General features: G+C 45.9%; 1 protein-coding gene and 3 long non-coding RNA genes across 9 annotated transcripts; all 4 read left to right on the forward strand.

Moving 5' to 3' along the window:
- Positions 1 to 1,012: 1,012 nt before the first annotated feature.
- On the forward strand, positions 1,013 to 42,762 carry LOC119400219 (uncharacterized). Of its 5 annotated transcripts, none has more exons than XM_037667226.2 (7): positions 20,821 to 21,020; positions 26,840 to 26,925; positions 29,241 to 29,613; positions 30,544 to 30,617; positions 33,309 to 33,423; positions 34,938 to 34,990; positions 38,088 to 42,762. In XM_037667226.2, exons 2-7 carry the CDS (start codon positions 26,868 to 26,870, stop codon positions 38,288 to 38,290), a joined length of 876 nt encoding a protein of 291 aa, XP_037523154.1. In that variant the 5' UTR covers positions 20,821 to 21,020; positions 26,840 to 26,867; the 3' UTR covers positions 38,291 to 42,762. The 5 variants fall into 5 exon arrangements, with proteins under 5 accessions (XP_037523152.1, XP_037523154.1, XP_037523151.1 ...); XM_037667223.2 differs by having other exon boundaries at positions 20,825 to 21,020; positions 38,016 to 42,762; XM_037667224.2 differs by lacking the exons at positions 20,821 to 21,020; positions 26,840 to 26,925 and adding an exon at positions 1,013 to 1,407 and having other exon boundaries at positions 38,016 to 42,762.
- Positions 42,763 to 48,967: 6,205 nt separating this feature from the next.
- LOC119400220 (uncharacterized) lies at positions 48,968 to 68,213 on the forward strand. 2 transcript variants are annotated; one of them, XR_007416983.1, is made up of 4 exons: positions 48,968 to 49,967; positions 50,103 to 50,167; positions 50,232 to 50,330; positions 65,844 to 68,213. It is a non-coding gene; the product is annotated as an uncharacterized LOC119400220 (long non-coding RNA). The 2 variants fall into 2 exon arrangements; XR_007416982.1 differs by lacking the exon at positions 65,844 to 68,213 and adding an exon at positions 58,855 to 58,985.
- LOC119399132 (uncharacterized) lies at positions 55,900 to 56,940 on the forward strand. The gene is made up of 3 exons (XR_007416985.1): positions 55,900 to 55,987; positions 56,056 to 56,137; positions 56,849 to 56,940. It is a non-coding gene; the product is annotated as an uncharacterized LOC119399132 (long non-coding RNA).
- On the forward strand, positions 60,071 to 62,566 carry LOC125759375 (uncharacterized). The gene is made up of 3 exons (XR_007416984.1): positions 60,071 to 60,173; positions 61,525 to 61,706; positions 62,463 to 62,566. It is a non-coding gene; the product is annotated as an uncharacterized LOC125759375 (long non-coding RNA).
- Positions 68,214 to 72,089: the final 3,876 nt, after the last annotated feature.

The raw sequence follows: 72,089 nt of genomic DNA on the forward strand, positions 1-72,089 counted from the left end.
ACATATCGCTTAAATAGATCTTAAAGCTCTATATCCTCAAGTTTTGTGTTGAGGGAAGAGTGTTTTGAAGGAGAGAGCAGCGTTTTTGGTATTTGTGGAATGTAGTCACGTAGGACCTTCAGTTTCCTGTTCCGGAAATGAAACGAAAAAAATTCTAAAGTCCCGGAATGTTGCTTCCTCTTCTAATTTGCGTCACTACGCAACTCAGTATTCAGAAACTGCTCTTTCGCATCTCATTGTTTAACCGGAATCCGCCAACGCTCTCCCTTGGCACGTAGTGTGAGAGAAAACAATATAAAAGGATGTCTAAAAAATAAGCACGAACAAAAAGATTCTGATGTCCGGGTATTACGAGCGGAAGTTCGCAACGGCATCCGCTGACGTCTACCGTGTCACTGGGGCAGGATAATTCTGTCGCCATTTTGTTTCGTCTTTGTGCATTTCTTTTGATCTCGCCTGTCGTCGTAGCGAACTATCAGCCAAGGCTGCTTTTACGCTAAGGTCAGCTGCTCACGCTATTTCACGCACCACGGAAACACGCACACGCAAAGGATCGCGTGGGACCTTCAGTCGCTCGCATGCGGTGTGAAACAGGCGCGTCCGTATAACAGCCGCCATGACGCAGTCGCAGTTGCGGGGTGACGTCTGTTATCGCCTCTGACAGGACAGGTGCATGCATCACGTGACTTTCTCGCAGCCAATAGCGAGGAGGGGCGCGCAAAATCTCCCCCGGAGAGAGTAGAGAGATTCCGTCAGTGTCGAGTTTTTTGTGGCCAGTTTGTACAGCCGGCTGGCGAGCACAGCACGCCGTGAAACATCCTGTTTGAGCTTTTTGTGCAGGGGAAAAAGCTTTTCTTTTTGTCGTCTGCAGGCAACACGCTGTGTAGCAGACGCCGTTTTGCACACGCTTCTCTCGGTGATTTGCAGACTGCTGCGCTAGCCATTCTGTTCTTCTCTAGATGAGCTCGTTTCTCAAGTCGCCTGGCTTTACTGAGGCAAGTTTCTCTGTTCTGGACTTGTAAACACGCTTGTCTTAGACATTTGGTGACTTTCTGCGGACTAGATCGTCCCTGTTTCGCTCGTCGAAACGGGCCGTTTTACGATTCTAAGTTCCGGAAGAAGCTCTTCGCCCTGCCCGTCATCGACCGTATTTTCTTCAGAAAACCTTGCGCGAGCTATTGGGGAATACGGAGGGGCAATTTTGAAGGCGCCAAGGACTTAATTTCGTCGTTGTCATGTGCTTGGCCCGCGGGTGCGGTGTTTGTTCGTAGCCGCGTCGCGATGGCAGTCTGCGCTTCGTCCCGCCCAATGCTGACCGTCTCCTGATTGAGGGAACTGACCTCTGAACCGTGTGCTTTCACGGACTGGACCTTGTGATGATCGTCGCACGTCCAAGCAAGACAAGTCGTAAGTATCACAGAATTTTCATTTCTTTCATATTCATAAAGATGGTTTGCTCTGACGTCACTGAGAGCAGTATGTCGTAGTACCAACGCGATGGGGACGCGAAGTTCGTGATTTCAGGTTAATGTCATCAACACATTGCCTGCAGGCTCTTTCGCTATTCATTCACACAGGCCAATAACTTTGCGCTTGTGCAACTTTTCACTTTGCGACGTGCGCTTGTGTCGTCGTTTTTTCTTCCTTTGTCCCTGTCCGTTAGTGGGACCCACTTTTTTCATGAAGATCAATAACTTTCCGGCGGCGTAGTTATCACTTTGAAGCAGATCAAGCGCCACGTGATAATGCTGCCAATTGACGTCATCAAAACCGCCATGCTGGAGTACCATTACGTTAACCATCTGCGTTCCTGACGTCACGGGCAAGCTATCAATACAACCGTATGCAACTACTTGTCCGTACATGAGAAGGGATGTCTTCTAATCGTTGACATAAGTTAGAAACAAAAAAAAACCTTGTAAGGGTGACCAGAAAAGTGGGCCATGTCATTTGTGCATGTTGTAGTTATGGTCACAATTACATCACCCATTTTTGTTCTTCGTCACGCTAGGTGTGATGAAAAGCTGCTGATGCTTTCTGTAACTGATGCCTCTCTCAACACGGTGACACTCAGCATGTGTTGTATCACAACCCTGCGCATACCTGTTTGTAGGGAAAGGGACGCACAATCCAAGCCACGAACGCCTTTCTTGGCGTCTTACGCCTGCCAGGACTAGTACACTTTCTTTGACTTCTTGTCAGGTACCTGAGCTTGCTTCGGGTAGCTGACTTCTTCAGGTAGTTGATTCATGACTCGATTCATGTAGCTGACTTCTTCATGTTGTTGATCAGGGTCTAGCTTCTATGTTCAGGGTAGTTCCTTGCTCAGAGCTTTTTCTTTGTTTACTTTCTTTCCCGCCTGACCCATGTCCGTTCTAGCGTCTCGTCCGAGCTAGCGAAAAGAGAGATTTCAAAACCAGAAAGTAGGGAACAGCTGATGTTCTCATTGCCAGTTATCCCACATTTCGACTTCTCTCTATCGAAAAGCGATCGATAAACTTGATGCAGGTCTACGTCAGCCAAGTTCCAACGTACCTCTATGACAGTGATATAAGAGAAACGTCTCACATGAAAAGTTTCTCTCTAAGCAGATGATAATAAAACTCCATATCGACTGAAGCATTTCGCTGAGCCGCCACCTGTGTTTGTCTTCACAGGAACGCTGTATACGACTTGGCGAAACCAAAATTTGTCTGACTTATGTTCGCAAAAACTCCTGGCGCCTGTGTGCCACAGAAATTGGGCAGGCTTCACTACGCACCACTGGTCCACCTAAAATAAAGAATATAACACGCGGGAGGCAAAGATCAATTAGGATTTCGAAACAGATATAACCAATGATTGACAAAAATTTTAATGAATCGTCCGGAGTATCCCAGTGATAAATACCGAGGCCGCACGTTTCATCTTCATTGGTCAACCAACTGTACGGAGTGCTTCGGCAGCAATATATCTTTATTTTTTTTCCTTCAATAAGTGGAAGTTGACGAAGCGCTCTTGTATAAACGAACTCTGCTCAGATAATTAATCTCAGTATGAAGAGTCTCACACTACACATCGCAGCATCACATCTGAAGGTAATTAGACGACACAATGTAAGGAAACAGACCGATCCCAATTGTCATTAATTTTGACGTCAATCGTGCTGAATTAAATTGCAATCTGGTAACAAAGCACGTTACTTTATCTCATTTGCACCTGTATATACAGTGTAATAGATTATGAGTTCAGTTACGAAGGGTGTTCTTGGTTAGGTTGTTGAGTGGAGGCGCACAAGTGTTTGCCACTGCTCATTAGCAGAAAGCAAACATAGTTTTTGGTTGTGCGTTCGCATCTGCTGCCCGTGTTTACGCCGAACGATGCAGACCGGATGCTTTGTTGCATACACTTTTGTTTCCTTTTGAAAGTTACTGATGCGTTTATGTCAAAATACTCTTTTAACCGGAGCCTTACCGCTGACGGCGTGAAACAGGTTTCGTTCACGGCTTCACGCTGTTTACAGCCTGAGCTTTTTATTGGTACGAGCAGCGAGTGACACTGTGTTCTCTGTTCCAAGCACTTCCGGTTTTTCGAATATTCAAAAAAGGTATTCTAAACAATGAAACTGGTACAAAATCAATAGTTATGGTTCAAGTAAAGAGTTATATCGGCTACATACGATATCGAAGCACAAGTTTACTTACGATAAGGCCTATTAACTGTCCGGATAATTGATTAAAATGAACTGAGTGAATTCATTGAAAGTGCTAGCATACGTACGGCTTTCTTGTGACCAGCTAGGATCGTAGCGGCACCTGGCGGAGCAGATCTCAACCACACGCTTCCTTCAACGTAGCCTCTGAGATTCGCTTCAGCAGCGCGACGAAACGCGAAGTTAGCCCTTAGGGGTAGACGAACGCCGAGGTGCGAGTGTAGCTACCAGACACCTAAGTCAAGGGTGAGGGTCACCTTCAATTTGTTTTCGTTATTACGTTGCACTTTTGATGCCCATGGGACAAATACTTCGGCAACAGAAAAAGTTTGACGTGAATCAAATGCAGTAGAGCTCCTATTCGAGTCACTTTCTATGATTGACTGACTGATTTATTCCTTGATTGAACCATGTGTTTAATCACGTAATCATCAAAAAATATAATTATGTCATCAGAAGGACAAAGCCTTTTCCAAGACTTTGGCAATCCTTTCATTGATTGATTGATTGATTGATTGATTGATTTATTTATTGATTGATTGATCGATTGCAGTTTACATTCAGGATTGGACGAAACAATCGTTCTAAACATCATCAAACACAGAAAGTGCTGTGCCAGTTAGGCCACTTTCACCAAGAGCAAAATTACGCAACAAGGACCGGCTGCGCAACCACTTTGCCAAGTGAGGAGGAATAATAATAATAATAATAATAATAATAATAATAATAATAATAATAATAATTGTGGGGGTTTTACGTCCGAAAAACACGATATATGATTATTAGAGACGCCATAGTGGAGAGCTCCGGAAATTTCGATCGTCTGATGTTCTTTAACGTGCACTGGCATCACACACAGCAAACGGGCATCTAGATTTTCGCCTCCATCGAAATGCGGCCAGGATTCGATCCCGGGACCTTCGGGTCAGCAGTCAAGCCACATAGCCGCTAGAACACCGCAGCGGGTAAGATAAGGTGGAAATGTGGTATTCATGATTACTTCAACACACAAGCGCGCCCGTTGTTTGTCGATTGCGCAGTTTCACCTCGTCTTCTACGCCGTATAGATCAGCCTTGTGTTTTTAAGAGAATCCACATTCAGTTGACTGTGAGTCTGCGCTCATAAACCAACATGTACTATTTGTCTACTCCAACAATATGTCCACAAAGCCCCAAAAATAGGATGCTTCATAATACAATTTATCTCCAAGTTATTTCTGCCATAACAACTGGAATGTTTCGTAAAAAAATGTTTGGTTGAAACGGCAGTTGTGGGGAAAGACGTCATGAGTTTAGTCTGATAAATGATCGATCGACGGCTATATGTCGTTAATTTTGCAATCATAGGTTCAGTATGAGAAGCGAACTTGGGCTTCCGCCAATCTATCTTCTTGCAAATAGCCAAAGACTGGAACGACCTGTCTCCCCACGCCGTGCTGAACTCCCCGCTCTGCCATTAAAAAAAAAATGTGTCGAAAGAACAGTCCCTAAGTGTGCACATCTGATGTAATACCTTTTAATCAGAGGCCTTTGAGGTAACAAAAAGACTTTTACTATACGATAGCAACAAAACAGAGATTCCAGGCGCATTTTTGATGTCGGCGTCGCCGTGCGGTTCCGTATAAAGTCCAAGGTGCGATAACATCACCCCACACGTCATGCGGGCAGCCAACGATCGCGGCTCAAGTGTGAATGAAACGCGCCGGCTGTCTTCGTCGCGCGAAAGGCCCATGGAGCGTCTCGGAGGAAGGACTGCATGACTCAGGCAGGAACTGCGTTCTTTGAACATCTTGACAGGGATCAGCAGACGGCTGATGCCTTTCTGCGTGCTCTGTTCTCACTGATGTTCGCGTTGAAGTGATGAATAGCACGAAGGTCACCTCGATGGCTACACCGTGCCGGTTTCCTTAGGCCAGCGTTTTGTTGAGTTACGACAGGTCGGACGCTAAATGAGTGAGCTGCTGGGCTCTCTTAGCGTAACATTCCAATGTGTTGCCATCGCGTTCATCGCTTCGCCCTTGCGACGAAACAGTGATTCGTTTGAAACGTAAGTAAAGGTCGAAGTTTGATTCCTAACAGCAGGGCTGTTTAAGCCGAGCATTGGTCCGTGACTCGTGTACGGAAATGATGATGATCATCATCATGAACCAGCACGCGATCTCCTCGTCCTCTTCCTTATCTTCTGCTTTGCTCCCAAAACACGCGCGCCGATTTCTCCTGCGTGGGATGCATAACCCTGATGGGCGAGAGAACAAGCACAGAGAGAGAGAGAAAAAAAGGAGAGAAAGAAAGAGAGAGAGTGATATTCTTGGCGAAAAAAATTCCTTGGCGAGGCGAGATTCGAACACGTGTCCTCACGATCCTAAGGCGACCTTCGTAACCAATCGGCTACCCAGGCCAGCTAGCAGAGTATAGCATAACCTTGTATAGTATAGTGTAGCAAGGGAATGGGAAAGGAAAGTGAAGGTGAGGAGGATGGAAATGAGGAGGGAAGAACGAGTACAGAGAGAGATAGAGAATGACAGAGAAAGAGAGAAAGAGATAGAAAGAAAGGGAACAAAGAGAGAAAAATATACAAGTCGACAGAACGACTATAGAGAGAGAGAAAGAAAGCAATATGGAGGAGAACTATGCTATGATCGACCCAGCTTTGCGCGACTTAGTGCAAGCGAAGTGCAAGCTAAGTGCAAGCTAAGTACAAGCTGCGCTAAATTTTTGTATAGCTGCCTCTTTAACGTGAGCCTTAATCCACTTAGAGGAACGTTTTTACGCCACAATTCTATCGCAACGCAATCGCTGAATCCGCTACTTCGTTCACGGCATCGGAATGCTGTATCCACTTAAATAATCTGGTGAGAAAGCGAGTGTACTCCCCTCGTTGATGTACAATACACTGTAGTTGAAGACTGCATTATAGTGTAAACTGTAAAAATAACAAAATGAACTTAAAGCGCACGCTTTCAAAGTGGTTGCAATGAGGGAACAAATCATCATCATCAAGTCTAATTATATGCCCGCTGTAAGACCTTTCAAAGCTCTGTGCAATCACTTCTATCCTGCTTTAACCGAGCTAAGTTTAGACTTCTCAACTTAATTAAACTGTGCAGCAATGTTGGATAAACTATGCGACTGTTCACATGTGTGTACTTGCTGCTTGGTGCCGGCAAAAAAAGAAAACGCTCAATCACTCTCTGCTGCGGTCTATGTAACTGCGCGCAAAAATTGTACCGGCTCTTCTGTTGACCGAGAAAGTTCATCGCTTAAGGGCGAGTAAATTTTATACGAGATCCTTTTGTTTTTTCTTTGCAGTGAAGCTGTGTTAGTCTAGCCTGTGCCGTTGTCGTCATCGTAGTAGTAGTAGTAGTAGTAGTAGTAGTAGTAGTAGTAGTAGTAGTAGTAGTAGTAGTAGTAGTAGGCGTCAGGCAAGTCACGTGACCATAGGGGAATGAATGAAGAAATGTAAGCAACCTTGTTTCGCGGTGAACAACGAGAGATGGGCATCTCACCTCTCCCGACCACACAACTACCATCGTAACCGCCTCCCAACTTTAATCACGCTTACACGACATTTAGGCTCACGCTTATACAGCATGCATTTAGCCGTGACACTGTTCAGTTTTAAGGGTTCCTGGTTTCAGCGTTACATTTAAACGTTACGTCACTTTTTTATACCAGAATACCAACAAAGAATCACGCAGCAAGTCAAATTCTGGTTCTAGTCGGTTCCAACCAGATTTCTCATTTCATGTCGTCTGATCATCGCAGCTCTCGACAGCGCTCATCATGCATACGAGTTCCCCGAAACTATACACCGCGCCGAGCTAACACACGCACGCACGCACACGTGCACATGCAGACTCACGCAAACATGTTAAACGGAGCCACGCGCGTATGAGTGACTATAGAGTGCGTCACTGACGTGCGACACCATGGGGCTGTATGCGCATCTGCCGACGTCTGCGTCGCATGCTGGTCTCGTTTTTTTTTTTTAATTTTTTTTCGCGACCGTCCGCAATGTGCGCGTTTTAGTACCTTGAGTTCCGCGGCTGGTGCGTCGTCGCGCACCTGCGTTTAACGAGCCAGCCAACCACGGCGCCTGTTGCACTTGATTTCGCTCTGTTTTTCCTCCTAAGCGCACACGCGAGCTCCCGCTGAAGGCTTAGCGACCAGGTAACGGGGAAAAGCTCGTTATGTAAGTCGAACTTCGAAGTGTAACATCGAGCTTAACTGAACGCAGCTGTCATGCAGACTCCTTGCCTCTTGCTCTACCAGTTTTTTTTTTTTTTTAGTCTGGAATAATGTTTCAATTGATTGATGCCTATTTCTAGGAAGCGTAATTTTGCGCAGCCATCTTGGAAAGAACATAATAATAATAGCATCTGGGGTTTTACGTGCCAAAACCACGATATGATTATGAGGCACGCCGTAGTGGAGGGCTCCGGAAATTTCGACGATCTGGTATTCTTTAACGTGCACTGGCATCGCACAGTACGCGGGCCTCTAGCAATTCGCTTCCATCGAAATAAGACTGCCGTGACCGGGATCGAACTCGCGACCTTTGGGCCTGCTGCCGAGAACCGGGACCGCTACACCACCGTGGCGGATGGTGGAAAGAAGAGGTGGTGTCTGACCATATTGATTGAGGAGCTGTTTACACAAGTGTACAACCAGGATCGCGGATTGAAATTCGAAGCACTGACCAAATTAACGATGTTTAGGAGCGGGTCGCATGCGAATTGAGACACTTCCCATTTATTTTGCTGCGAGCGCTAAGTAATACAATTGTGGAACTTACGTAGGAGTCAGTTTCAAGGTGTAAAGACGTCAGGCTGTTCACCTCACTACGGCCTGCCTTTGGTCCCCGAATTTCTGAGGGTCAAGGTGAGAAGTTAACAGTACTTGGAATGCAACATCAGGGCTCCTCGGCCGCTATTATAGTCAAAGACCTGCGTTGCCGAAGCCCTCCACTTTAACCAATGACGGGACAGGTCAGACTCTGCAAACGTATGGGGCAGACTTCGCGCCCCATCCATTCCCTTAGCTGACTACAGGAAAAGCAGCCGCGCCCCATTCGCAGGCCTGATGTGGAATCAGCTTGCACAAGACAGGGTAGATTGCAGATGATTGGGATTCGTCTTGCAGTAGACATAAAGTAGGATGATCATGATCACGATGATGACGGTTGCATGGGCACCTAATCCGTGGCCTAAATCATTTGGGGGCCGCGGGGGTCCTGACCCCCCATGTGATCAGGGTGGGGAGAAACACACCTTGCAAGCAGCTCTCCTGGAGATTTAGATTTCGAGCACCATTTTTGAATTGTTTGACTATTGAATGTAGCACACTCTCGGTATAACCGACCCTGAAATCTGCAAATGTTTATTATGCTTCGCTTTAAAATGCAAAGTAAGTAACGAATCCCCGATCAACTACCGCTGTTCATCTATGCCGATGGTTTATTGAAAGCCATTGACGATGACGAAGCATGAATCCGATCGCTGGACTGTGATTATGCTAATTTTTTAAAGAAAATAACCGGGAAACACGAACATTCTTTACGAGCAAGTTATCCCGCTCTACTGTTGACCCGCAGGTCGCGGGAGCGAATTCCGACCGTGGCGGCCGCATTTTAGATGGAGGCGAAAATTCTTGAGACCCGTATGCTTAGATTTAGGTGCACGTTGAAGAACCCCAGGTGGTAGAAATTCCCGGAGCCTTCCACTACGGCGTCTCTAATAGTCATAGTGCGGTTTTTGGGATGTTAAATCCAGAGAATTACATATATATTACAAGTAAGTTTTTGTGGCACACTACCAGGTATACAAGACGGGGAACCGATCTCCAGCTGAAGCTAAAGAAAATTTGTAAGCTGTACCTTACAGCTTAATAGAAAGAAGGTATTAGCGCTTTAACTTGATAGTTTAACCCGAGTGATCTAGTAACTAGATATCACACCATCTCCCGCTAAAGGGGACCATGAGGCGATGCGAAGCAGTGTTTCGGCGTGTAGAGCCCGCGTTTCAGAGGTGGAGTGGTGAAAGGGAAAGGGGAGAGGGGAAGTGGAGAGGGGGAGGGGAAAGGGGAGAGGGGGCGAGATGGGAGGGGAGAGGTGGAGTGGAGAGGGGAATGTGAAAGGGATATGAGAGGGGAAAGGGAAGGGGAGAGGTGATGTGGAGAGGGAAAGGGGAGAGAGGGAGTGGAGAGGGGAAGTGGAGAAGGTTTGCGCATGCGCAGTAAGGGTGGTCACGCCGCACACCACCACCACCGGAATGAACTTCGCTATACGATGCTTCACATCTAAAACATGATAAAACGCCCCTACAAGCCACATATAAACTAACTTCCCCAACATACCTTTATACTATTGGCTGCTCAATGCTGTTAGGTCAAGTTTCTCGACCTAGTGGCCTATGCTCGCTTTTTATTTTATTTTGAAAGCATGATTTTAATTCTATATAATTAAATTTAAACGTACATTTGTAATTTGTAAAAAAAATGGCCGCCTTGGCAAGATGTGTCCCCCCCCCCTTTTTATTATTCTGCATTTACGCCACTGCACCTAATGCTTCGAACACACGATCATTCCCTCGAGGAAAATTCGCCACAGTTTTTTTTTGTCGTGTATAGGTAAATGAGTTGCAGCAACTTCGAAGTACAGACCGTGTGAGGTGCATGTGTGCGTTGTTGCCTTTTATAGTATGAGGGTGACGCCAAGGGGATTTCAGCAGCTGCTCCTCGACAACAACAAAACTTGTTTCACCTGGTTTCGCTTCTTTTCCCACTTTTCCTCTAATACGTATGTGTTTGCTCAGCAGGCTTTACCCTAGCAAGAACAAAACAACACAATTAAATATCTGTCGCATAAGCAGAACCTCGCACCGTGCGTGGGGAGCGTATAATTTGAGGAAGGGTGTATACGCGGGTTTAGAAAGCCAGTTTATGATCCAAACGCAAAAATTCAAAATTATGTTTCGGGGAAATCATCGTCTGTTTTGTTAACTGAGTAAACACTGTGACGTTGACAGCCTTTTCCGTAACAACTGCGTCAAAACGTTTTCGGTTTAACGTCAGCAAGTGATCACGGCGCTGTGCTTTATACATTGAGCCATAATGTGCTTCGGCTCTCATGCGAACCCGGGCCTATATTCCCAAAAAAGCTTCTCACACTAAAAATGTTGGTTAGAGAGCACGTTTGCCAGTCCTTATTGAACATATCATTGGCCGAGGCTCTCATAATCTCATCCATTGCAGTTAGGATTTATAGATAAACGGCTCTGTTAACTCGGCAATTGGCCATTGGGCCGTGTTCGCAATACTTTCCCTTCGTGAGCAATCTGCCATTGAACAGCTGAAGTTCACTGACGACACGTCTAGCTTCAGGATTGGTTGAAATTGGCCAATACGAACAATTCCGTATCGTATTCACGAACAGATTATTGCGTTAGAAATCTTCATAAGAGTATCACTCCAGTCAGGGATTGATGTTTGGCAAAAGCGTACGTCCGATTATAAACATCTCTTGCTAAAGACAGTCATTTCGAATTTCCTTCGATGGGAGCTTGGAAAAAAACGAACGCACGTGGAGGCCATCGAATCGAATGACTAAGCCTACATCCGGCGGTATTACGTAAGAGCGTAATATGACAGAAGGTGATGGATCGGTCTTAATCGCGACGTTTAGATAGCGTGCCGAATATAGTGCGTATATACATACCTGGGGCCCGAATTCACAAAAGTTCTCTTTCGTAAGTTCGTTCTCCCGTTGCTGAGCCAGCTTCGCTAATGATATGTCGCGCATCGTGATTGGTTGAAATATTATCTCAGGAAAATTTTTAGCATAAGACACTTTTGTGAATACGGGCCCTGAAGCCCGCATTCACATAGTTTTTCGCAAGTACTTTTTTTCACCACAGACCTTCTGTAATAAAATGTCCAACGATACAACCCGTGCTGAGAAAAACAACTTTTGTTACGCTCAAGTTGCCGCATATAGGGAAATGTGACATATTGTCAAAGACAATCAGCGATGGCAAACACAGTTTACCAAATGCAGAAGGTCAACAGCGCGCTAACTGTTCATTCGTGTGGTCAAAATCAATTGTCAACTCTCACCAATACGGTGTTCTTGATAATCAACTGCGTAGACTTCGGCGACGTCAGAGCCCAGATGTCAGAAAGAGTTGATAAATTTGGCCCATTATATTGAAGATGAATTGAGCGGGGTGTGATAACGAAATACACTGGTGAAGCGGATAAAATGATAAAAGCAACGCTTTCGATCACGCTGCAACATAACGAGAAAGAAATAGCGTGGCAATATATGCCCGTGACGTCACCAGCCGCCATAGTGTAACGCAGCAGGTGTTCGCTCCTTGTCAGTGCACCCATCAATCTTCGGCAACCCTGTGTCGATACCATATATGGCTAGTGCGACTTGAATGTATACTACGTCGCTGCTACCCGTCGCAATGCGATCGATGAGCGCGTGTTACTGTGACACATCTTCAATCTACAACTGCTCCCCGGTCCATTAGTTATGTCGCCCTCAGCGTCATAAGTTCGTCATAAGTTGTTCAAGGCATTCCTCATTATTCTAGATCATGCGGAAGGAGCGACATAGCACACCTATTGAATGAGCGGCGAGATTCTGCTGCACCGAATTAGGCCGTTTGTGAAGGCGGAAGCATAATATAGAGTTAAACCGTCGAAATTTTCGCCTGCCCACCCTTCGCCCCCCTAAGAGCAAACATAGTCAAAACACAACGCAGAAGTGCCTCGTGTCCCTGCCCCCTCGAAAGGACTCACTTGCAGTGGGTGCCCCCAGTAAAAAAAAAAAAAAATTTTTAATCCTGGCGCCGCCCCTGCCATCGGCATTGCTCAAGAAAGTTGTTCTTCGCCAGTGTGTCTCTGTATCAAATGGCCCATCGCTTACGTATTTATGATTTTAAGGCATAATTCCCCAGGGAAAAATTCGCCCCCCACCGGAAGGAAATCGTGAAATGTGGTGTAAGCGGACATACGCCTACTTAGGGGATAAGAGCTGTGATGTATCAGGTTGCCATCCCTCTTGTTCTGATGATGATACTGTCATCTCCACTCGAAAGCCTATAAGGAAAAATACAATGTACACTCGATGAAGGCTCTTCTGTCCAAGTCATAGGAGACACGGTCGCTTAATCGTGTCTTCTTCGTCTTCTTCTTTTTGAGAAACTTTCACCCTATCGTATAGCCGTTGTCGATCTGTTGTGGCAGATACACCGTGCGTGCGCGCGCGCGCGCGCGTGTGTGTGTGTGTGTGTGTGTGTGTGTGTGTGTGTGTGTGTGTGTGTGTGTGTGTGTGTGTGTGTGTGTGTGTGTGTGTGTGTGTGTGTGTGTGTGTGTGTGTGTGTGTGTGTGTGTGTGTGCGTGCGTGCGTGCGTGCGTGCGAGTGTGCGAGTGTGTGTGTGTGTGTGCATGCGTGACTTGGCGAGAGACACCTGCATTCTCGCGTGAGTCAGAGACGAACCAATTCCACCGGTCGCCCCGTAACAAGTGGTTCTCAGATTCACATCCCACGGGTATACGGCGCTCACCACGCGTCGTACGGAGAACACGCTGTGATGACGCAGTTTGGTTGTGACACAGCTCGCATATATAACTCCGGGGAAAACAGGAAAACGATTTCGCCGCTTCGCGGGCAAAACGCATGTGCGCAGGAAGCATCACCGACGAGCACCGGTTGATCTCCGGCCGCTCTGTCGAAAACTGCCTCGTCGTCCCAAGGGTCTATGAGAGTGAGTTTGCTTGCTTATCTTGATCATATAACCTAGTTAAAAAGCCGTACTTCAGGTGATCAACCAAGCTAAGATACCTAGCATACCATAGAATCTTTATCTGCATCTTATCTCGTATCAACTCATTTTCACCATACTTATTTTACGTATGACCCGCCATGGTGGTCTAGTGGTTGTGGTCCGTGTCCCCCCTCCCCCGAAATTTTTTTCTACCGTGGTATACAGAGCACAAAATGACACTCGACCACACTTACCTGCCCAGACCCCACGTCGGATCAAGGGCGTGCCCCCCCCCCCCCCCCGAAATAAATTTCTGCCTACGCCACTGGTTGCGGTGCTCGACTGCTGGCCCGAAGGTCGTGGGATCGAATCTTTTTGGCCGCATTTCGATAGCGGCGAGATGCTTGAGGCCCGTGTACTTAAATTTAGGGGCCCGTTAACCGGGTGAGCGAAATTTCTGATACCCTCCACAACGGCGTCTCTCATAATCATATCGTGGATTGGGGATGTAAAACCCCAACAATTATTTATTCATTTGCGTATGTGTTTGTGCCCAACGAAAACAAATATTTAATGTGAGATTTCGGTACAGGACTGGCCTTTATCAGCAGTAAGCTTACGATTTCAAAGACGATAGTCTTTCTTGGGGAACTTAAACGCAGAAATTTTGGTCTGTCTGTCTTTCTGTTTGTCTGTCTGTCACCCGATTCAGCCACCCGGGCAAAGTTTAACCACTAGAGCCCAGCCATCTTGAACTGGTACTGCCGCTCATACTTATGAACGTTGTCGATCAAAAAGCAAATATTACGCATATCTGAGACGCAACATCAATACGTAAGTGTTAGGTGGTGTGTTCCTTTACTAGAAAATACATAGCTAAATAATTCTAAAGACCCTTATGTTTCTTAGGCTGTGCCGATAATGCTAGTGTTTCTAAGGCTGCGCCGAAAATGCGACGCTATGAGCCAGATGCGGCGGTTCAACATAGAGGAGGAGGACTCGTGTAGTATGGCCCGTAAGGCCGGCACAAGACTATCGTCTTTCGACGACATTTGCAGCGAAGCACGCGGATACGCGGCCAATTTTTTATTTAATAACCACCGGATTCGGAGTCTTCACTCGGCTTTATACGGCTTTAGGAGTCCCGTCGAACAGCCTTGAAGTTCACACAATGCTGGGGAACATAGCTGCGCTGCTGCGAGTACGTCATTTACTGTTCTTAATTACATATTATACTGTTCTTAATTTCTAAATCCTAATTGAAATTAACCGCTTTTGTCCACTTTTTTTCCTACACGCAACGCAAAAAATTATTTCAGAAGTCAGATGCGTCTGATTACCGTGAAGAGCAAGAAATTATGGCTTTTTAGGATGTATGGACGGGTGAGCACATGACTTTAGAAACGCGAGCGCAGGTGAGGTCAAGATTTCCCAGCATTTTTTGTGAACACCAGTACAACGTAACAAGGGGCATCAGCGGCCATCTTGGAATTCACTGTAAACAGTGCGGCTGCAATCCAGAATTTAGCAAATGCGAAGTGTTAGCCACCAACCGGAATCAACTAACGCGTGAAATAATTGAGGCTCACAAAATTGCCATGTTAAAGGATAGATGTGTTAGCACTCCCTCTGTTTTATTAACTGACAAGGAAATTGTGTATCTCTCTGCTGGCGATTCATGGTAGCCATTGGTGTCATGCGCTCAAAGCTTTTTATATCGGAGTTGTTTTATCATTTTTCGTTTTCCTTCTTTCTTCTGTTGTCTGTTCTTGATTTCTTTGACGTTGGCTGATACGTGGATATGTATTTATTTACGTTGTTCGCCGCAATAAACTTCAGTTGCCAGTCAGCGCTACGTGTGGTTTTATGTGTGCCTATTTTTGTCCTGGTCCTCGCGCTGTTTCCTCCCACGATATTTAAAGCAGTCGCAGTTTCTCGTTACATACATGCACTGACTAGAGATGATGGCATTGATTCAAACTATGGTCTAAGAGATTCTCTTGTTTCATCACCCTTCTTTCAAACGTGTATGTTAACTGCGAAGGGCACCTGCCACTTGAGCACTACATTCTTGATAACAAAGCAGTGACTACATAGAAGCACTCATCCGATCTGAACTCGTACATATATTTATTGATGACAGTGACCTGGTATACGATGTTCCAGAGTTCTTTGTGTTCTTACTAATCGTCTCACTACAAGGGACCTCGACACCGTCATTGACCCAACGTCAGCAACCTTGCTCCAAACTGCCGCGTCTACTTCTCGCCTGTGTTTGCACAGCATGGGAGGTGACTCACGGTTTACTGTCGCTTCCCTCAGCAGGTTCGGAGATAACGGACAACACCCGTCTTCTTACTTCTTTGACTCCCACGGCTACAGCAAGTGCCGAATGCTAACTGCAAGCCAATATCTCGCTCAGTGATAACACCAGCAGCTGGTGGATGAAGCGCGCGATTCACAAGGAAGCACAGACTTTGTTTTCGGAATCAGGATGTGATGACGTCACATGGGGGATTCGGCGATGCGCACGGCAAGGTTACACAAACCCAGGAGCACAATGTTATCTTGCACTGCTACACGAGAAAGCGCGCGCAGCGCGCGCGCATACCCCGTGGGAACTACAGCACACTGTGTTTGCTATCGGCGCGTTGTTGGATCTTGCGGGTTCGTGCAGTACACGAGATCACACGAGACGTCGAAAACATGACCCCAACATCCTGGTTGTATACCACCTGGAGGATTTATGTGGAGCTTAACTCAACCTAGTCAGAGATTAAAAAGGGCTCGACCTTCAGTATATATATTAGTATAGGTTCATTTCGGACCAGCTGCTGTACTCCTGTCTGAAGTACGACTTCATTTAAAAGACAGGACAGGAGCTGTCCTGTCTTTCGCGCTCGTCCCGGCTTTTTAGTGGCGCAAGCAACGAGTGACACTCTTGTTTCTCTTCCAACCACTCCCGGTCGAGCACTTCCGGTTTTCCGAATATTCATAAAAAGTCTTGTAAAAAGTAAAACAGGTACGAAATCGACGGTTCCAGGTGAAGTTAAGAGTTGTATTGTAAGCTTATGATATCGGAGCATAAGTTTACTGAATATAAAACCCAATTAACTGTCAGGATCATTAATGAAATTTAATTAAATGAGTTCATTCAAAGAGCAAATGGTTTTTCTTGTGAGCAACTGGGGTCGTTGCGGCATCTGGCGGAGGAGATCTCAACCACGCACCTCTTTCTACGTGGCCTCTGAGATCTTCTTCGGCAGTACGATGCAACGCGAAGTTGACTCAAATAATACACCAGAGCACACGAACACGGAGGTGCGAGTACCACTACCAGACACCCATATGTCAGGGATTACGGTCGCCTCCAGGATTTTGGGCTTGGTGTTGCTTGGAACAATTGTTCCACCCAATTGCGAATGTAAACCAGCGTTGAAAGTTGGGCGAGTTAGTGCGGGGTCACCTTCCAACAAACTGCGCAGTAGGACAGGACACAAAGAAAGCGCTCGTCTGTATCTTCTTTGTTTCTTTGTGCCCTGTCCTGCAGCGCAGTTCTTCTGAATGTTAACTACAATTGTTTATTCAATCATTCATTCAGTCAGTTCATCAATCAATCAATTGATTGAATGGGGGATCAATACAATCGACTGAGAAGGAGACGATGATGGCTTTCACGTTCGAGCAGTCTTATAGGCAAATGCATAAGAGACCATGCAACTTTTATTCCCTCTCTCGTTTCCCCTTAAATATAATTAATTTACAATTATCGTAAGTTCACTGCGTAAGTAACTGAACGATTTCCTAGCACTCCACTGGGTTCCGTCGCTCGCTTTCGAATTGAAAAACGCAGAATGCTGTTGTAGGAGAGAGGGAACCTTGAGCAAGGAACAAAGAAGTAGGACATATCTCTTTGTTTGGGGAACGAAAAATTCCACGCGCGCATGCGAGGTGACGAATGTTTTCAAAACCCGACGGCGCCAATGCGGTCGTTCCTCCCTGAGAATGCACTGCATGGTGAGGTCATAGCGCTCATCTGTTTGTACGTGCTGCATTATTTTTGTTTTCCGTCTGTCTCCTTTCAGACGAGACACCGTTTACTGTTCACGTGTAAAGAACACAATGTGTGTATATGCGTTCTGGGAGACACTCTAGCTGGCGACGTCATCTACAGAAGTATGCGTCAAAGTCGCAACTTGAAAAGTGCCGAGAAATCGACGAACAGGGAATCCCGCTGGAGCTAAGGTCTCGACAGCGGGGAGTATCTCCGTCAGGGCGACGAGACGCCTTGTGGTAACGATGACTAGCGCGTTCCCTGTTCCACGATGTTTCATCACCTATAGGCCTCCGTTTTTCTTTGAGAGAGAGAAAGAAAAAGAAGTCACACGGTGCCTTATGCATTTGCCTAATCCGACTGGAAGGCGAAAGCCATCTATTTTTCTTAGTCGATTCTTTAGCTCCACCCCCCCCCCCCTATATACACAAACACACACAGAAGGCTTTCCGCGCCCTACGTAGTGTTGTATTGCCTCTGCGATCGGAGGCAATGGAAGTTTTCTGCACCTCACGTGGTTTTGCTGTACCTTCAGGATGGGCCCTCCTTTGCCCAAGCGACGATGTCAGGGACGTCCTCGTGTGACGTCCTCGTGTGGCGCCATATATACGTCATGATGACGTCCCAAATTTAGGCAACCTGTGACGTCGTGATGCTGTCATAGGGTGACGCCGTCGCATCATGATGATTTTTCGCATCACTCGTGCTGACGCCGACGGTCTCTTTAATTCTTGATGAAGCATCTAAGGCAGGGGTCTCAAACACGCGGCCCACGGGCTGCATGCTGCCCTCGGAACCAGCCCGGCCCACACGTGATTGTCTTCCCATATGCTTAAGCCCATATATCTAAAGAAATATATATGGGACACATATATTTTATAAAATTTTTAAATGATTATATTCATGAGCCTTCAAGCCGCAGTGGACACCTGTCCGCACCAGAAAAGGGCTTGGCGGGCGAGGCCGACAGATGGGTTTCTCTTCGAATGCTTTTGGCTGAAGAGGTGATTTCGTTGTGGCTCAAGGTTACCAAAGCATTTCTCTTTCCGTGAGGCACCCCATGCGGTCACCATGTATTGAAACGTAACCGGAGAACAAAAACTCTGTATTTCCGAATCCGGGTCCAGATTGTGGTCATTCTGGTGATCGGTATCGACGTTTCAATCCAGACGCCAAATTCCCTTCAGAAATGACCCATATATGAGATACTGGAACGGAAAGGCCCTCTTTCAAATCTAGCTAACATTCTGTTCAAACTCGCAGCTGCTGCGCCAAGACCGAAACTGAAACTGCAGAAGAATACCTGTAGGCATTTGGCTAGTTAACACAATCCAATCCGAAGCCTGTACTTTCCAACATTCCCATGGTGGTTGCCTTGAACGATCGCTGCGCCAGATTGCCCTCGGGTTTTTTTCAGTATGAAAATCTATCTATCTATCTATCTATCTATCTATCTATCTATCTATCTATCTATCTATCTATCTATCTATCTATCTATCTATCTATCTATCTATCTATCTATCTATCTATCTATCTATCTATCGTTTGTTTTTGTTTGTATATGTACTACTGTCGGCCGACGTTCGTTTGCTCGTCTGTTTGTTTTTCTACCAAACGTTCCATTAGCTGGGCTACAGGGAAGTCACGTGGCTTCCCAGTACCACAAACACAAGAGCCTTTTGAATTCCAGAAGTATTTTCTGAGCGACCGACACAAGCTCTTGGGGTCACGGACCGAATTTAAGAACGAAAATTTCCGTTCGTAAATTTTTTTTATTGTTCGATTTTATTCGAGTGTATATTTTGCCAGCCTACACCATTGACTGCATCCTGTTTTCGCGAAGCCCTTAGTATAAGAGATTCACTGTAAACAAAGGACCCGGATCTTTTTCGCTTTTATAGTAGTTTTTTTTTTTTTTTTGGAACAACCAAAATCATCAACGTGGCGCCGGCTTGTCGGGTGAGTAAGTAGCTATGAAGATATATTCTAACGCACGCTCATGCGCGCAGTTTAAATGGAATGCATACAAAAGAGGCACTGCCCCACAAACTATCCAAACAATTCATTGTTTAGCGTGGAAATCATATGACGGGACAGGAAGGAACACACACACACACACAACGCAAATATGAATTTGTCGCACCAACAAGGCCAGAAATATACCTTTGCTATCAAAGCAATAACACGGCACTTCAAAAATAACTGTGGAATCAACAGTGCGAAGGAAAACATTCGCAATCTGCTTAACAACATCACCGGGCCTAACACGCTGGGTGGCAACACAAGGTTAACATATGCCGTTATGCGAACCAAGTTTATTTACAGGACATTTTCACCAGAGTGCAACATATTTTGAGGAAAACGGCCAACATTCAAAAATTTGGTTTGAATATTTTGGTTCTACTAATCCATATGCCATGTTTAAGCGGAAGCTTTATTCTCGATCTTGACACCAACTCTAATTCTGTTCCCCTCTCTATCTCTCCCTCATTCTCTTTGTTGCTTTATAGCTACATGATAAACGTCGAAAATATATTCTGTTGCTGAAAACTGATAAAAAGATCTTGAAGAAATTGTTAGTTTATTTTAGATACCGATGTCAAGTTCCATTCATTTAAATGGACACTAAAGGGAAAAACGATTCTTCTCATATTAGTAAATTACAGATTCAAAATGTCGAAAACACCGCTCTCACCGCAAGAAGACGCTCGGTAAGCAATAAAACGCGCAAAAAGAAAACACTGGTGGCGACGCCGCCTTGAAAAATTCCCGCAACAGCTCGCCGTGACGTCATAGATTTTCGCGGCTTTACTGGCCCTGCATAGTTCTCAATTAGAAATAAAATTTAGTTCACTGTCCTCTGTGAGCGCCAGGGACTGAAGTCTCAAGAAATTTGTTTAAGCCAATATGTCTAAAATACTAAAGTATACTTTTAAAGTCCGCGACGTCACGCTGGCATTAATGTGTAGAGATTCCGGCGCGAAATGCTCTCTTGTTTTTTAAATAAATCTGCGTTGACAAAATTAATGACAACGAAGAATAATTTACCAGTCCAACTTGATTCATTCTTTCACTTCATCGTCTCTTGAAATCGTCTCTTAAAGTGTGCGTACGATGCGTGAACGCGGCGTCGGCGATGTAACATAGGCGTTCGCACAGCGCGCCTGCGCGTTGAGCGCCGCGTAGCGGCAAGAACTAGCTCGATCGCGCCATGCGTTCGTTCGCACGCTCTCCCCGACCTCCACAAACACAACATACGTAGTGGAAAGTGCGCGCACATGGCAGACAGGCTATCGACTCTGCGGTACTAAATTGTGTGCGCAGATTCCATTCTGAAGTCGCGTCTGTCGCGTCTGCGGCGGTAGCCGAGACTTTTGCTCCACGAAAGCAGTCACTAGACGGGATAGTCGGGGACGATTGTTGGTGCGTCGTAGCCGTTGGTTCGCATACAGTATTATAAAGAGAGGACAATTTACTGCGTGTAGTCGTCCTCTTTGGATGGGTAAGCTAATATTTTCTTTCGTAGTTCGATTCATTTTGGTCGATTTTCTCGATCTTAACTGCGGCATACAGTCGAGTGGAGTAGAGTAAAACCTTGTATCCGTGGCAGACACCCACGCCAGGTGATTTGCCAAGAACCGGGTAGTTTCTAAAAGAAAAATCTTAAATTGTAAGTTACATTTTGTCCATTAAAAAGATGAAAGTAATAAAACTAAAATAAAGTTTGAAAATATTACGAATAGACAAATACGACAATATGGATATAGGTATTGAAGCGGAGAATTTGAACCAAAACATAAACCAAATTGGAAAAGCAGGAAATCAGGAGCAAAGGTAGATTCTATAGCCTAAATCCCTTTGCGCATTTAAGAAAAAGCCACTGCATTTTTCAGCAATAATTCTTTTCAAAGCGTTATAATTTCCTTTAAAATTGCAGAAATTTCACAGGTTTCAAACAGAAATTCATCACTTTCCTTTAGCTTCCTCCGGTTCGCCTTTACCATTGTAGCGTGTGTTCTGTTCGTTTTCCGCATTTTTGTATTCTTTTTCAAAAATGTACCCTTATACTTTTTCATAATTATTTATTAATCCGCAGCAATGTAGTTATTTAATAATTTCAATTGCTGTTTTTTTTTCTCTTGAGTTATGCCATGTCACCTAATAGCTTTTATTAACGTAAATTTTACATGTTTGCCTTTGTTCTTTGTATTAATATTTCTTCTCATCATGCACAGGAGGCCCCATTACAACGCAACCGCGATGGCAAAAGACGTGCCGCTCCGTGCCCTTAACATTTTTGATGTTTGTAAACAAAGGCTGCGTTGCCTGCGCCAGCGGGCTGCTGCTTCCATGGGCGGGGAGTTCAGAAGTCGTGGTGTTGATTTCTTCTGCCGCTCGTGATCCAAGTCGCTGCTACTTAATTACCGCTTACTTCTAGGCCTACCAGATAGATAGATAGATAGATAGATAGATAGATAGATAGATAGATAGATAGATAGATAGATAGATAGATAGATAGATAGATAGATAGATAGATAGATAGATAGATAGATAGATAGATAGATAGATAGATAGATAGATAGATAGACTAGACAGACAGACAGACAGACTAGACAGACTAGACAGACAGACAGATAGATAGATAGATAGATAGATAGATAGATAGATAGATAGATAGATAGATAGATAGATAGATAGATAGATAGATAGATAGATAGATAGATAGATAGATAGATAGATAGATAGATAGATAGATAGATAGATAGATAGATAGATAGATAGATAGATAGATAGATAGATAGATAGATAGATAGATAGATAGATAGATAGATAGATAGATAGATAGATAGATAGATAGATAGATAGATAGATAGAAGCATTTATATCTACTCTTGTTCGCACTTTGTCAAAACGTCCCCATAGATGTTCTAAAGCGGCTCGAGGTTTCCTTCGCATGATCCCAACCACCCCATCTGAATCGGGAACCCGCGCATACATTTAACTTTTCTCTCTCTATCTTTCAAGGCAATAACACAATGACCCAGAACGCACCGAGAACGCGCATGGAAATAAGCGACGCGATATTTTGGCGCGGTTAAACAGTGCATACCGAGTATATCGACGTGATTGAGAACATGGCGATCGACTTTCGCAACAGTGCTTTACGCACTCAGTGCGACAAGCCATAGAGACTGCAGCAGGCCCGAGAAACGCGCGTCGATTTTTGCTGTTCCTACAGTGCGATGCCGTTGAACCGTCGTTCCCGCGAAACCAACCACCTGTTGTGATGCGCGGTGCGTTGACTGAGCATCGGAATGCCAGTGCGATAGAAGCGTCGCTGATGTTTACAGATGTTCGCATGTCGCGCTAATGAAGAGAAGGTGAAGTCGCGACAGTCGGTTACAACCTAAGAAAAGTATGTAAGCTCCGCCCACAGCAACAGGGCGCGCCTGCCCTTCACCCGTGAAAAGACAGTCGTGCTAGTTGGTTTCCGCTCGAACCGCAAGTGTTTTTTCTCTGCTGATGTAAATAGTGCGCATATGAAGAGGTACAGGTTCGTCGTTACTACCTAAAACATTACGTTTGGCTGAGCAGCGATGTAGAATCCCCGAAGACATTCATTAGGACGTTCAAGTTTCCGACCTAAAACCAGCGACACAAACGTGTCTTTATGGGAAAGCCAATTGTCTTTATGGGAAAGCCCCCCCTCCGAAGCTTTCTGCACGCCGCGTGGAGTTACACTGTCTTCACGGTCGGCTTACTTTTGACTCACCTCGTCATTGTGTGATTACGTCGTCGTAACTCATGGTGAGGTCACAAATATCGCCGATCTGTGACGTCATGATGACTTTTCTTCAAAATATCAGCGCAAATTTATACCTTGCACGTGACGTCATGGACAAAGATTCTTCACATATCAACATGGCTAACATGGCGCTCCAACATGGCTTCAACAGCTCCAACATGGCGGCTTTGGTGACGTCAAGGCAGCCTTGTCTCGTGGCGCTTGTCCTGAATCAAAGTGATAACTACGCCGACGGAACGTTATTGGCCTCCGTGTGTGAATAACAAAAGAATCTGCATGGGATGTACCGAAAAGTTTAACGTGACAGCACAAACTCCGCCTCCCACTATGTCTGTACTCAAACATGGCGGTTTCAATGACGTCAGTGCAAGCCATCTATAAAACAGGAAGAAGAAGGAATTCACAACATCACAAGCGCTATGTGTTGCGTTTTTCTCATGTTTTATTCGCGCTGCGCCTTTGAAGAACTATGAACCAACTCGCCCAAAACAAAAGTCTTACTGGTTCATGATGACGTCACATCTTCACCTTATCATATGACTCGTCTCGGAATCTCGTATGACGCCATCCTACTTTTGGCACCATTCGTGTTCACGCTGACGACTACTACGATGATCACTTGTCTGATGAGGCATATGAGGATTCAAAACAACGACCTTCACCGTCGGACGAGTTCAAAACACGCGCAGGCTCAGGCCGAGCGTCCCCGCATACCGTTGCTTTCGTGCCGTCCACAGTGTGCGCGCTGTGAAAGTCGCGCCATTGTACGCCATATGTACACGGCAAGCTGAGCGGCCGGTCCTGTGTACACATACGCGCCTGTGTCTGCGGCCTTGGTTATGACCGGCGCACATTCGCGAGCACACGTCTGTGCGCTGTCCAGTGGACGTCAGTGCGCAGCACTGTTTAAGTCGGCCATTGTCGAGATCAAGGCTAGCTGATGTGCGCCATTGAGCTGGCGTTTGCTCTGCGCATGCCTTCCGGCAGAATGCATGCTGTGTCACTCGCAATTTTGCAGCGAGATCGCTACGGCATTGGTGTTTGCGTGCGCCCCAGGTGAGAATGTGTAAATGGTATTGAACTGGGATCAACTAGTCCCAACTGGTCCCAGCCTAGAGACCCAAATGGTTCTATGTACAACTGGTCCCAGTTAGGTGCCTACAGGGACCAGCAGGCTCCCGTCGCGCGCGTTATTCAGACCTTGTGCTCACGAAAGAACTCACAGGCTAAAAATGTTTGTAAACGAAAATATTTCAAACAATCCTTGGGCTCCATTTAGGAAGTGTGCGAGCTAGCTGTCATCGGGGAGCCGCCTTCGATGATCCCATGTCCGCCATCATGGTTGGCTGAAAATTTTCTCTGGCGAGCCTTGTAGCGCTGAGAAACTTTTCCAAATACGTACCCTATAACGACGCATACATGTTAGTAAATGCGGTTGGCCAACAGAAAAGAAAAGCTGCAAACAAAAATACTTTGTGTGTGTGTGTGTGTGTGTGTGTGTGTGTGTGTGTGTGTGTGTGTGTGTTGTGTGTGTGTGTGTGTGTGTGTGTGTGTGTGTGTGTGTGTGTGTGTGTGTGTGTGTGTGTGTGTGTGTGTGTGTGTGTGTGTGTGTGTGTGTGTGTGTGTGTGTGTTGGCCCACTCCCCCCTTATAATGAGATGTAATTCTTCTTGGTTAGGCTTAGCAATTAGGCATATAGCCTAATTCGATACAAATGAACGGATACTAAAAAGTTGGGCGAGTTGGTGTTGGTTCATGATGAATCGGGGGCGCGAATAACACGCACAATAAAAGATGGACACAGGACGACGCGCTCCCGTGCGTTGTCCTGTGTCCATCTTTTCTTGTGTGCTGTGTTATTCGCGCCTCTGTTTTATCATGAACGGATAAGGAAATGGACTCTGATGACAACTTCTGCCGCTGTTTGTTTTTGTTTTCTAGTTGCTTCAGCGTGGTATTGCGTCCTCGTTTACCTGTTCAAGTGAAGCGGCCGAACAAACGAAAAGTGTTGTTTTATTGCCAAAGCCTCGGCCAGTGTCCGGCCATTGTCAGGGATACATAGTTCCATACAAACGAAAAGTGTTGTTTTATTGCCAAAGTCTCGGCCAGTATCCGGCCATTGTCAGGGATACATAGTTACATACATATATGCATGTATGCCCTGGCGAAGGCCGGACCCAGGCCGATACGTTGGCAATAAACGCTTTTCGTCTGTTCGTCCGCTTCACTTGAGCACCTGTAGTACTACAGAATCCAGGAGGAGCTTCAAGAGCATTAACATACATACATACATACATACATACATACATACATACATAGATACATACATACATACATACATACATACATACATACATACATACATACATACATACATACATACATACATACATACATACATACATACATACATACATACATACATACATACATACATACATACATACATACATACATACATACATACATACATACATACATACATACATACATACATACATACATACATACATACATACATACATACATACATACATACATACATACATACATACATACATACATACATACATACATACACACACACACATACATATAAAAGCTCTTCCTGGTTTCTCGATTCCTGGAGGAGACTGCAAACTATACGTGGCAGGCCATGAAGCATTGTCTAGATTACAATGTAAGCGCGCGTAAATCTAACTTTGAGTCGTTATTAGTGGGTGGCCCCTTGTTTTATACGTTCAGGAAGTTCAACAGAAATGCGCTTCATACCGCAGACGATAGCGGTACTGTCTACTTCCTCCAACCGTTAAATCTGAGGTCGATCACCCTCCCAGAGATGACAGGTCGTTATCAATATATATCGAGACAGCTTATCACAGCGATTCAATTCGGCACACAGCGTTTCTCGAATAATATTAAAAGGCGGTCTGAATTCTCTGGCTGTTAGCTATAGCTGTAAAAGAAGTACTAATCTTTGGTACGCTTTCCTCGCCTTCCGGGTTCACCTCTGACAGCTATAAGCAACACTTTTACAACTTGCTAAACCTGCGTGCGCATGTAACATCAGATTTATGTTTCATTGTTCTTTGTGATTAAGCCGAACGGTGTCATCATTTCGCAGTTACGGTGACGTTTTGGCAGTAAAAGCAAAATTTTGGGTAATGTGGACGTTTTGTCCTTTTTTTTAACTCTAGTTGCTGTTCTTTTTATAACTCGTCTTAGTTCCTAGCTTCGATGTCACCTGCTACTAACAGCAGCAATTGAAGTACAAATCGGGCAAATAAACTCTGTGCATCGGTGTACCTAAACTCGATCTAATTCTGATTCATTGCTCTTTGATAATTAGCACATTGACTGTAGCTTTCTTTTCAGTACCGTTGAAATGGTTACCATACGCTGTAAATGACCCAGACCATACGTCCAAAATACACATTTATCTGTGTTCTTTTCGGGTCACTGAGCGCTTCGATATGCCTGTCATGCGATCAGTTTTCGATGTTTCCCTTTTTGCAGATATTCGCGTGACGCTCGGAAGCGAATAATGCGCACGGTCGAAGGATTCCTGCGCAAACTGTTCACCACGCGGAAACGCAGACAATGTACGTAGTTTTAATCAAGCGGGGGGCTTGTGAAAACGCGTCACTGCAAAAACAAAGATGGTGATTCTTGTGTCGGGGTCTAGCCCTTCGCCTGCGTGTGAGTGGCTGGGCATATATACGTCAGGTGGCCTTTGAAAACACGTCATACTGAATTGCCTTGCGCATGACAGCACTCTTTCACAGATCTCGTTTGATCAGCGATACGTGTGTATAACCTTGGTCGTCGTGTCACTCATTACGTCACCGCTGACGGGTCCGTTTCGCATCTCGTTTGGTCAGCGGACGCGTGTATAACCTCGGTCTTCGCGTCACTCATTACGCCATAACTTACGTATTGTCCGTCTTGATGACGTATGCGTTGTCGTAAGCTAAGCCTAACAAGTGAGCCGTTAGGCTTAGCTTGGCGGCTGTAGTTGCTGGGTGATCGTGGCGAAGAGACTGGATGTGCTCGTCTCTGTGTGTGTGTATATATATATATATATATATATATATATGTATATATATACACACTCGTCTGTGTACTTCAATTTAGGTGCACGTTAAACAACTCCAGGTGGTCGAAATTTCCGGAGCCCTCCACTACGGCGTCTCTCATAATCATATCGTGGTTTTGGGACGTTCAACCCCAGATATTATTATATTCGACAAACGGTGGAGAGAGAGAGAAAGAGAGAGACAGGGAAATAAATTTATTTTGGTAGCCGGCAGATTGGTGGGTGGGCCAACACCGCCTAAATACCAACCAGCTGGATCATATTTTACATTTAAACTTCGCGAACGTACCGAGCACAATACTTGTTTGGAACATGTTCATACAGACGGTGCCCCTCGTGCATGCAGCAATATGGCCTGGAGTGATCGCGCCGGAATTTCAAGGTAGACAGAAAGAGAGCCGGGGGATAATGAAAAGATACAGAAAGTATAATTTAGAAGCGACGGCGTGTTTTCCTCGTCCCGTCAATCAACCTTGGGAAAAAAAGCTAGTGATACAGTTTTGAAGAGTAACAGAGGGGAAAGAAAAATAAAAGCAATTAGGATGACTGCCACATTTTGCATTGTGCGACGAGTCAGCGTACACATATATACACGGAGCACCTGGCGGATGAATTTAGCGGTATCTGTAGCGGGATCCTATTGGTCAGCACTTGCGCACTTCAACGGCCGTCGCTTGAGTCGTGTTTTTCACTCGGTCCCCGCATAGCAACAATGTGGTAGCACTGCGTGCGGCGAATTCTCATCTGACCTTCCTCTCGTGGTTTGTATATATCGCTCTGGTCTTTCTGCACACGTATTGGCTTTTGCACAAAACATTTTGTGACCTCGTTTGTGAACAACTGGCGTCGGAGATTCAAGGTAGATATATCGGAAGTATCATCAGACACCTACAACGCTTCATAAAGTGTTCATAACTTTTGGCGGTAGGCAGTGTCTGCTGTTTCAAACATAACGTATACTTGTCGATACTTATCTACTCGTGCGTTTCGTCGACGCCCTTGGAAATACTCGCGCTATTGTATACGTAACCATTGGTGTGCGCAGAATTGTCCGTAAGGAGGAGGGGGTTTGTCGCCTCCTTGGTCGCTTTTAAGTACGACAGAAGAGCTCGTCTGCCTTTCCGGGTTGTTCAGAAGTGAAACAAGACTTCCAAGTAGGCCCGTAGCCAGGAATTTCTTTCGGGAGCACTTCTTGAAGGCCTTGGCTATTTTAGAATACCTGTTTTAATTTTATTATTTATTTTCTGTAAAACATCCCCTTCCATAAGAATTTAGAGGCTGGGGGGGGGGGGGAGCCAGCCTTCCCCCCACCTGGCTACAGGCCTGCTTCCAAGATGATGATAATGATATGTGACGATTAATACGTGGAGGGCCAGATCTGGCCAAAGCTACCAAGATGTACTCTGTAAAAGGCCGGTCGTCATATCTACTCATGAGATTAACTATTTGCCTGCGGTTAACTAGATGAGGATGATAATTATGGTGACGATGATGAATGTGATGATGATGGTGATGATGACGTTGCATTGCTGATGACGGTGGAGGTGATGAGAAGGGTAGGGAATTTGCAATCCTGGGGTGGTATTCTGGACACTGTCAAATTCCGCCATACTGTGAAATTTCTTAACAGCAGCATTATAAGCCAATCAGAGAGGCCATAACAGCCCTCTGGGCCAATCAGAGTTCACCAGCATTTGGCAATGTCTAAAATAACACCCCAAATGGTGGTGGTGAGGATGATTATAATGATGATGTTGAATAGGTATCCAACTCATCAAGTTAGGACTCCGTATGAATGGTCGGTTTTTTCTTCCTCACCAGCCGGAGGGCCTCCTGATCGACCAACCCGCCGTCGCCGTGCTCCCGATTCGCCTCCTGCTGTCGGCGTCGTCGCCGCCGTGAGCGACACCCCCACCACGCCGCGTCCCGTGCCGCTTCACCACCAGAGTCGGCCGTCGTGCCCGGCGCCCGCCGACCCGTTCCGCTTCCGCGAGATGGACGCGCTCACAGAGATGGGCGTGGCGTACGCTCGCCAGGTGCGAAACGTGCGCCGTGCCGTGCTGGCCGACACCGGCGCCCTGCGCCAGTTCACGAGCCCCGGTCGCAAGGCCGTCGAGGAAGTGGAAGAGGGCCTGTTCCAGGTGCAGAGGATGCACAGCCATCTCGTGGCCAGGGCCAACAACTTAGTGTACAGGTATGATTTGAACACATGCGGTACCAACTATATACCTCCTTACTTATTTCGTAGGAAGACGTGCTGTCTATAGACCTTTTCAACTGAGAGAAGGCTCACCACCTTTCTGGAGGACAAAAGCTGACGTCACAGCCTCGGCAGTGCACTTTTGGGGGATCAAGCATATTAACTTCCTAATAGCTTCCTGGGCACCGCCCAGGGAGCCTTCTGTGAAAAGGTGTATATAGACATATTGGACTGAGAGAAGGAGCGTCGCCTGGCTGTTGCAGAACGAGTGCACAAAGGTTCACGTCGCTGCCTCGGCAGTGTATTTTGGGCGGGTCGCGTCTATTTACAACAGCCCAGAGAGGACTAAGGTGGCGCACAGGAAGCCTTCTGGGAAAAGGTGTATACAGGGTGTTACAGGAAATGTGTCCGAAAATCCTCAAAAGCGAAATATTTGTTCCTGCCTTCACAATTACTTTCTTGGGGCGGCAGACATCCTAAGGTTTCCAGAGACATCAACTGCGACAGTAATTTAAAAGTATTAATTAAGGGGATCCGGTCGAATCGCAGATTTTGAACCCTTCCTGCGAAGACGCTTGTGTATTGCATCTCTGTAAACAAATAAAATAAAAATAAATAAGTATGGTGATATCGGTTAATGTTTGCGTTCGTGCGCGTCACACCATGCTTGCCAATTCAGTTAGCAAACGAATGTTTCGTTCAATTTGTAAAGGCGATAAACGGTCCGTCAACACAGTGTTGACGCTGTGAAATTTGCCCTCTTTCGCATGAAACTGTCTTTCTTTCTTTTTTTATGAAGCCGATACTGAGGGGTTCACGCGCGACTTTATTTCACCTTGGCATTAAACCCTGTTGTACAACGTGTGATACAATGTATTGGCATATTCCACATTTACAAGACACGCACACTGTAATCATTTGCAGGTTACAAGATGTCTTGCTCCAGGAGGAGTCAAACCGACTGAGAAAACAGATGCATTGGATCGCAACACTGCCAGGTGAGTTCGAAACTCAATGAAAACAGCGAGTGCGCTTTCTTTTCTTTGAGCCACGGCTGGCCAAGTCTGTTATAGACCACCATGACGTCGCCAGACCGTTTGAACGCTCAGTGTGACGAAAACATGGCCCCCAAGATTTGTTCCTGAGTGACCCCCGTCGATCGCTTGGTGTTCACAGGAGAACATCGTTCAGGAGAACCTGAACGCGCGAGTGTCGACCGCCGAGTCGATATGCGCCGTATAATTGGAGCGCAGCGGCGAAATGAACGAGAATACGTGCGAGCGCGTGATGAGGAGTCCGTTGCAGCTTTCGCCTGCCGTTGTATTCAGTTTTAGGTTGAAAGCGCGACTCTAAAACATAACGTACAACTAACAAACGATAACGGTATCGTGAACGTTGGCACCGGGAAATCGTGCGGAACAGGAACGTATGAACGAGGTTAATGCCAAAATATTTTTAAGAAAATAACGGGGGAATTCAGAATATTAGGTATTAATTTACGAACAGCTTCTTCTTGCGAAATGAAAATTGCCTTTTTATTCGTGCTTCTCTCCAGTTCTCGTTGCAGTGACATTATTGCCGGTTCAAATCGCCCGCAAAATCCTCGCCCCGAGCTTCGTTTTATTGCATTGAAGCATTAAGCAAAGGTCTCCGGGCGCTGAATTAAACATTGCCTCAGAGATCAATATTGTTGTGCATTGGCCACCGCCGACACCACCAATCACAGATTTCAGTGATATATTTTCTTATAAAAGTTTGGCTATTTTATTCTTGACTATTTTTAACTATTCGTGACATCATACTGTCAAAGGATACTTCGATATGCCTGCTTCTATTGATGAAACTACAGTGTGCTTTCTAGAACACTGTAATGAAAGGGATGAAACGGAATCACAGCAGTCGTGTTACGGTCCCTAGAATATTTCATTTCGGAATCTTTGCTAGCCATTTGCGAATGCCTGCCCATTTTGTGAGCAAGCTGTGTCTGACAGAGGACGCCACTTTCTCAATTTTAAATCACAGTTTACGCAGTTTACAACGATTGGTTATGGTAACGTCAACTTCATCGCTGCCACCGCTGCACATGCAAGCAGAAAAGCGCTGAACGATAGCGGCACTTGCTAAAATTGTCCATGCTATTGCATTATATTTAAGTAAGACGGAACGTGGCGCCGCCGCAGTAAATTTTTGTCTTCATGCAATTTCGAATTTCTTTGAAACTGACCAGGCACGCGCAGGCTATTGGAGGGGCCACAAAGTAACAGCGGTTTTGCGTGAGAGCGCGTGTTTTCCTGCGAGGAGCCGAAGAACGTGTTCTTTTTTTTTACTTTCTCGCGTGCCGCCGCGAAGTCCGAAGCGGACTCTTCGACCATGAATCTCCAGGACTTGATGTCGAGCAGTTTACTGCTGGGTTTCCTCACGTTGGATCAGATCAACGAATTGATGCTGCTTCTAATGGCGCGTGAGGATCAGGAGACGACCGCGTCCAGCTCCGACGAGCAGTCTTCTTCGCCGAGTCCACCTCGACCCCAGGGATGGCGTCCCACGATGAGCGTGAATGACATTCTCTCCGATCCGCTGCTCATGTCGATCATGACGACCCGTCAAATCACCGATCTCATGTACATGAGGCTTCTCCAGAACGTGGGAACAGAAGACGATGATGGAAACAACAGTAGCAGTAGTAGCAGCAGCAGTTCTTCGAGAATCCGACGCGAAGAAGCCCAAAGGCGGAGGCTGGTGCGGCGGCGGCCACTCAGAAGCAGGCATTCGATCGTTGCGTAAGAAAAACCTAACCATCGAGTTTTGCGTGCCTAAGAACGTTGCTAGTACCGGATTATCTGTGTGTTCGTTTTCATTGTCCTTGTCTTGGTGCGCTTACCGTTTTCAATATGTCACTTTACCAACTAGCTTGGACCCAGCCTCTTATTCGATCAGTACGGATTATTCGTTAATCCGTTGCTAGCGTCCGTTGTTGTATTGATCCGTTGTTTAATCCGTTGCTGTAACGGATTAATTTTGGCTATCTGGAGGTATGTGACGCGCACCTAGATCTATGTGCACTAATGTTGTTGCATTTCGCCCCGGTCTAAGTTCGGCCGCCGTAGTTGGCAATCGAACCTGCGCCCTCTCGATAGCAACACACCTTAGCCTGTAGGCTGAGCGAGCCGTAGGCGCTGAGGTATTGCGTAGTAGAAAGGATTGGTTCGCGATCGGTAAAATTGGCAAGTTTCGTTGTTTTGCTTCGAGCGTAGGCACGTAGGGTCGGCGTGGCAGACAAAACATGGTCACATGTGCGCTGACTGTCACGTCTGAAGCGCGGCACGCGTTCGCCCACGCTTAACCGTCTTGCATTGGGTCTTTACAGCGAAAAGTAATACGTGAGGCATGCACACACTGCACACAGTTTCGCTTGCCCCCGTTTTCCCGAAAGGGCAAGGGCTCGTGACTTTTTCGCCCACACCGGTGGTCTTCGTGATGAAAGTCATCATAGATTTGCAACAGTTTTGTGTTCATTTCTGTGCCAGCTGACACTGAAATATTCGTGAACTTTATTCTAAAGTTATGCGTATGTACGAAGAGTCGCTATTTGGTTCAAAGAATGAATCGAATGGGATTCTGTGTTTGAAGTTTTAGAATATTCATGCAGCTTTACTACTTCTAACTCCTTTATTTTTTTCTCCTTGCAGCCGAAAAGCAGACATCGCAGGTACGGGATCGGGAACACGATCTGATAGTGAGGATAGTACGGATAGTGAACAAGAGGGACGCGATCTTGGCCGAGCACCATGTGGAGCAGCGAAGGTGAGTTCTTGACCTCCGTGTATGTTTCAGTCTACAGTCGGATAACGGTTCAGGCATCGAGTCAGGCAAGGAATCACGTTAGCAGATGTAATACAGCGTGATAGAAGAGTAAAATAATAACCAGGCTTCATGCAATATGAACCGCATAATGAGTGGGCGGTTTAAAGCTTCCCACCCATTACAAAGGGCTCAGCCATAATTCTTCATCAGCCATAGCATCAATAAAGTGTACATAATGCCTTGGCAGATGCGTAGTAGTTACCTCACTTCTACGTAGAATGCTGAATAATGTCGTAGTGGGTACTTCCCTGTTTCACAAAGTATGATTATGGCGCAGTGGGTACCTTGCAACTGTACCTGCGATAGTGGCCCAGGAGAGTTTACAATGGGCTCTAGAAAGGCCACTCCTTCAGCTTTCGCTGTGACTGTGCTGCGTGCTCGGCGCAAGCCTGGTATCTTTTTTATAAAGCCTATGGATGACAGCTATGGGCAATGCAATGAGGTGGCAGCACTGTAGACAGTGGTGCTATTAAATAGTGCTGTTATGATGGACTCGCGCTTTGTACTGTGATCAGCCTGCGAGAGCATTAACTGCCGTTCACAGTGCCGCCGCAAACTTCTGCACTCATTGCACAAACGATGCAATTTCAGATATGTGTTGCCGTCAGAACAGTGCACCTGATGACATAGTGTTTCTTGCGGCATTAAAGTGAAGAGCTTGATTGCTGTCCAGCAGTACTTACAGCTCACAGGAACAGCATTTGTACTTGCTTGTATTTTGCATTGAGATGCAGTGGCGGTGGGAATGCGAACCCACAACCTTTTAAGATCATGGCAAAACACAGCAACTGAGAATAGGAAGCATGTAATCTGTCACCTGGTGTTGCGTTGGCTTGTCATTCAAAGCACTTCTGTGCACTGAGCAAAAGGATCTTGCATTTCGAGCTCTAAGCAATCAAGTGACTGGAAGCAGTCTGATTAGACAGTGGCCGATTTTGTTGCCATTGCTTGTAACTGTTGTTTACAAGTATGTACTTGGGGTTTGGGCTTCAGCCGTGACCGTGATATGGGTATTGTTACACCAGGAATACAGAAATTTGGGCTAGTTTGTGGTAACTGAACTTATACATCTTAACAAGCGCAAAGCAACAATCACGCAACGAAGAGACACGTAAACAAGACGGACGCTAGACATCAGCTGAAAGTTCACCGACGCAAAACAATGGCATTGCACGTACATGCACAGAACCTAGATTCTCCTCATGTATGTGCGTTGCCATCGTTTTGCGTCGATAAACTTTCACTTGACGTCCAGCACCCGTCCTGTCGATGTATTTCTTCCTTGAGTGACTGTTCCTTTGTGCTGTTAAGACATCTGAGTTTCACAAGGATTTAGTTAAGTGTGATGAGGTTAGTGTCAAAATTGGCAGTGCATTGTTTCACCCTGCCGTACAGCACTTAGTGAATTGTGAGTACTGGCTCTAAGACTTTGTTCATGCTCTTGTCTATTCCAGGGCTGCAAACGAGCTGCGTCAGATGGAGAAGGAGTACCAACGGTGGCGAAGAGGTGAGTGTTCGTGAATATACACTGGTTGATTATAGCAGAACATTTTGTAAGAGCCTAACACAGAGGAAGCACTGCAAGTCGGTTCTACGGAATCCCACTAGTTGGCGGGATGGTTATGAATGAGAAATTTTACTGCCACCTGTATCTAGCACAGAGCTATGAGGAAATCCATACGGATTTCTCAGAAGGAAAGCTTCTTAGTTGATGAAGTTGTCCTCGTCCGGGAATCAAACGCAGGATCAACACCTTTCTGGGCAGTCACTCTACCAATCGAGTGCACCATGTCAATTGGTAGAGTTGCCAATTAATTCGCCCTCGAAGTGCCACTTGCTAGCATCCTGGTTAGCTCAACTGGTCGAGCAACTACCCCAGAAAGGCATTGGTTCTGGGTTTGAGTCCCGGACCAGGAGGAATTTTTCACCAAGTAAGGAGCTTTCTGTCAGAGAAATATGTATGGATTTTTATGTAGCTTCGGCCTACAATCGGGTGATTGTCAGTTTTTCCTTTCTTAGAGGAAGCACCAATATGAAGATCGTTTATCGTTCAGGAATTTTTTTCATGCATGTGCTGCGATGGAGGTTGCCGGGGTCACCAGATGTTTGCAAATGAAAATTGAGCGCTGAAGTGCAAAGGTGTCAAAAAGTATGTAGGCTCATCACGAAGGCCTTGGCGAACGTACAAGAGGTACTGCTGTAAAGCAGATTCACGCTAGGCTGCGGATTTTATTTGTGCAAAGCTTCCTATGCCTCTTATAACTTTTTGGGCGCTGCTGTGGTCTACAGCACGCTTCGCTGGGTTTCTCGCAACACCATGAGATAACAATTGCTATCTGCAACAGCATCTGCTCTGGCTGTGTGGGAGAAAAGAAAGATAGCAAGCAATTGCTTCCACTTTCTTTCACTCCCCTCCCCCATTGACACTGAGCCGTGCTCCCTTATGGGTTGCAGAAATAAGCGTCTTTTCTCATCATCATACCACTACTCTGTGGAAGTGGTGGTGCAGGCGGGGGGAGGAAAAAAACAAAACCAAAAAGCTCATCTTTGTGCATCTGTGGCTGAACCGTATTGAGGAAGCAAGCACTTCTCTGCCAATGGAAAGTAGGCAGCGAAAGTAAAAGAATGCAGTCAAGAGTTCGGCGAAAATTCATCTGGTCAGGCATTACTGGATGAGGTGAAACGCGGTCACTGACCAAGTCCGATGAAATTATCTGACGTTTCGGAACCGTGTACAGGTTCCTTGTGCACTGAGGTTCCTTGTTCATTGAACAAAGAACCTGCACATGGTTCCGAAGCATCAGATAAGTTTATCAGGCGTGGTCAGTGACCGTGTTTCATCTGAAAGTAAAGGAAACAACATATTTTAGCCATGTTATCTTTTACTGTTAGTGGGAGATGCAGAAGGACCATGTTATTGGGTACTGACACAGAAATTTTCAGTTTTTTTTTTTTTTTGTGCCAAATTAAAGGCCAATCCCTCAAGAGCCTAGAAAATATACTGGTAAGCATGAGTGCGCCCTGAAAAAGTAAATACAGCATATTTTTTAAAGCTCGTTTTGGTTTCTACTGTACCCTGATGTCACAACAGGTTATGAGCTTCCTGTCATGTGCTCATGCAAGATATCGTAATGTTTCCACGGCTGCTCTGCACACCGTGGCTTCGTTGGTCATGCACAAGCTGCATTTTTTAGTGTTTGGGTACCTGACATCATCACAGCTAGCCATACTGGTACGTGAAGTCACCAGAATCGACACTGTAGCCTGACGTCACGACAGTGTCGATGTCAGTATGTGCGCCATGCGATAATCGACTTTAATGTCAAAGTAGAATATCTTATCAGCATTTACTAACCTTCACACTTGCTCGGAGCCATCTCTGTATAAAGGGGATTCGTATGGCAGAGTAAGCTCAGCTTCGAAAATTGGTGTCGGTACCCCTCTAAGACACGCCAACAAATTGGCTCCAAAGCGTGCACTCAGCATCGAGGACCCAGGCTTGAAAGAAGTGTCGCACGGAACAGGCGCATCTTCGATATGCACTGAAACGTGGTGTTGACCGTTAATGTATTCTGGCTCAAAGACAGGAGGCAAGACAACGGCTTGTGGCACCCATGAAAGACTATGAGCATTGGTGAGCACTACAAGAGAAAGTAAAAAATAGCAACGCTTGGCGGCCATGGAAGATGAAAAGCTTGCTCAGCACCACTACTAGAAGCTGTAGGCAGAACGACAATGTCTTGCAACCATTGTAGACTAGGAGCGTGGCGAATGTAACAGCCAAAAAGTGAGAGATTAAGCAACAATGAGCAGCGTAGTTGCAAGAGCAGCACATCTCGTTTATCACTGTAAATGAATAGATGGCTTTCATTGACGTCACTGAAACCACCATGTCAGAGCACCAGCATGGGGTTACGCTACATTGGCGATGTCACAGAAATGTTATCAAAACATCACGTGCAGGATCTTTCGTTATTCACACACAGAGGTGTTCCTGCCACGTCGTTATCTCATTGAAGCAGGTTAACTGCAAGTTGTTTGTCGTCAAAGCCGCCATCGTGGTGTGCCAGTAAATTCAGAAACTGCATCCACGACATCACGTTCAAGCTATCTATACTTTGAAAAGTGCTGTGTAGGAGACGAATTGGTGGGACGGCATGCAGCATCCGCGATATACTTTGGTTCTTTTAGGAAGTCTGTGATAGTGCACTTGCACCAGTCGCAAAAACAAATACGTTCGTGCGTCAGAAACGGAGTCGAACTTTTTTCATTTCCCTGGACATTGTTTTGCTGCCACATAGCATACATTACTTTTTGGTGGTCAGTGCAGATGCCATGAAAAGTCACTATAGCCTCTGCAGCATTGCCTGCTATGTATGGGACACAGTATACTGTATTAATGTAACAAAGAAGGATTTCATGCTTAGGTTTAAGTTTCAGGTTTGCAATAGAATATCAACACTTCTCTTTGCCCCTCCCTTTTTTTCTTTTTTGAACCATTCCCGCTCCTTCACACCACCGCTAAATTATAGCCTTGGGCGATGAGGACTCCGAGTTCTGGGGCGAGTCATCGGAAACCTACGATCTTGGCGCCCCTTTTCCAGACTGGACGCGGCCCTCGACGGCGACGGCGACGAGCGCTGCGAAGAAGACCACAAGCAAGACGTTCCTGACGTTTCGCAGCTTCAAAAGGCGCGTGGCCAAGACGGTCGGCAGAGTGGCGTCGCCAAAGAAGAAGAAGGGAAAGCGGTCGCCGACAGCACCAGCGCAGTCGACAAGCACTGAACTGTGCTCCTCCAAGCTGTGATGCCCGCAGTTGTCCTCGCGTGTTCGTCACGTGTCTTTTCGAAGACTCATCTACAGGGTGCCGCGACGTCGTTGGGCCCGCGCTTCCAGTTGTATGTGTTTGCACGCTTGTGCGTGTGTGGATGCTGGGAGGTGACGGGAGCACGCGAATCGAAGCGCCCGCAGCCACGAACGAACAATCGGACTCTTGCAGCCACATCGCAATGTATTCTGTGCCTTGCGCTGTTGTCGTTACAGTTCCTATACAGAGACTATTTCGATCAATTGCAGCCCCGGGGAAGTGTGTGCCGGGCATTTTTGAAAGTGACTTTCACTTTTCCTCGAAACCCCACCCCTCTCGTCGGCGGCTTAACTGCACCTCGAAGTGTCAATCAAATGTGCCATTTGAAAGCCACAATGTCGACAATGAAGGCATGTACAGTGTGGGCTGCCGTTATGAGGAATGTCTTTTCAAACGTACCACTACCAGCTGCACCAGTCATACTTAAGGAGAAGCACAAAAAACAGTGGGAAATACAGAAGACGCTCACAGCACTGAGGTGTGGGCTTCTCCTTCTGTATGTCGTGTCATTTTTTTCGTTTTGTTCTTTGAAGTACATGCAACAAGCGCAACTATCCACACTTTTGCAGCAATCAATTTTATCAAAGGGGAAACGCAAATTCTGTTTCTACACATCAAGTGCACCTCGTACATAATGAGTGACGTTTCTTTTCTCTTTCTGGGCCAGCGATGAGGATAGTTGCCGTTCTAGAAAATCACCGTTGTAATGCTTGCAGCTTTTGCAGCTAGGATCTGGCAGTACTTTTTAATGTTAATCGCACAGTGTGTACAGTATTTATATTTATTACTGGCCCTTCAAATGCTCAAGTGAGACAAACGTAACATAGAGAATTTGGGCACCGACTAAGGGAACAGACCAGAGCAAAACATTCGTCCCGACCCACTCCCCGTGTTGAAGTTTGCACTTTTTCTTGCTTAGCGTAATGGACCCAACAATTGGATCACTATAAACGCGGCCATACTGTCAACCCCATATATGTGAAATATGGCACACTTTTTATCGCTTCTTATGACACTGAATGGGTTTGGCTAAATTGCGGTTACACTGAGTTTATTCTTTTCTGAATGTGCTCTTCAGGGCAGGTCATGCTGCACATGTGTCAGGTTGCATACATTTTGCTGCATTCACTCTAGTGTGAATATCTGGCGGAAGGATGTGTACACACAAACATCCACTTATGTCGTCAACCTAGTGATCATAGAATCCCGAATCAGCACAGGGTCCATGAGAGGCCAGTCAAAACGAAGCTGGTCTTCAAATTGTGATTATGTAGGATTGGTTAACGTGTGTCTAAATAAGAGTGTTATCACGCCACTGTGGCTTACCACGAGGTTGCGGGTTCGATTCCCCAACGCAGCGGTCGTGTTCTGATCGGGGACAACATCAGAGTGTTTGTGTACGATGCTTTAGGGGCCGCATTCTGATCAGGGACAGCATTAGAGTGTTTGTGTACAATGCTTTGCGGGCATTCTAAAGAACCATATATGGAGAAGATTAACTCTTCAACTTCATCATCTTTCATAACTGGTGGGCCAGTTGGTTAGTCATGGTAGCTTACGGCAGCGTGCATCAGAATGATAGACAACACAGAACATAAGAATAGACAACAACATAAGCGTTTACATATTTTTCTATTCTTATGTTCTGTGTCATCCTTGTTACTGATGCATGCTGCTACAAGCTATAATTGGCATATTACATTGGACGTTAAGCCTCACAGCTCGCTGCAGTTATTTTTTCATTTAACTTCTGTACAATGCACCACTGCTGCAGCTGGGAATCTCACCCGTGACCTCATCCATCGAACCACTGCAGCAAGTGTTAACTGTCTCAGTTTTATAAGCATAGCTGTAGCACTTTATGAAGGCCTTACACGTGTCTGTACCCCCTTCTGCAACTTTCAAAGCAACGGCACGATAATTGCTTACTACGTGACTGTTGTGAAAAACATTTTCATGGCCTTTTTGCCGCAATGCTGTGTTGTGTACAAAAAGGAAAAGCATGCCCCATGCGTTACATGCAGTGCCTTCTATGAGCCATTCAAAAGCTGGTCGGTTCCATTTGCCGAACTGTCAGGCATGCCTGTACTTGAGCATTTGCGTCTACATTGTGTTGTGTTGTTTATATCAGTACGACAGCTGTCGCACATTTTGGATACGCAGTTGTACGCCTTTGAGTGTGCTCCGTTAGAACGCGAAGTGTTGACATGAACAGCAACGTTTGTGTTCTTCCCAACAAGCATCACTGAGTGCAGTGGTCTCTTTGTGGGCATTAATGGCAGTCTGAGACTGTCGATGAATGTGCCAGTGACGTTTAATTGTCGCTACATGACTTCCTTGTAAATTTGCACAAGCCTTAGTGGTTGTCAGTGCCTATGCGGTCGACAAACTTCACTGTGTTGTCTTCGTTGTCACGTGGCACATGCCTAGTTGTCCGATGACAGTAGCCTGTAGTGCCTTTAATGTAACTTAAATATTATTGGCTGCATTGTTTTGTTGCTTGTAAACAGCCGTCAAACGGCAAACACATTCGCCAGCATCTTACTGCAAAACGAGACAGACATCCACGGTGTTTTTTTATAATAGCTTTGAAGCACAGCTGTCAACAAAGCATGCAGCTCACAAAATCAAGGTAGAGTTGAGTACAAAATGTGCAGTATGGTGCAGTGTCTCCGATGTAGCATGTGGAAAGATGGTCACTACAGCTATTGGAAACGTAAAAGGTAGTACATCTAGTCATGTGGTATATTACCGGTGGCATTGTGTCTCTAAGGCAATCTTGTAATGTGTGAGCATTCTGTTTGTGTAATTCATGTCACGTTTTGCTGTTGATCTCAAGAAGGCCGTTTTGAGCACCATAACATCAGGAGTTGTCATCACATCAGGAGTTTATCGTTTTTGCCACATGCGTTGAGAGACTACTTTCCTCACAGAATTAGCAAGTTGCCTTCTCCCGCCAAAACAAAATGAAAGGCGACACAGTGCCATAGCTTCACGTATACCTGCTGATGGAAGCTTGTAACATCTATAGGCAGCCTAATAATGTCTTTACTTGTCAGTATTTTGTAAAAGTGCCTGTTTGCCATTCACAAGTGATGAAAGCACCCTGCTGTTGACATTTCCGGAATATCTTGGTTATTTCTTGCTTAACAATTCCTCAGGCACACACATATAATTGCAGCTACTTTCGCACCAAGGCATTGCTTCCTGTGCATGTTTCGATTCGTTTTGATTAATTACACCTATTTTAGGATGATGATGTTCGCGGTAGCTTGGGATGTTATGGTAGTGGGTGAGCAGGATTTGAGCATCTTGTAATGGCAGCAGTGTCACTTGGTAAGCAAAACCTTCAATTCGTTCACTATTGGGCGGAAAGCTGCTCAGTAAAGCCTCACTCATTGATTGGTGACATGCTCTGCACTGCTGTGATTCAGACGAGTTAAACTAGTGGCAAAAGTTTATGGCACAAGAAAAAAAAAATAATCATTAGTTTCGCCCCAAAATGTGATACACTAGCTGCTAGTAATGCATTAGGGAACCGTGCCAAGAAGGGTTCGTCGTACTGTCAGCTGTTTAAATTGCACTAAACATTAGCATGTTAAGTTCAAAAGCTAGGTATCACACGTGCAGAGCCATACAGAACGCATCAACGTATCGTGCTTCACTGCAAACGATAGCTGTCACAACACAGGCATAAGTGCACACAGCTGAGAGAATCCATATGGACCGATGTCCGTTTTTGGCTGGATATATATTTCCTCAGTACAATGCACCAACTAGCCCGACAACTTGTTATAGTGACGTAAGCAGCAAGGAATTGAGAACAAATTTAGCAAAAAGATTGTGCCCTTTCAAAATGCTCATGCTGCATGGACTGCTTACCTTGATGTTTCATGTTGGCTTGTGTCAACATTTTTTATTTCTTTTCGCTTGGAGCAACGTCACATATGTCATAATCAATGTCGTAGGTTGCAAGAAGTAGCCGAGCCATGTGATGCGTCAATAAGTGCCATGTAGTTGCTCATCGTTTCTATCCGCACACTTGTGATGTTGGCAATTTAAATGCTGTTCAGGTGTGCCCGCATTGTTTGTGCTTCCATTGAAAGTAAATGCTTTACTCAAGCCTTGTGCAGTTCACATGGAAACCTTCGGTTCTTCGCGCTGTGACGAGTTCACTGCAACCTTAGTGTGAAATGTTTTTTTTTTTTGTATGTGGCCTCTTTGTGTGACACTGTGTTGTTGTGAATAGCTGTGGCACAATTTGACAGGCGGCTTTTTTGGTGTGATGCGACATATCGGAAATTGCCCTAGTCACCGATACGCTGTTGCCCTGTCACATGCAATGTACAGCAAAAAGAGTATTTTATCGTAGTGAATGTTTCGAGTTTTGCTCTCAAATCCGCAAAAATAAATTTTCTTTCAAAGTGCTTCCAAATGAGTGTCTGTATTTGATGTTACTTTGCTGTTTTCTTCCATCTCCTTCTGTGGCTTTGTGTAGCACAAGAATTTCGACTGTTCGAGTGTGTCAGTTCAACTCATAGACAAGTCGTACCACCGAAAAATGTAGACAGAGAAATGCAAAAGACAAAACACCTCGAGTAAAAATGCTGAGAAGCCAATCAGATCGGTTGCGTGAGTAACGTCAGAAGACATGCGAACACTTGGTATATTTGCAACTGACTCTGCATGAGCATACTTAGACAAAAATACGGAAAATGCTGAGCACATTTTAATGGAATGCCTAAATATTCACCTGCAATGGCTTGAATAAGCTAGCTGTCTTTCAGGTTGTCTGGGTAGCAGTGCAGGTGGACTGGTCAGCAGTTGAGGTAAGCAAGAGAGGTTGATTCTTTAAAGCAGTAAGGGGGAAAATCGGCGAAGAAACCGATAGATTGGAGTCGTCATATGTGTGCATAAAGCAGTACATCATAGAAATAGAGGATTGTACGAAGGTATAATAAAGAATAAGGATAGCCCAGATACTTGACTGCAGTAAATGAAATAACAGCTCACCGGTTTACATATGTGTGTATGTACTATATATATATATATATATATATATATATATATGTATAGAGAGAGAGAGAGAGAGCATCAGACACATAATTTGAAGGTTGTGGGTTTGGGACCCACCGATGAAAAGGGTGTTTTTTCGTTCAATTTAAGCCATAATTACTAAAGTACAGTTAGAAAACAGCAAAATGACGTTTCGTACGCTTTACTTGTCATAATTGTCCGTTGGAATAATTTAGTTGTGACAGACAAAGAAACCATGCCCTTGCAAAATTCCCTTCTTTCGTTGTGCATATATATATACACACAGATTTGTGTGTGCGTGGATTGACACAGCACACTGAGGAATTAACTACAATAATTAACTTACGGCGAGAAATGTTTTGTAATATTTTGTCAGCTCTGTGTCAAATACGGAAATAGAGCAACTGATACAAGTTGAAGTTCAATTGCATATTTGCGTGAACAAAGCTATTTTATACATCACTGTAATATCCTCCGATACGAAACAAGCTTTTTAATATCAACATAAACAATAAGGACAGACTTGTAAATTGATCGTAGGGAGGCCGTACTGGGCATGGGAAGCCAATTGGCGACCCTTGACCAGGCCCCGTGAGCCACAATTGCCAGTGGGGCCCTAGGGCCCCACTGTAACCAAGGGGACTTATCTTTAAAAAAGTTGTTTCGCTCTCCCGTTCTCGGCAACTAAAAAAATATAGTCACTCACAAAACAGCTGCAGCTTAGTTTGCACGCATTACTAATTGTCTCACCACCGGTTGGCGCCGGTGATAAGACGTGGGAGAAAGGCGTGTGTTCAACAGGTCCACGGCCTGTTCCCACTGCCCACATAGGGGGAAACGGCGCTTGCAGCTGGCTCCAGAAGTATCCAGCGCTGCTAGCTAAGTTTCTTTAAGGTCCCTGTATTTAAGTTTTTTTAAGGACTTTAAGAGGGACTTTAAGTTTAAGAGGGACGAGATTTTTACACGGAGCTGTACATGCCACACCTCCTTAATTTTACGGCGTCCGCACGCGCACAAAAAAAAAAAATGAAGCCTGTTTCCGGCTTCTGAAATCTGAGGGAACAGCAGACCACCTGGCGAACGCAGATTGAGTTCTTGCTTCATGTTCTTTTTTTTCATGTTTTTTATCTCTTTCTACAGCGTCTTTTTTCTTTTTTTATCTCTTGCTATATTGCCTTCTCTGTTCCTGCCCTCCTCCTAACCCTCACTTCTCTCCCATGCCCTTACTAAACTATACTATACAAGGTTATGCCATGTATATATAATCAGCCTCTCCCCTGCTCTTTTCCCTCCTCACCACCACTTCCCTTTCCCACCCCCTTGCTAAACTATGCTATACAAGTCTATGCCACGCTAGGAGCTGCTTGGCGCATATCCGCCGAATCTTCTATCTACGGCACCGGCCTTACTCCGAGCATAAACAGCTGCGCTGTTTGAGAGACCACGTGACCTTCCAGCGAGCGATGATGCCATTGCGTGACGTCACAGGTCGCCAAAATTTGTGCCATCGTGACATCAAATGATGACGTCAACTGACATCGTGGATCGGTCAAAGGTGGGCCGATCCGGGAGGCGGTGCAACATATTGTGCAGAAAGCTTCAGCGGAGGGGGGAGGAACATAGCAAAGTCAAGGCGCGGTGCGCTATCTGTACGTGCTGTATACCTCGTATTGCCTCTTTTCACGCTGTTTCTCTTTCTTTTTTCTTTTTGGGGAAGCTTGGAGGGCTTGCAGCTAATACGTATGCAAACAGGGCGGCTAGATGCAGCGTAACTCAAGTGCAAGGTGCTGCCGAACAATAGTAATACAATAAAGAGTGAAAGTGAGGAACGTTTTTGAAGATTTTTCACGTCATTTGCGCGACTCGCGGAAGAATATAGCCCTCAAGAGAATTGATTGCTGGGACAGTTGGTTCACAATGCTAAGCGTCTATCGGCCTGTGTTTGTGTGTTTTTTTATGTTCCGAACCAAATTTGTGCGCTGAAGTTTAGCAATATAGCCCTCAACGCGAACAGTACTGCGGGTCGCGTTCATTGCCATTCGACTAGAAGTGAATTGTAGTACATAACTACACTGGCGTGCATTGGCGTACACGATAAAAATCACAGCATATCCACGTGGTGAATGATGATGAGTGGGGCGAAGCGAACTCGCGCTGCAGCACGGCGCGCGAGCGTGGTCCTTCTTGAAGGAAGATATTGTGACTAGATTGTTTGAGAACCACAATCTGTTGCACACACCGCAACTATGGCCGAAACTGTTATCAAGGAAGTCCCGCTGGAAGCGCGCGTCGGCGCCTTCGGGCAGAGCCCGCCTGATGCGTTTTGCAGCCACTTCACGTGCTCGCACAGCCTCGGGCTCTGCCTGCCGGTACGCGCGCTTTCTCGCCGCTTCACGGTCCTTCACATTTTGAAGATCCGATTGGCGCCGCAGCCGTGCAGCTTCGGCCTCGCGGGCTCGAACGGCGGGGTCTTCTCGCTGCAGCCGTGCAGCTTGTCGAGCAGCTTCGGCTTGCGGGCTCGAACGGCGGAATCTGCTTCGCGGCGTCGACGTGCAGCTTCGGCCTCGCGGGCTCTCACCTCAGGATTCTGTGCGCTCGCGCACAGAATCCTGAGGCACAGACAATTCGCCTTTTCTCTTTGCCTGCAAAGCACCCACCACCCTTCCCGACTTGCCGTGCGGCTCCCTTTTGCAACTCGGCCCTCCGTCTCAATTAGTTGCCGACCCCTGCTCCAGAAGTTTAAACTTCCAGATAATTTCTAAGAATTGTGCGATAACGACTAAGCATTCTTTCTGCCCGCTATCTGAGCACGTGGGGCTCCCTGATCAGTCAGCGTGACGTGTAATGACGTCACTTCGTTGACTTTGGTGCATTGCCGATTTTTTTTTTTTTTTACTCGGCGAAGATCTGTATATGCATGGCTAGCAGGGGCGTATCCAGAAAGTTTTTTTTTGGAGCAGGGTCAGCCAATTACCTTATGAATGTTCGTGCATGCGTTTCTATGAGTGCGTGAATATATACACATGCAAAATTGAAAAATTCCGGGGGGAGGGTGGAGTTGAACTCCCATCACTCCCCCCACCTGTTTACGCCACTGATGGCTTAGTTCTGGTGGATCGCGTCCGCGGACAAAACGACGCGTAATATAATTTTCGGCGACCCTCGCCCTCTCGCCGCGGGTGCCCCGCCCCGTCGCCACCGCCGATACTTCTTTCGGAAGTGTCCAGATACTCGGCGGCGGCACTTCCCACCAGTCACTGTGCCCCTTCTGTCTCGTGACGTAGAGATGCACGCTAGTGATGTGATCAGCAGGTGCCCTTGGGACTCGCTATCGGGCAGACGCGTGTCGTTCGCTCGGAGGAAGAAGAGCGGGAATTGAAGGAGCGCCAACGCGCGCAGAAGCGCGAAAACGCCGTGAAGCCGCTGCCGCAGTTACTGGCTGCCATTATGAAACCGTTAAGCGCACAAAGACGGGAACAAGAAGAAGACACACAAGCGCTCTGTGTGTCGTCTTCTTGTTCCCGTCTTCGTGCGCTTAACGGTTTCATAATGTCAATGTAGCTCGGACCCAGCCTCTGAGACACTGACCTCCATCTTCACAGTAGTTCAAGGGTTTCGATTTTTTTAATGACCACCTAAAATGAAGTTGCCAATTTCGAAGATCTAGGTTTGGATACCGTGCATGCCTGTAATGTTCGGTATTCAGGCCCCTTAATACCTCGGATGTTGGTTGTCCGGCTTGTTTATCGGGTTTACCGTCTCAAAGCACTCGGGCTATGAAAGACGCCGCAGATTAGGGCTGCAGATAATTAAGATCACCTGGGGTTCTTTAAAGGCCGCTGAAATCGCACAGTACACCGGCCTCTAGCATCTGGCCTCCATGAAAATGCGACCGCGGCGCCCGTGATCGAATACGCGCCTTTCGGATCAGTGCCCGAGCACCTAACCTTCACCACTGCGCCACCGCGGCGGCTCACGCGTCGGCGGTAGTTTTCGATGCCCAGCGTGCTTGCATTGTTGATGGTTCGAGCCCCAAGATACTTGGTAAGTCGCGGGCTCGAGTCGTTATTCACTACGTAACACTGTATACACATGCATGTAACTTCGTGGCCATGGGTGGTCTGTTGTATTTTCTGATGACCGCCTACAACTAAGCTACCAGACAATGCATATTCACGGATTCGCGCGAGCACACGGAGACAAAGAAGAGACACACAAAGATCGGGTTCTTCGTCTCGGTGTGCTCGCGCTAATCCGTGAATATGAATGTGTTCTAACAAGGCCGACTTGCAGTATTACCAGACATCGACATTTCCAATTTTCTAACGTTCCAATGTCACAATTTTTGCCATTTTCGAGTTCTTTTTCCAAGTACAAGGAATTACGTGATGGACACGATTTTGTTCCGATTTTTGCTTGCACACCCGCCCACATTGATTTAGGTGCTCGTTGAAAAACCCTAGGTGGTCTTAAATAAACCTGGAGCCCTCCGCTATGCCGTAAAACGTAAAAAATTATTTTTTTTAGTCTGGTGGGAAGGGTGCAATTGAACGTGCTCATCTGTGTCGCAGCGTTAAGTCTGGTTGATAAGGGGTGCTCCTCACGTCCGTGATAAAAGTGCGACTATATAGTGAAAGCGCCTGTCGAATATCGGTGTCATTAATGAGCTCAGCGGCACGACATCTACGGCTCGACGTAACTGGCCTCTCTTTTTCGCAATGCAGCAATGTCTCATTACAGCTTCTGTTCCAGCAGGATGGCGCCTTGGGAAGGATCGTTCCCGTATTCTAGAAAGACAGCGTAATTCATCAGACCATCCCATCTGACATCGCGCCGTTGTAAACCAAGATCTGTATATCTTGCGCCCACCCGTACCAGTTAAGACCTTCCAGAAGTCTCCTTTAATACAGCGCAAGACTGGAACGACCACCTCGCCCGCATCGTTACGGCCGCTTTGTATCCAGCAGCCGTGGTCATGTACAGAAATTACACCCCCTTTAAACCAGCCGTTAAGAGCCATATCATGCGAACTGTGAACCGCTGCCATTTCTTTTTTTCTTATGACATCTTTCTGGGACGCTTAGGGTACGAATAAAGGTAACGGACAGGGGCGTAGCCAGGTGGGTGGGGGGGTTCAAATCCCCCCCGAAATTTTTCAGTTTTGCATGCGTATATATACGCACACACATACAAACGCACGGACGCGAACATACATGAAGTATGGTTGAACCCCCCCCCCCCCCCCGAAAAAAATTTCTGGCTACGCCCCTGGTAACGGAGTTTATTATTGAAAACGGATTCCAGAAAAAGACGGCGTGGAAGCAGTGACTAAAAATATAATTAGCTTTATTTGCTCACACATAGGCGTGCGCAGGGTTCCCCTTCAAGGGTGGGGTGGGGGCAAAGGTTCATCGCAGCGCCCCGCCCCTATCAAGTCAAAGTATGGGGCACACTGCCCCCCCCCCCCCCTCGTCACTTTCCAAGGTGCGTGCCGTGCGCGTGCCATATGTGCTCAGGTTCGTCACTTAATTGCAAGTCATGCTGGTAATTGGGTCGCAATTCAAGAGCGCAGGGTACGCGAGAAGGCCGACATCACGGAAGCGATCCGACCGCTTCAGCTCTGCAGTTTAGGCGCTTCTGGAACCTCCGGGCTTCACTATCATGCACCGCATGGGCCATCCTTCGATTTTGTTTTTGTACATCTTTTCTTCGATTTCTTTCCACCGCAGTACACGCCGCGCGCAGATCCCGCCGATAACACGGCGACGAACGATGCCGTGACGTAATCGCGCCACTAGATCTGACTGCAACAACGCATGCGCGAATATCGGAGCATCGTCGTGGAAAAAGTGTTACCCGCGGGCCGCCGACTTCCATTTTGCTCTCGCCAGCCGGTCGCGCTGCGCATGTTGCGAAGAGCAGTTCTTCGGCGCCATGGAATGGCTTGCCACGATGTTCAGGCACGGGGCGTGTAGTTGCAGTACGTACGAGTCGCGTTTTAACTTTTTTCTTTGTGTGTGTGTGTGTGTGTGTGAACTTTACCTGGACAATTATGGAGCTGTGTGCCAGGAACTGCGTCGCCTGGAATTCATCGAGGACCACTGCGAGCTTCGTCGTCGGCATCAATTGGTAAGCCACAATTGATGGCAGGCCGGCGAGGTGTGGGGCGTGTTCACCGAACGTCACTCGCTATAGTTTCCTAGCTCAACCGAGGTTAAAGGTTGCGTGGAACTTTAGCGAGCGGGTTCCTTGAAAACTGCTGCCACTTCGGGTCCGACTCCCCCGTGACACAGGCACGCGTACAGCTTTCAGGCTTAGCTTACGGTTAGGTAGGTAGGTAGCTTGTGAGAGGTTGTGTTCACGGGCGGACTCGACACCGGGATGCTCGTGGCGCTCCCGCGGCCGTCATTTCGTGCCAGACTTCTGGCGCGTAATGCGGTCTTCGCGGGCCGCAAAGCGGCGTCCCGGTGTAATTGCCTCGTCGGCTTGTCCCCACACTTCAAACAACTGGCAACGTTTGAACTTCAAGTCTGCACAACGCAACGCGTCGCGTCGGGGACCTGCTACGGGCGGAGCGCAGGTGGGTTAACCCTTTTTTCTTTGACGCTCACGTGTTAGGGCTAGTACTGCCCGTTCTAGCTGGCACTTTTTTTTTCCCGGTTTGTGTGTTCCCTTTGCGGTGTTAACCCTTGCCCTCTTTATTTTTCTTTTGTAGCTTCAACTTGGCTGCGAGACCAAGTGCACATGGACCAGCCGTGGCTTCGCGCTCAAGCGTTATTCGTGAGACTACGTTTATTTTTTTACGCGTGCTTTCATCGCCTAACAAGTTTTGCTTTCGTTCCAGGAGCGCTGACGTACTGACACGCCCCGTGCCACACCGGCGTATCTTCCGCACTATCGCCGACGAGTCTTGATGGCGGACGTGCTCCCGGCATTGGATCGAGTAAGCATGTCTCCCGTATTTCCATGAGCAGTGCATTAAACGCGAAGGGCCACCTTGCTTCAAGCTTTGTTAATCGCAGCCATCGTTCTCTCAACGGTTAATACGGTCGTGTCGAAGGGTTTAGGGGTGCCTAAATTGTGACAGCTACCTTAGTGACTTGGCCGCTTACTGCGTTGATAAGCTAGCGTGTGGGCTCTGCGGTTATCGTAGCAGGCCATGGTACTGGCAGGCGCATGTATTTGGTTGATAGCATTTCAGCATGTGCGTGCGTGTGCTTTAAATTTGGGGGCCTTGCTCGTGGTATAGTTAACCATACCGCGCCGGAATTGCTAGCAATTCCGGCGCGGTATGGTTAGCAATTCCGGCGCGGTATGGTTAGCAATTCCGGCGCGGTATGGTTAGCAATTTTGGCGCGTTGCGCGTGCGCGATAGTTTGTAAATTTGTTCATTTGTCTGTTTTATTTTTTTTTCGTTGTGCTAGTCTTATACCGCCCTTCAAAAATAACTTCACCTTTATAAACTTTTACGACCTGTTTACTAACACTAACGCACCGACGAGGCAAGTTAGCAAACGCCACTGGTGACCGTAGTAAATTACGCTGCAATTACGACTCGTACGCAACATTTACACAAACCATGGCTTTCTCAATTACGTTAGAATGAGTTTCATGCTACGTGTCGCACACATGCCCATAGCCAGCAATATTTTGCTGAGGGGGGGGGGCAGTTGCTGAAGGCCTTGACTATGAGAGAAACGCCTATTTTCGTTTATTTTTTGCCCCCCCCCCCGTCTAAGGCCTGGTCACATATATGCTAACAGTAATGTGTCAGAATCAGGGTCTGAAACGTCATTTCTTCCTCTAAATTTCTGGCTCTTCAGATACGTGTTGCCCTCAAAGTTGCTGCTAGTGTAAATGTTCTACAGATCTTGTGTAGAAGCCTCGACATTGTGTTTTAAGGCCTAAATGTTCAAAAGAAAGTCCTTCCATGGCAAAAAGAAAGAAGTTGCCCGGGAATATAGAAGGCTGGACAAATTTCGGGGACGGGTGCTGGGCCCCCCCCCTTGCCTACATGCCTGTCCACTTGTAGATGTCTCGTAGATGTCTCTACTTCGCAACTGACAGGAGCTTGTACTAGTCTAAATTCTTTTTCTGCCCTAGACTGACAGCAGTGGTGAGTTTTGGAATTTCCGAAAGTATCATGAAAAGGGGGCGTAATTGCTATACGTTTCATCGTCGACTTGTATTACGTTCACTGCATGGCGAAGCCCTCTCTGAACGATTTCCAATGCACCATTTCCTGCGCTTGCAGATTCCATTTTATGCTTGAAAATTTCTTCGTCACTCCACCTAAACCATTGCTACCTCGTTCACACTTCCAGTTTCTCAGTATTTATCCAGATGCTCTAAATGACCACTGATTATCTGTCTTTCTCGTGGATGACTTGCCCTAGTCAGTTTCTTTCTCGTAATGTTTCCTCAAATATCTACTACCCCTGTCAGTTTCGATTCTCACTGCTGTCTTCCTTAGTTTCAACTAGTTTTTTGTTTCATCGTATTCTGTGTGGTCCTTTTTAACAAATTTCTTAGTTTCTCTCTTTCTGCCCCATTTGTTACACCTGACCAAGTGCAATGGTTTTACCCTTCCCACTTTCGTGGCAGGGGTAATATGCCGGTGATGAGTCTACTGTATGCGAAACAGCACAATTTTAATATTGAACTTCTTTTGCATGAGTAAACTCCCCTGTTAGCGTTTAGCTTCTAGATACTCTTCTTACTTCTTCTAGGGCACAGGTGAACATGCACTTTTCTCATCATACCACCTAGCATTCTTTGCTTTCTGCATGTTGAACTTCAACCCTGCTTTGACGCTTTTTCGCTTCTTCAGTCGTCATTTCCCCTTTGCTGCAGTTATTCATGAAGTGTACGCAGTCTGCAAACTGTGAATTGCTAAAATATTCCGTTAATATTTCTTCCTATTTCTTTCCAATATAATCGCTCATACTTCCAGACATGCAGTGAGCAACAATAGTTATTGTATCTTGTTGTCGAACCTCTTTCTCGGTCGCGACTTTGTTGTTTTTCTGGAGTAGCAGGGTAGCTGTGGAATAGCTTGTCCCATGTAACTTGAGCCAAGACTTTAAAAGTGAAAGGCTCGTTGGAAGCGTGGGAGCCTTGGGATTTTGTGGGTGTGTATGTTCGGGTTTATCGTTCGTTCCTGCCTCTATGTAGTCGCACTGAATGAGTTGCAACATGGTGGCCTTCCTTCAAAGGACCCTAAACCTCAGTGACAATGGCAGATGTTACTTCGGTTTATAAAATACCAGTAATTTAAAGTTTCCTTAACTAATTTTTGTTTGCGCTGCATTGTTTCATTGCTGCCACTTTTACCACTGGCTGCAAGCTGCAACTCGTATTGGGCTCGACTGCGCCTTGTTACCAGAACACATATTGAGCTGAGAGTTTAATATGGTAATTAACTGAACTAATCAGCTTATTGATTAGCATCAAGACATTGCCATATCAATTCACTTTACTGTATCTTGTGCTTTTGGTAAAGGAGACTTGTATGTACCTTTGGCATTACCATACCAGGGATTCCCCCTTGCTTTGACAGTAACTTTGAAACAATACTTCTAGAAAAGGCGTACCATCTGTGCATTAGCGGTAGTTGTGTGCTTAGAGCCAGTTTTTCATCACTTAGTATGGTTTTTTGTCTTTCATTCTCGTTTGAATCTCTAACATATCGAAGTTGTAGGCTGGCCCAAATAACCTCTGAATCGAGCATTGATTTTCTGCAGAAAGTTTCACTATTTTGTTTTTGCCCGAGAAAAACAAAAGCCAGTGACATATTCAATAGTCATGCGCTCGCATGCCTAGACTCAAGCGCTTCAGAGCCAACTTTGATCCGCGGCTGCATTTGTTCATTGCCGCATTGCAGTTTTATCATGCTGGATGGTTTGGTCTTCACAAGCTAGCTGGCGCAGCGGTTAAGTTAGCATCTGCTGACTCAATCTGGCACTTAGCATGTCTTCAACTTTTCACAGGTTTTCGTCGACAAAATGAGGTTTGCACAAATTGAGCTGGGTGCCTCTCGATGGAATTCCTGCTTGCAAGTCGCAACCTCTCTCCCCACTCACGACTACACCACGCATTATTAATGCGTGAACAGCAGTTTCTACTCTGCAACCATTGTAGCGTGAAGCCGTATGCGGTGCAGCGGTAAACAAATTCAGCAGTGTATCTGTCGGTTTTCGCATCCAAGTGCTTGAGTAGTAGTGCGCAAGCATGCGCCTATACCTACGATTTCGCATACTTCAAGGAATTCTTCCTCTGAAAAAAAAAAGTAACTTCAGTGCGAGAGGGGTGCTTGATTCTGAAGTTATTCCGAGGTGGCCTACAATTTTGTAATTGACGCGTTAGGGATTCAATTTTAAAATCTACCAGTTGCATGACAGCTAGCATTGAAAGCATCGTGGACGTACATAAACTACTGCTTATATGCCAACTGCACATCAGCAGTATAATTTTTCTAGGCTTGTTTTTGTTCTTCCATATCGTTCTATGAATAAAGCGAGTCAGTGTAAACATGTATTTGGTTAACTGCTGTTCACTCATTAGCAACCATGCTAACAAGGTAGGAAATATTGCAGCAAACATTTAGATGATCAATTAGCCTGATTTTTAGTTCACATTTAATGTGAATTTTATCAATTACTGTATCACTTTCAAGTTTCATACTATGCTCTTGTAATAGAACCGACTTGATATGGCAATGGGAACGGTGCATACAAACCAAACGTGCATTCCACCTATTTTTGGGGTAATTGTTTCACTAATGTTAATAACCGTACCAACATAGTACTATGGCTGACATTAGTGAACCTGTTGCAAACTAAATCATAGTAAACTCTTGTCACCAATATCTAGTTATTACTTTCATCAGCTTTACCAAGTAAGAGTTCGAGTTGGTAGTAACGAGACTTTATCTGGCAGTGAATTTCACTGCGAATATTTTTACAACGTTCATTAAGACATTAATGCTTTTTGAGACGTGCAAGTCTAGTATAACGGGACGTTGAGCCATTTCGTCAGAATTATTCCTGAAAAATGAGCCTGAAAAACGTACACACAAGAGAACAAGGAAACACAAGCTGCACGTGTTCTCTTCTCTGGTCTGTGTTTGTACGCCCACTCCTTCAAGATTACGCAGTTAGTATTTACCCTCCAAAACTTTTTTTTTAGAGGGCAGCGAGTTGAGCTCACACTGCATCATCAGTAACCACTGAATCTAATGTCGTTGCAGCTCTACAAACTCTTCATGCCGCCGGGTCTAGCAAGTGCAGACGAGGCCATCGTCGAGGAGTTTCAGCGCCAGCAACACATCGGGGGTCGCCACAAGGATCGTCATTACTGCTAGCTTCAACATCGGCATCAAACAAAATGTCAAGTAAGCCTGCTAACAAGGCTGGCAAGGGTCACTGTCTTCTCCCACGACGGAAGTGCGCGTAATAGCTTCAGGTTTAGCGAACACTAGGCAGGCAGGTAGCTGTTAGGGGTTTCCGTCGTGGGGGTAAGACCCATCCGTAATGTAGTTTTTCACGGATGCAATGCGGCATCCAGAGTTATCGTGTCAGCCTTTAACATTTCAGAACCAGCGTCGACTTCATTCAGCATGTCATCATCATCGACCAGGTTGGTTTCTTTTTTCTTTTGTTGTTTTGTAGATTCCTGCGTTCGTCCTCGTCTGTCGTGTTTCTTCTTGTCAGTATTAATTTGTTTGTGCCTAAATCTAGTCGTCACTAGATCCTAATATCTAGTAATCTAGTTAAATCTTTAGGTGAACATGAGAGAACCCCAGGTGGTTGAAATTTCTGGTGCCCTACACTAGTCTCTCATACTCGTATCATTTTGGGACTTAAAACCCCAAGAATTATTACCTAATGAAATTTAATTGTCTTCCTTTTTTTCCGTTCTTGCACTACAATTGCAAATTTCCTAGTCCCTGCTGCTGCCAACCTGTAAAAGGTGCGAGACCTTTATCAAGCACTCCTCGCTTTTAGTCTCAAGCCTTCCGTCAACCCTTGTATTGATAGGAAATAGATAAGAATAATAATTAATAATAAGATGACTGCTGTCAGTCGATTACTGTCAGTTTTATTACAGTCCGTGTCTTTCCAGTTTTAGTGTTATTGCGATGTTAACATTTGCCCTCATTTATTTCCTCGCCCAGGCGCACATGGTTGCTACCTTGGTCAGTCTCTCGCCTGATCCAAGATCTCTGGAGCAGTGCTCATGGTAACTGTCTCATTCTTTAGGAGTGCAGGTTTTTGGGCTAGTTGGTTGCTCTAAATAACTCCTTAGTGCTGGATTGACAGGACGTGAAAGACTGCAGGACATGTGCATGTCCTGTCATCTTTCACGTCCAGTCTTTTTAATGCCATGGCATAATTTCTATCGTGTCTTCTGTGTCCGCTTCGGTCTTCTAACGAGTAACCAATCTGTTGCAGGTCACATGATCTGTTCTTCATCGTCTCATCCACTTCAGCGAATGAGGCGAATGAAGAACAGTCTTGCACAACGGTCATGCGTAATAGTGCAGGCATCCTGCACTATTGCGCATGACGTCTTGCTCAACATCGCCCTACACCGGTCCGCGTAAGTTTAAGCAATCCTCTTGCCTCGCAAACTGTCGGAAGTAACGAGCTATTCCCGTGTCATTTCAGCTTGTCAACTTTTGCTTCTGGCAAAAGTTGATTGGGCATTCTTCCCCGGCTGGAGCATGCAGTCTGCTGTGCGGTACCTCTCGTAAGTATGTCGTATACTTCGGGCAATGCATGTACGCAATGTATTTCATGACTGGTAACGGTCATGGTGGCTTAGCAGCTAAGGTGTCGTGCTTCTAAGCTTGAGGACATGAGTACACTTCCCAGCTACGGATGCTACATTTTGATGTAGGAGAAACGCAGCAACACCAGTGCACAGTACTCGCAGATTGAAGCAAAACATTTTTTTCAGTATAACGACTCCCTCTCTGTTCAGACATGGGGCTAACCGATGGCTGAGTAGGAACCTACCTAGTAGCCCCCCTCCCCCCCCCTCCTGCCTAGCTTCTCCGGACCTCAACAAAGTTGTTTACTACTACTAGTATAACTACTTGTATGAGCAATCTGTCTGCTAAAGCTAAGCAAATGTGGCCACCATAGGGCAAATCTGGCTCTAAAGCAAAGGTTGGCTTCCGTACAAGTGTTTAAAGTCAAAATTATGCTGCTATATATGACGTGACCTGTACACCCACCGTGAAATTGAAGGTACTAGCCTTGCTTAACAATCATTTTTTTTTTTTCAATCGGTGAATACTGTACCTAGATTTTGGTGAATGTTTACAGGGTTCTGGCTAGTTGAAAGTAATCAGCAGTTCTCTGCCATATACGGTGTGCCTTGTAATCGTATCGTTGTTATGGCATGTAAGACTGCAGAATTTGATTAATGTAACCAATGATGCGTGTGTCGTTGCAGCTCTGCAAACTGTTGGTGTCGCCGAGGCCACGTGCTGCTAACGAGGGGCCATGGACAAGGATCGAGCTGCTTCCCTGCCAATTAACAGAACAGACCAGCTTCATCAGCGGCATCGAATTGGTGAGGGTGTGGAGTGAGAGTAACAGGGCTGGCGAAGGTGGCATGCTTTCAACGACCATTGCCACATGCCAATTTTCTTGCACCATCGAATCTTAACGTTAATCGTGCAGGGAACCACGTAGCTAAACTTCGGCACAGTTGTTGCCGTGATGGCTCTTCTCCACGATGAAACCGAAAGGGGACTAGCTGGTGTGGCGGCGCATATAGCTTCGGGCTTTGTGAACCTGAAGTCGTATGCGTCTTTAATGGCAGGTAGTGGCCGCAGTGAAAGGACAAGCAACACAACACTCACAAACATGATAGTTTTACCCTAGGCAGGTCGCGTACAGGACGTCCTGGGGAGGTTGGCGCCGGACTGTAAAGGCCAACATAGGTGGGTATTACCTTGCTGGTGCTTGTCATTCGGTTGTAGTACTCTGCCGGTGCCTGTCTTCCCAAACGTCCACCCACTAAGTCCTGCTGCGGCCACTGTCACCACACGAGTCGTGTGGCAAGGGGGACGTTTAGCGGACACTAGGCAGGTTTTAGCTAACACTAGGCAGGTTGTAGCGTTTGGAAGTCCCCTTGCGTTTTCATCGGGAGGAGGGCCCACTTCGGATTCCGTTGCGCTCCCGGCCACCGTTTCGTGCCTGTTAATTCTGGTACGAAACATGGTTTCCACAGGTGCAAGACGGCGTTAGGAGTTTTCTCAACTGCTTAATTGTTGTGTTAACTAAATGCCATAGACTTGTATCAGCAGTCCCAGTGAGTAGTGTCCATGCCGCGATGGATGTACAGGCAAGTTTTTCGTATTCTATAACCTCAGGTCTACGCTTGTTAACAGTTCCTGTTAGTATATTGCAGTCGCTGTCCTTCTACGGTTTGTGTTCCATTTCTACGGTCACGCTTGCCCTCCGGTTTGTCTTCAAGCCTGGTCTTCAATGATCCTGACCTTGGAGAAGATCGTGCATGGATCACCAGTGGGCCCTTGCAGTTGGGATTCGTACGTGCTGTGCATCAACCACGTTTTTTCCACTTTCCTTATTTCAAGAGTTCTCCTCAACTGTCGTTTCAGTTCCCGGTGGCCGTATTGGTATGCTCAACGCAAGGTGGCTGCCATGTTCCTGCGTGGGTCTATACAAGCCCCCAGAGCCAGTGTTCGAGTGCTGTCAAGTAAGTTCAAGCGCCATCAGGAGACAGTACAAATCTTGTTCAGGCAAGACGTCTGGCCTTCAGTGGCTGCCTTGCAACCTCTCAAATGTATACTGTAAGCCTGTAAAAGTGCAAGTACAATCGTGAGCAGTGCGAGCAGGAACACGCGAGCGCATGGCGGGGAGATTTGAGGCGGCCACTGTCGGAAACACTGGAAAGGGTACTGCGGTTTCGCTAAATGTCTGTACACCAGTCTCTCTATTGCTAATAAAAAAAAAAACTGCAGCTCATTGCGCATCTCGGGCCACTCAAGGCGGGTATGACAAGCAGAGCACGGCAGTGTGCAGTCTATATATTATATCATGGTTTTCGGATGTTAAACCCCTGCAATTATTATAGTGCAGTCTATAGCTCTATGCAAAATCCCGCTTTTCCAATAGCTTCTGTGCGTGGAACACAAAAAAAATCGGGATACAGCAAAATAGTTTAAAAAGTGGTACTTTGCTGCGCATGAGTGCTACAATAGGTGCTGCAATATCAAGCTCTGGTTCCATTTCACGCATCGTAAAACTGGATGTGTGGTGGGAGTGAGTTCACAAAAAGTCACCCTTTCCACACTATTTTTCAGCACTACCAGTGTCTGTCAAATTGGGGTTTGATGCTATTCGCCGCACGCTCGTGTTCTGTCGTAGTGCTCGTGATAGTACTAAGTTGCGCATATTCAGTACTACAAACTGCCTTGTATGACATTACAGGTCCTCAACCTGCGCAACCTGCTACTTTCTTCGTTTGCACCAGGAGAGCAGACATCTGCCCACCCCCATCGCATTTCCCTGCTGGCGCTGAACGGGTCTTGCTGGTTGACATCCTCTCAACCAACACAGCCTCGCCTGAGAATCTCTTGTACTTTCGAGCAATGCGGTGGAATTACAATGGGAATATGCTTTAGCAGAGTGTACTGCTAGGTGAACTGGTGCATAGCTTAAGATTTGTGGCACAAACTGAGAACAAGGAAAGAATTGACTAGGAACGCCAGCATCCTATCCAGTCTTCTCACTCGTTCTCAGTTTGCACCACAAACCTTTCATTAAAGGGGCCATGACACTGAATTTTCTATCATAATGGGTGCCATGTGGATTAATCCTCATATGTCCACAAACAAGCTGGTCAAAATTGCAGTGCATTTGGTCGAGCACCTACTTGATAACTGAATATTTTTTATAAACACGAGAGCGTACCGAGGATCGGGCAGCACTGGCGCACTTGTGAACTGTGACGCAACAAGCTACTTGCTTTGCAAGCGTCGGCATTCTGGCCAATTCCGGTGAAGTTTTGTTCTGTATCCAGCTGCGTATGCTGTCGAGCTATTTCAGCTTTCTTCAGCTTCGCATTGAAACTAAACAAGTTTGCAGCTGCTGAAACTTTGCTAGAAGATGAAGACTCCGCTCCATGCAGCACATGACGCCGCACACGCCATGGCAAAATCGCAGTTGCCGGTGGTTGTACAGGTTTATAGCTGGTGACTTCAGGGATTATTTTGCACCGAAACATTGTTTTGCAATCCAATTTTCATATACGTACAGGCACAATAGACCCTCTACTTCTATCTTTTGCTGAAAACCATAAATTGTCTGACCATGTCATGGCCCCTTTCAGACAATGGGACACTGGTTTTTAGACTTGGTTCACATATGGCTGTGCTGAAACATGCAGACTTTTCATGGCACTTGCACCCAGTGGCTTGGCAGCTGCGGCGTTGCATTTAGCTGGGAGCAAAATGCAGACACCTGTTTAGTTGTAAATTTAGGTCCACATTGGCAACTACATCAAATGAAGAGCCCAAGTCCAACATGCATGTCATCTTGCCGCAGTTTTGGAAAATAGAATCTTAAATTTACAATTATTTCTACTTGGGTAACTGTGAGACTTGTCAATGCAGCTTTGCAAAGGGCGGTGACACCTGGACTGCAAAACCAGGAACCACTGACGACGAGGTGCACCGCCAGTAATTCGTCGGGGACCACTGAAATGACCATCATTGCTGCGAGCTTCTCTAGTGGCACCAAGTTGGCAGGTAAGCCCGTGGTAGGCTGGCAAGGGTGGACATGTTCACGGTATATTGCCACTTGCCATAGTTTCTAGTATCGCCAAACTTTGAAGGTTGCGGGGCAATTTAACGCGTTATCTACTGTGTATAGTTTCCTCTTGGTCAAGGAGCTTCCACTTACGGTCGGGCTACTTGTGTGAAGTGCATTACATTATCCATTTGTGAGATGCATTATTGACGGTCTATAAATGCGTGATATTTACACTGTGATGCCAAGGTTCTGGAGACCAAAGTTAAAGCAAGTGGAAGTGATGGCATACTGTATTTTACAGCACTTAATTGCAATTGCAATGTAAATAATTATACAACTATTGTACATTCAGTAGTGCTATAGTTATTCATAGACTGAATTCAACGACCTGCTCAAATTACATGCTGTAGTGATCTGTTGGCAGCGAGCATTTACAGAAAGGTAAAAATCTTAATTCCTGCCGAAACACCCAATGTCCGTCTCGTTAAACGCTGTACTGCCTTCATCAAAGCATTTGTGTAGCAAAATATTCTAACCATAAGTTATATAAAGGAACTTTAGGCAACAATAATTCTTAATTAACAATCAGCTCAGTGTTCACGGTAGTTTCCTTGCCAATAGTGCACAGAAATGTCGAGCCTCCAAATGAGGACGCTGTGTCGCAAAGAGTTATAGGCATGTGCGAATATTCAAGCACTTCAAATATTCAAATGAATATTATAGTATACGAATTCGCTTCGACGCGAATTTAAATTATTCGAAATTTAGAAGTACTAGTTCGAATAAACGAATAGGTGTATATTAGACTGCATGTAACCTCCCTGTAAAGGTTGTTTCACTGCGGTCAGTAGTATTATGCTGTGGAAACACTTGTCCAGGAAACATCCGCACTGCTGCAAAGCCCCATTTCAAGGTTAAATGAACGTATTGCTGTCACATCAATTAATCATTTTTTAAGCATAAGAGCGTGTTATACGAGCTGATATGATACATTAGTAAAGTTTAAAACTTACCACTCATCACTTGCATCCTACTGAAATTCAAATCCTGCTACTCTTCAGAGTTGCTTCCAGTTCACTTCGAACCAAAAATTGACATTCACACTTTTTAAATATTAAATTTTAAATTTTGTACAGGTTGGTTCAGTCATGACAAATGTGCTCACTTTTCTTTATAATACGGGATATATACTATTTCATTCGAAACTGTTCGCTTCGAACCTACAATTTACTATTCGCACATCCCTAGTTATATGCACTCTAGCCAGCTCGTGTACGTTGTGTATATTGGTAAAACAGGTCTATCACGTCGTGCCATGTTTAACAGGTGGCTGGCTTTTTCTTGCAGCTCTGCATCTGGCGCACGCAATGGACAATCCCACAGGTCCTTTGTGCCATTTCATCCAGTTCTTGCTCTACCAAAGATGACGTCCACGGTTTGACCGTCCATCAGCAGACAGTTTCTTCTTCCTGCTAATGGCCACTGCGTTCTCTTAATGAACCTTAGCTCGGCGATCTGCAGTGACTTGTGTAAGTACATCTACATTGGAGTAACGAGAGAGATGCAAGGGAAGAACACTAAAACAAGCACACTCTGAACTCGGTTTATTTGTGAAAAGTACGCACACATACACACACCCAGGCTAACTCTAGAGCACGTGCAAGATATTACAAAAATTCACAAAACAGTGACTGAGTGCACAGAAAAATAAAATCTACAACAACGTGCAGCAGAAAGTACAAAGCGATCAAGTAGCACCCAAAAAAGTGGATTCTTTGTAATTAGTACTAGTTATCTGAACATCTGTTCATGCAAAAGGCTTCGGTTATTTCTAGTGTCAGCTTATTTCTGCAACAAACAAGATCTGTGTTTGTCAAAGAGCACACACCATTAAACTGGGTTGAGTCGGCACTTGTCTTCTTCCCTTAAGTCTTAGTTTGTTGTGTGTGTGTATGCTGCAAGACATTCTATAATGAATTCCTACCAACTCTCCCAGTTTTAAATACTTTTGCTTTAAGAATAGTGCTCAAATACTCAAATGCAATAATTAAGGGCTAAGCAATGCACAAGCTTGTTTCCAGTCCTCAGTTTGTGCCATACTGGTCTGGTTTCGATGCGAGCGCTTGAATCAGTCATTATCTGTAGTGGCCATATTCGCTGTTACATGACGCTGTTATCTTGAGCAGTTGCGAATGCCAGTCAATATAGTACTATAAATTTCGGTGCATTTTCAATACAGGAGCATCGATCTATCAACATGAAGGTGGCTCACTTTTTTCTTCTAGCTTGCCAACCTTTGCACCTGGTACACGCAAGGGACGATCCCGCAGGTCCTTGTACGTCATCCACTCCTTGCTCCCCGGAAGATGTCTCCACCAGACCATCCCTCAGCAGAAGACATCCCTCAGCAGAAGACATCCCTCAGCAGGGTTTCTTCTCCCTGCTAGCACCCACCGCGCTCTCCTGGTGGACCTCTGCTAAGTGATCTGCAATAACGCGCGTAAGTGCATCTACATTGAGTAACAAGGGTACAGTGTGGACGGAATCAAATGCAACAATTTAGGGCTAAGCAATGCAGAAACTTATTTCCAGTCTTCAGTTCGTGCCATGTTGGTGTCATTTCAACGCGAGCACTTGCGTTAGTCAACACTGCCTTTAGCAGCCGGATTCTTAGTGACATGACATGTTTATCTCGAGCAGTTGTGTATACTGCAACTACAGATTTTGTTTCTGTTAAAATGAGGAAAATAAACTGAGCAAAGGTATAGATAATGAGACATTACATTTTTCATGAGTTGAGTGCAGCACTCAAAACATAGTATACTTGTGTCCCTGCTCTTTTTTTAATCAAGCAATGGAGGAATTGCAAGCCAAGTTGAAGTTCGCAAAACACTTCCATTTTAGAGTGAGATGCCCTCAGCCTCTTGGCAGAAGTTTTAGCAATCTATAGTACAACTTATGACACTGCTTTAAAAATACTGAATCTAATACTAATGGTGCAATTTTTCAGGCTGTTATCTACTCAAGATAACTAAACTTGCTTCCTTGCAATGTGCTGATAACATCTATAATTGATCTCAATGTGTCATGTGATGTTCCAAACTTGGTGTTACAACTAGTGTATATCTGTAAAACAGGTGCATCATATCTCACAATGGTTAACAGGTGGCTCTTTTTCCTTCTAGCTTGCCAATCTCTGCATCTGGTGCATGCAATGGACGATCCTGCGGGTCCTTTACGTGCATCTAGTCATTGCTTCATGAACTTCCTCGGTCGAACATCCTTCAGACGAGTATTTGATCTCGGGCAAGTACATTCTATTTTTCTGGGGACGCTTTTTGTGGGCTATGTTTGCATATTTCCAAGCGCTAGTAAGCCGTCCTGTAATGAAATATTCTGCAGCATTGGGAACGATCATCTCTTGGAATCCGGTCTTACCAGATCATGTTAAGGAGAGCAGTGGAAATTTTGTAATGTGCATGAGCGCAGACTCCCGGAGCAGTGCAGTATATGTGGGTGTGTCCAAATTCGTTGTGTGAAATCGGCACCAATAATGAATTTCGAGACCATGCGCATGTCAGCAGAAAGATGTCCATGTGTTTGTATACCAGTACCTGCTGTCCCACGTATCTACGTGGTTTGTCGCATAAAATGAGAGTGAGTCTGGTAAAAAGAATTCATTGATCAGATCGGTACTTCTTAAAATTCTTCCAAATGGTTTCCTTGTGCATGGATACACCACTGCCAATAGATTCCCACGCAGCAAAGGCTCCCTAAAAGCCCCGATGTGAAGCAGGCAAACTTCTTGCCGTGTGCAAAGCTCAAGAAAAGCCTGAAATGTCAGTTTCGGCAATTATACGGGCTGTACGTCTGCGATAAGTCTCATCATCTGACTTTCAGGGAGCCTTTGCAGCTTGGGAATCGCATTGGAAGTGGTCTATCCATGCCCAAGGAGACAGTTTCGAAGAATTTTATATGTACTGATCAGATCAATTAATCACTTTTAACAGAGCCAGTCTAATTACTCTACCGACAAACCCTTTCTGTTCCTGCACTTCCCATTTTAGTTTAGGACTGACAATTAAACTGGTTGGTATGGAATCATAATTATGAAATGACACTGTGAACTAAGACTAAATCACGGAGGAACACGCTAAACACAAGTACCTCAATGGATAGAGGGTTTCTTTTTAAGTTATCTGTGTGTAGCCACGTGTCGGTATATATTTGTGTTCAGCACATGTGCATAGAAGTTCAGTTGTGAGTTCGGCGTGCGTTTCATGTGTTCCTCATAATTTTGTCATGCTTTGTGGTGCCGCTTCGTAATTATGAATCCTATTTAATGCCTCGCGCTGCTTTTACTACCAGACTACAGTGCAGTGTACAATGATAGTCATGTGCAAATAACAGATGCTTTCGAATTGTAGATGAGATTTCTACGCTTGCATGTGCACACCACTATAGTTGCACGTGTTTCATGGGCAGGTGATGAAACTTATGGGAAATACATTTAACTGACACTTTAACCACTCGACTCTCATCTAGATTTAGCACACCAATACACCTGGAGACATATGCTTACGGCACATCGACTCCGCTGTGGAGCTGCATTTTTGCTGTTAACTAATTGTGTAGGTTGCGAAAGCTTCAAAAGGCTGAAAGTAGTTACTCTTCCTAGGCTGAGCAGGCATTTGGCTTTAATATAGTGTCCCCCATAAACTTGTGTTGCTATGTGTACCTTAACAAATAAATCTAACAGGCAATTAAGCTAAAGAAAGCATAGGTGGCACTATTTGTTCTTAACTGTAATGTAATAATATAATATATAGTAGCAAAACAGCCATTTGGGCTAATTAGTAACGGTTCATATCTTAAAGCAAAAGGGCGCACTGCGGGAACAAGGACATAAGGGAAGAACATAACATAAATTGAAAGGAATTAAAGTGGTCGAAAAAGCACCCATTGCATTCATGGGATCTGAATCCACAACCTTCAAATTACTCGTTCAATGCTCTACCAATCAAACTATGATGATATGCGTGTCCCCATCCACTTTGTTGGGGATCTGCGTACATGCAATCCCCGGGAGTGTTAGCCAGCACACCACTTCTAGCGAAGGGGGAGATTGTGACATTATTTTCACCAGAAGGTGTCATGTGATCATTGCACGAGACGGCTGCTGACTAACAAACCCTCTTATACTAACTTAAGATATTAACTTTGCCGGGCCGAGGCCCTCACTATGAATGAACGAAAGAGGAATTTTTTTCCAAGAGAAGGGGTGGCACTTCTCCGGATCTTTAAATAAAGTTCTCCGTACCGTACTCCCATTTCTTTGCTAAACACAACCGCATAAATCCAACAGTTAGCCCAGGGTAAGCATAGGGGACAATGTTGTATTTAACTGTAGTGTAGCAATTATGACATAAATTAAAGCAGACAAAAAATCACCCTTTCGGTTGGTGGGATTCGAACCCACAACCTATGAATGTCTCATCGATGCTCTACCAATTATGGCAAAAAAAATTCTTTTGTCCATTCCTAGGCTGAGCAGAAATTCGCCTTTGTCTCAAATACTATAGTGTCCCCCGTAAACTTGCATTGCTGTGTGTCCCTTGTGTAGTATCTGCATGACGTCTAAATATCAAATCTTGGTGTCCTTACAGCTTTTCGACCTTCAATCCGATTCAGTGGGCGCCATGTCTGAACCCACATCGCCTTAAGTGTCCAGCCAGTGCCTCCAGGGGGCAAGGTGATCCTCCTGTACTGTGGCCAAGGCATCACTTGGTCCACGACTCTCCTTCGGGTTCCCACCTCTTGCTCAGCTTCTGCGGAGTGTATCGTGCGTGGAAACCCATCGCTGCAGCCTGCCCCTCTCCGTATGAGGACTGTTTCGTGTTGCTGTTCGTCATTGCTCTGCTGCGACTACTAGTGGATGAGAAGTGGGAGGCACACTGCTGCTCACCCTGCCCCAGCGAGACTTATGCCAGCAATCTCTGGATCCGCCCAGGGCGACCAGCTCTTCATAATACTCTGTGCAACGCATTTGTGCCGGTGATTTATAGCCTAGCGATGCACTGTGTTGTGGGAAGAATAAGCCAATGGTTTGCAGAATCTACCTGTTTAAAAATATTAGTATGCTGTGCTATACAGTGCATCTCGTGTTCTTAGAGACTGTCAAATATATTGGACCAATGTCGTCGATTAAAATTGCACCAATGTAACGTTTCGTGCAATATTTCACCATGCTAATGTTTCACCACCATATACAATCGCAGTGCGATTGATCGACCCATCTACATGTTTTTGTTGGCCATATGATAGAGGCATCCACTCACATTGTGCATTGTAGTGGCATATTGATGCTCTTTTGTGTTAAACTGCATGGAAAGCTGTGCAAATTCGTACGAATTCGTGTTCTATAACTCTGTACGGCAGGGAGGCTCCTTCTGTGTGCATGTGTTTGTTGCGTATTTTGGGCGATACGCGTTCCATGTCACCCATTCACAACTTGACTCGGTAGCTCCTTCGGTTCAGTTTTGAGGTTATTGTGTGGATGCACTCGGCAGGTTCTCATTTGTCCAAGCGGTTAAGCGGTTCAGCTGAAGCATCACCAATCGTTACGTGGGGGTGATCGAGTCTTCACTTCTTTGGAATCTGTTCGCTTCGGACGTCCCGGTTGGAGGGAGTCCGGAGCATTGGTATATGGTCCAATGCTAACACTTGAACATCTTCCTGCGTATAGTGCATGACTTTGTCTAAGTACCTGCTACATCCTTGGGTTCGTCTCCGCTGGTATATGCTTTCAAACTCTGCAGTCTCCTTTGCATGCTTCAGTCTTGCTTCACTTGTAACATGCAAGACCATCAATATGCCAAAAAGCACACGATGTGACTGGAGGGGTATGTGGGGGCGGGCCATAATTATGGCAAACAAAAACTTGTAGCTGGATGGGAGTCTGTTTTGACATGTGTGGCGTGTAATGCTTACCTTTTTAGTCTGGTACTGTAGTGTTCTTCTATATGCTTTTGTAGGAAATGTATACAGGGGACAAGCACCGTGTGGCAGCACAATGGTGTACTGTACTTTTTGAGTGAAGACTGTTTCTCGGTAAAGTTCTAGAATGTTGACACATTGTTAGTCGGGGAATCATGCGTACGTGCGTGCTGTTGAGCACCCTTTGAATGTTGAAGTTGTTTTGGCCAGATACAACAGCTATAGCCGGATACAACTTTCGAAAACTGGAGAGGCCCTGCCCAGATAACCGAAGCGCGGCAGCCGGTTGCCTCGGTGACTACAGAAATAGTCGTGCTCATGCACTCGGCAGTGTTCTCCAAAGGTGGGGTCTCGCCATCAGTCAAGCTGTTGATGTCAGCCTGGAGTGTGTGCCCATGGGTGCAGGCTTGTGTGAATGCACCTTTGAGGAGGAAATGCCGCTGGCTTCTAAAGTTGTATCCGTCAGTCTGGTAGGGTGCAAAGTTTTATTTCAAGACTTTATTAGTGAAACATCATTTAATGAAAAAATGCTTAGAAGTATTGAAGCTTGTGTTAAATTGGTTGTTATTTGCTGCTCTGCAAATCTGCTGCTGTACAATGTTCCTTTCTAGTATTGTTCCACATTTACCAAGTACTTCTAGGCCTCTACCATTGTATTTTTTTCTTCCTTTTGCTAAGACATATTGTTGCTACATGGCTTGTCCGATTGCGAGTATGTATCAGTATGCCGTATGTTGTCCGTTCTAATCCATAGTACTACCACTTGTCTTCACCCAGTAAAGTGTGAATTTCCATGTAGATACTATCTTTATGCCCAGACTATACGTGCAGGTTTCCAAACCGTATTCTTTGTCAAAGAACTTGTGCTGCTGTGTTCGTTCACATTCTTTGTGTACCAAATATAAATTTTGTGGTCGCTACAATTTGTTCAAATAAAACGTACATTGTGTGTTATGTTATCTTTCTTATGGAGCGCTCGCTGGTGCTCAGCTAGTCGAGCACTTCTCTGCACAGTCGGGCTTGCCATACCAGGTAAGGTGGTGAAAGGTGTTGCTCTATATAAGAGTCATTCATGGACTAGACATTTGAGCTGCAAGTTGCTCAGATGAAACCACAAGTTATGTTTTTCCTTTGTTCGTTTTCTCCTTGATGTGGATTGAAGTCCCGTCAAGGAGATGATCGACGTCGATGAAGCAGGAGGCAGGTTGGAGGTAATGAAAACTTGAAGGTATATTGCAGCGAAATATTTACAGTCATATGTACATCTTGCCGAAGCACACTGATGATAACATAGACATCAACAGCATCTTACTCTTCTACTTAACTTTTCTTAAGTTAGAGCCTAGAACACTGTTACTACATACGAAGAACCGAGTCTCACTGTTCGACCACCAAGTGGTTACGGCCCAGACGAAAGTTGCATCGTACGGAGTCTTACTGATCGATCAGTTTAGTGATTACAGCCTAGACTGAAGGGAAACGAATTCCGTCCAGTCTTAAGTACCTTGCGGTAACAAAGAAAAGGGGAGGTGGCCACTGGTGGTCCGCCTCGACATTCCCTTATCCAATCCGTTCATTCTCAGATTAAGCCACTCCCTACCGGGCTGTCCTTAATCTCGACAGCAGTGTCTTTACAGCGCAGACAGGCGTTTTGGCACTCTTTCCCATCATGGCTCTCCCTCTCCTTCCCACGCTCTCAGGGATTCTCACGGTCGAAATACATCTGTATTTTAGCCCTGGTGCATTCACGCCATTTTCCCATACACATCGAGTTGAACTCGCGGTGCCAGTCGTTAAACCGTTCCGGGAAAGAAAAGGCGTCTGCGTGACCCTGCCTCCCACGCATTCGACCTTGCATTGTTGCAAAAGCACATCTTGGTCCGTGTTGGGGTCACGCATACTGTCGCCTCGAGCGACTGCTTAGAGCGGGGGATGTCCTCCTCATTTTCCCACACATTCAGGCCGCCGACCTCTGAGAACGGTCGCCTGACCGCAACCCATGCTGGCCATCGGGGCAGACAAGCTTGCTCAAAGGAAGCCGTTTGCTTTCTCTTGATAATTGCCCAGCGAAAAGACCAGGCAGGGGGAGAGCCGAGAAAGAAGCTTTGTACGACGTACCGTGCCGCGCCGTCCTGTCTGCAGGATCGACTTATGAGCGGCAAACATAACACGTCCCCCCTAAAGAGTACGCTGGGCTGTTCTACGCTCAGTGGTACGATAAATCACTGCCGCGATTAGGTCACTGGACTTTCTAACCATACAACAGTCTACACAAACATCAAACACAATTGCGAGACAACACGACAGGAGAATACAAGAAACGTAAACAAGTACATGCTAAACAATCAAGCACACCATTGCTGCTTCAAGCAGTATGATCACTAGTGTCTGTTTCCTGAATTCACAATCACACAGTCCACAATATACAGCAGCAAGTGGGCAGGAACATTCACGTCCCCCCCCCCCCCCCCCCCAGTTGGCATGGCACTGTTATTCTGATGGCTTCCATAAACTATTCTGGAGCCTTGATAATGCATCCGCATTACCGTGACATACGCCCTTCCGATGTTGTACTGACACATGATATCGCTGCAACGCCAGCGCCCATCTTGTCAATTTCGCCCCGTGCGGAGTCGAAGTTGTAAGGTACGACAGCGGATTGTGGTCGGAAACGACGTTTACTATGGCACCAAAAAGCCAGTAGTCAAACTTCTTTAAGGCCCATATTATTGCGAACGCTTCCCTCTCAATAGTCGACCAGCGAATCTGGGTCGGTGAGAAGCGGTGACTTGCAAAGGCGATAGGCTTCTCTTGCCCCTCGGCTGACATTTGCGCCAAACATGCTCCCGCCGCCGTAGCTGATGTGTCTGTGAAAAGCCAGTAGGGCTGAGATGGCTCTGGAGTGTTAAGCGCCACGGCCTCGCACAAAGATTGTTTGAGAATCTCAAATGCTGTCTGGGCTTCCTCCGGCCAGTGTATCTTATTAGGTACCGCTTTCTTTGTTAACAGCGTGAGCGGGCTCGTCACCTCTGCGTATCCTCGGACGTACTCGCGATAGTAGCCACAAAGTCCTAACAGGCTGCGTAGTTCCTTTTTGGTGCGCGGTGGTACCAGGTTCTTAATCGCTGCTATTTTTTCAGGGTCTGGTGCATGTGTCCCTGAACCGACAATATGCCCCAGGTAATGTATGCGGGATTGCGCAACCTGACACTTCTCCGGACTGGCTTTCAGTCCCGCCTTATCTAAGACCTTAAGAATAATGTCGAGATGCTTTAGGTGCTCCTCCCAAGTACTAGAAAAAATAGCAATATCATCAAGGTATGCCGTGGCATACATTTGATGTTGCGCCAAGAGTTTATTCACCATTCTTTGAAAGGTTGCCGCGGAATTTTTTAGCCCGAAAGGCATCACTTTCCATGCGTACTGACCCTCGTGCGTTACAAACGCGGTGAATTTCTGACTCTTCTCTTCCATCGGTACCTGCCAGTACCCGCGCCTAAGGTCCACTACCGTGATGAACTGCGCTCTGCCTACTCGGAAAATCAATTCCTGAGGATTCATCATAGGGAACGCATCCACTTTGGTGACAGCATTTAACGCCCTATAGTCCACACACATGCGGATAGTCCCATCTTTCTTTCCGACGCATACTACCGGGTGTGCGAACTCACTCTCCGTGGGGTAGATCAACTTCGAAGTCAAAAGTTCGTCAACTTGCCGGCTGACTTCCTTCTTTAATAGTTCCGGCACCCGATAAGGAAACACCTTTTTTGGCTGGTGGCTCGGTTCTATTTCTATCTTATGTTCCTCTACCTTCGCTATACCCGGGGTGCCGTCAAAGAGTGTGCAATGTCTTTGGAACACCGCCTGTACTTCCGCCTGTGCGTCAGCATCAAGGTGAGCAACCTTCTCGCTCGTTAGCACTAGCTCTTCCCGCTTTATAGTGGTTGGTTGTGGAGCATATTCCACCTCCCCAAAATCATGGTCCTCATCGAAGACTACCCCAATATGACTGACCCTTGCATAGTAAGGTCGAATGTTGTTGGCGTGGACACTTTTCACCTTTCCCGCAGATGTTTCAACGCGGTAAGAATGTTCGCGCTCACGTCCAACCACTGTGAATGGGCCTAGCCATTTAGGTGACATCTTACAATTCCGATCATTGTCGAAAACCACAACTTGGTCGCCAACGTTAAAAGCTTTGAGCCTGGTGCTGCGATTATACGCACTGGCGTAACTCTCCTGATGAGTTGCACTCATTAGCTCAGCAATATTAGCGGCAGTCTCGAGCTGCTCTTTAAGTTGCTGTAAATATATTAGCGGGGCTTTCTCTCAACGTTGCCGGCACCGGCATTTCTCCCGTCCACGTCCTCTGCAGTATTAGAAGCGGTCCCGTGGGATTCCTTCCATACAATAGACGAAACGGAGCTACTCCGGTTACCTCATGGGGAACTTCCCGATAAGCCCATAAAACCATTGGGATCAATTTGTCCCAATTCTTGGAGTCTCTCTGAATGACATGATACAACATGTTTTTCAGTACCCGATTCCACCTCTCTACAACTCCATTACTCTCTGGGTGTTCTGGGGTTGAGAATCTTGGTGTGCAGCCTAATTTCTCCAGCATCGTTTGCGTGAGCTGAGATTTAAAATTAGTGCCTTGATCGGAGCAGATCATCTCCGGAACGCCTGTGCGACTGAAGATCTCAATCAGTGCGTCACAAGTCGCCTTAGCTGTCAAAGAGCGCAGTGGGACCACCTCTGGCCACCTCGTGCAAAGGTCCACTAAGCACAGCGCGTACTTATGCCCTCTCGCTGACGGTGTGTCTAGGGGTCCGATTACATCTACATTGACAACTTGGAAAGGGTGCTCGGGTCTAGTGAGCGGAGTTATAGGCACCCTATCCGTGCGACGC

Source organism: Rhipicephalus sanguineus, chromosome 7 (assembly GCF_013339695.2).
Source record: "Rhipicephalus sanguineus isolate Rsan-2018 chromosome 7, BIME_Rsan_1.4, whole genome shotgun sequence".
Taxonomy (NCBI): Eukaryota; Metazoa; Arthropoda; class Arachnida; order Ixodida; family Ixodidae; genus Rhipicephalus; species Rhipicephalus sanguineus.

Coding starts and splice junctions, on each gene's coding strand:
- LOC119400219 (XM_037667223.2), top strand. CDS start 26,868: ATGCGCACGGTCGAAGGATTCCTGCGCAAACTGTTCACCACGCGGAAA. Junction 33,424..34,937: donor CACCATGTGGAGCAGCGAAG/GTGAGTTCTTGA, acceptor TGTCTATTCCAG/GGCTGCAAACGAGCTGCGTC. Junction 34,991..38,015: donor GTACCAACGGTGGCGAAGAG/GTGAGTGTTCGT, acceptor GCTAAATTATAG/CCTTGGGCGATGAGGACTCC.